The sequence below is a fragment of the Berghia stephanieae genome, chromosome 12, assembly GCF_034508935.2.
Source record: "Berghia stephanieae isolate SIO BIC M18660-M18661 chromosome 12, UCSD_Bste_1.3, whole genome shotgun sequence".
NCBI classification, from domain to species: Eukaryota; Metazoa; Mollusca; class Gastropoda; order Nudibranchia; family Aeolidiidae; genus Berghia; species Berghia stephanieae.
The window spans coordinates 12220859-12285746 of NC_088371.1; the positions used below are offsets into that span (position 1 = coordinate 12220859).

General features: G+C 36.9%; 1 protein-coding gene across 5 annotated transcripts; it reads left to right on the forward strand.

Annotated features, from left to right (window-relative positions):
- Window positions 1–2772: 2772 nt before the first annotated feature.
- LOC144957807 (uncharacterized) lies at window positions 2773–27118 on the forward strand. 5 transcript variants are annotated; one of them, XM_078889247.1, is made up of 8 exons: window positions 2773–3482; window positions 4530–4588; window positions 4806–5022; window positions 8246–8323; window positions 11534–11616; window positions 19219–19550; window positions 22522–23328; window positions 25592–27118. In XM_078889247.1, exons 3-8 carry the CDS (start codon window positions 4949–4951, stop codon window positions 25859–25861), a joined length of 1644 nt encoding a protein of 547 aa, XP_078745373.1. In that variant the 5' UTR covers window positions 2773–3482; window positions 4530–4588; window positions 4806–4948; the 3' UTR covers window positions 25862–27118. The 5 variants fall into 5 exon arrangements, with proteins under 5 accessions (XP_078745373.1, XP_078745372.1, XP_078745371.1 ...); XM_078889246.1 differs by having other exon boundaries at window positions 4530–5022; XM_078889245.1 differs by lacking the exon at window positions 4530–4588.
- The last annotated feature ends 37770 nt before the right edge of the window (window positions 27119–64888 follow it).

Genomic DNA, 64888 nt, shown 5'->3' on the forward strand with positions numbered 1-64888 from the left:
AACTTCATACTATCTATAGGGAAACATCCACTAAACGTGCTCAAAGCGCTTTACAATGGGTCCCTAGCCAACAGCAACACTTAATAGGACGGGACATGACTCCTATTAGGCGATATAACAATATTTCGGACAGAGACAACGCTGTTAACAGCCAGGTATTCATTTTACACCTGCGTACGATGAGAGGTAACCGAGACATACGAGCAAGAATAACTCAAGCCAAACAGGCCTTCATGGACCTGGGAAACATTTTGAAAAACAAACAGATGTCGTTCGGGATTAGATTCCGAGTCTTGAAGTGCTACGTGTGGCCAATCTTGTTATACGGATGCGAAAGCTGGACTACAAATGCAGAAACACAAAAGAACATTGAAGCTTTTGAAATGTGGTGCTTGAGAAGGATGCAGAGAATATCGTATACTGCACACAAAACGAACGAAGAAGTGCTAAAACAAACATACCAACAAAGGAAACTAATGCCCTTAATAGTGGATCGACAACTATCCTTTTTCGGACACATAGTAAGGAAAGATAAGAATGAATACCTGGCAAGTTGTGGAAAAATACCTGGTAAACGCGCCCGGGGGAGACAAAGAAAAACACTCATAGACCAACTGAAGGGCTTCACCAACCTAACAATCCAAGAGCTGTTTGAAAAAGCAAGAGACAGGGAGGAATGGAGAGAGATAATTCATGCAGTATCCGAAGCCTGGACCAGGCATGGAACCTAGAAGAAGAAGAAGTACGATGAGAGAATGTGAGTAAAGAGACTTTTCCAAGGACTCAACTGTGCGCCGAGCGAGGCTCGAACCCAGGACCTCCCGATCCGACAGCGAGTGTCATACCACTAGACCACATAGCCGCAAACAACATTGATCAAACCTAAATTCTTTCTCCCGAGTTACCGTTATTTATGTTCGAAATAGATTAGCTTTCTTGATTTTATTGAATCGAGTCGTTCAAAGATTCTATTCATGCTAATTCTAAGGAGGCGTTTACATTAATGGCGTTTATTATTGCTGAATGCCGGGGGATCGCGTGAACTCATTAAAAAGATATTGGACGGGTGGGGAGGGTTGGAGAAAGGGGGGGGGGGGGTGAAGGAATGAATAGATATTACAAGAAAAGTATTGAAGTTTTTCATTTACAATAAACATAATATACACATTGAAGTAAAGTGGATAAAGAAAGAAGAAGATATGAAAACAACAACAACAACAACAACAAAAACAACAACAATAACATAAGATGAAGCAACTACTTCCCATGTCTTAGTTGAAGTGAGTATGTATTGTTTCTTTAACTTAATATTTGAATAAACCCCCCCCCCCCCCCCCCCCCCCCCAAAAAAAAAAATTAAAAACAAAAGCATATCAAAACAAAGACAATACAAAATAAATACAAACAAACAAACAAACAAAAAAAAAAAATATAAACAAAACCAAATCAAAAACTAAAACAAAACAAACAAAAAATAGAAGAAAGAACAAAACGAAAAAAAAAAAAACATGATTAAAAAGAACAAACAAAACAAAATGACAAGAACCCCCATTTTCTATCATACTGACGTTAATCTCCATTTTAAAAAGAATAGTTGCAACGTGATACCATGTGGCGGGTCAAAATTAGATTTCGGTTGGGAAAAAAAAAATTTAATTTGACGTTTGATCCTCATAAGGACACTTCTTAAATGCTTTCCCCAAGGGCAGAATGCAATGAAGTGAACAATCGAACGGGATTCGAAGGTTTCTTTACCCATGGTAAAAGATCATGTTCTTTTGGCATATTATTATTATTATTATTATTATTATTATTATTATTATTATTATTATTATTATTATTATTATTATTATCATTATTATTATTATTATTATTATTATTATTATTATTATTATTATTATTATTATTATTATTATTATTATTATTATTATTATTATTATTATTATTATATTATTATTATTATTATTATTATTATTATTATATTATTATTATTATTATTATTATTATTATTATTATTATTATTATTATTATTATTATTATTATTATATATTATTATTATTATTATTATTATTATTATTATATTATTATTATTATTATTATTATTATTATTATCATTATTATTATTATTATTATTATTATTATTATTATTATCATTATTATTATCATTATTATTATTATTATTATTATTATTATTATTATTATTATTATTATTATTATTATATCATTATTATTATTATTATTATTATTATTATTATTATTATTATTATTATTATATTATTATTATTATTATTATTATTATCATTATCATTATTATTATTATTATTATCATTATTATTATCATCATCATCATTATCATTATTATTATTATTATTTAGTTTTAGATTTATACCAGCTAAACATTTTCCATTTCCAGAGGTCTGTGGTCAAACTTCAAGAATCTTATATCAGTTAAAACTACAGCGGGCATGCGATACTACCTTTAGGTTGAAGGCGAAAAATGGCATTTCCTCGTTACAGCATACGATAAACGATTCTAAGTCTCACCTATTCAAATGTTAAACAGTCTATAATTTTCAGTAGATCACAGCAATGCTCAGTGCTAAGACAAGGTGTGGTGTCGTGCCTAAAGGTGCCGCGCTCTTTAAAAAAACCCAAACACAACATTTTTGACAATTTGGCCAGGAAACTCGTCCTTTTAATATCGACATATTAAAACGACCCTCGTCTTATCCGCTATTGTCAAACCTGGGACTTCAAATTAATTTTCAAAGACGTCCCAGATTTGAGAGTTTTTGACAAGATGAGCGCCATTTTAATCGATAATTATTTGAAGGGAGACTTTTCTGACCAATATTTTAAAAATGTCTTTCATGATAAGAAATAATTCCGCGTGCGTTATCACTATAGATCTAGTGTCGTATTTCAGCAAAACAATTTCTTAAAATTTTTTTATTTTTTTTTACCTTTTTTGGTCAGGTATTTCAATCCAAATATCCATCGATTTAAATTACTTCAATATGTCAAAACTTCTAAAAATACAACAAAAACACCCCCCAAAAACAATAAACAATACAAAACAAACAAAAAACCAAAACCAAAAAAAAAAAACCAAACAAACAAAAAACAAAAAAACAAAAAAAAAACAAGCAAAAAAGCAAACAAACAAACACAACAAAACAAAAAAACAGGGGCTTCCAAGAAGTATGAGGGTTGAGGCTTTTTGACAAATTAAAGCCATTCTTCTTTTGTGATGTAAAAAAATTTCTGTCGAAATTTGAAAAAAATATGTTTTGTGAGTGTAACGCTGTAGATAATGTAATTTAGGAGCTTATAAATTGTCGCGAACATAAATTGACATTTTGGATCTTGGGACAAGCGATTTTTTGGTTCTGAATTTAATACGGGATTTATTTTTAAAGTTTCATTTTCACGCAACCTCAATTTTAGGGTGCCCGGATACATACAGTATTAAAACACATTTGGTACACAGCAACGACTCTATTTGCTGATACTTTGATTATTTCTTATGTGTTATTTTAGTTCATTGTTTGTGAAAGTTCAATAGTTTATGATGTGAGAGGGAAACACAAAAAGATTCACCTGCACAAAAAGTTAAAAAAAAAAAATCAAACATTAAAAAACAAACACACATGGATTAAATTCAAAATATGTAGGATGAGAGTTGGTTCTATAGCACAAATTAAAGGATTTTTCATATTCTACAACATATCTATTTTTTATGCTTTCAACCCTAATTTGCACAATTCAAGGTTTGTTTTTTTTGGGACTAATTCTTCCTAGATCTATTAGACGTTTTCATTAGAGGAAAAAGCTTTGGAGAAAAATTCCTATATAAAAACAGAACAAAAACTAAAAAACAACAACAACAAAAAACAAACAAACAAACAAAAAACAAAATGAAAATAACAAATAAAAAAAACACAAAAAAAAAAAACAACAACAACAAAACAAACAATTTCATAACTGAACAAAACACCTGTCACAGAACACTTCAGAATTCTTCTTCAGCCAGCGACAACAAGCAATTAGAACGGATAGACTTCACGTGTTGTCGTCACCAGGGCAGACAGTCTTTGCACGTTCAATCGGGCTAAGCTAAACTTGACGACCGAAGAAGGGCTTTCGGGCCCGAAACGTTCTGCATTCATTTTTGTTGAATACTTTTTATAGAACACAGCTTCTGTATTCATTCTAAAGGATAATACATGGCTTTTTGAAGCTCTCGCCTCACTTTCCATTTTAACCAGTAGATCAGACTGCCTTACTCTGGAGAAAAAAACAAACAAACCACGTATTCAAAAACTTGGCCAGAAAACTCGTCCTTCAAATATCAATCGATTTAAACGACCCTTTCAAGGCGAAATTTCTCAAACCTGGGACTTGATGGAAGACATTGTGAGGTCTCAGGTTTGGGAGTCTTTGCCAAGATGAGGGTCATTTATTAATAGATCGGTTGAAATATGAAGGACGAGTTTTCTGGCCAAATGGTTAAATACGAGTTTTTCCAGAGTACGACATTTAACTGGTGGTAACCAGTGCTTGCCTTTCCAAGACCAAGTTCTGTTCTGTGAATATTTCAAACAACATAAACTATTGAAATATTTTTTAATTTATTTACTTAATGTTCCGTGACAATGGGCGCTTGAAACTTGAAAAGGTGTCCATTTGAATTCTTAAAAAAAAGCTATAGCCTATGGTATCTTGTGTTTAAGTTAAATAAGTTATATTCTGAAAACACTTTTAAAAAATTGTTTGGAACTTTTAGCTTTATTTTAAAATTTTAGCATTGCTTCAAGAAGCGGCGAGAGCATATAAATATCAATTTCATACCCCGAACCGATATTTGTTGCATTATAAAATAACTTTATATTTAGTAGCTATCTAGTGCTATTTGGTTACGCGTAAAGTAAAATCTACTTATTCTATCATGTGCTTACGAACTGTGATCGGTAATGGGATATTGAATACAATGCGTCTCATTGCAAGGAAGCGTATTTTAAGGTAATTGTTTTCATAAAATTTATCTTAATATTTAATTAAAACTTATAACATTCAGGCGTAAAATTTAGTCGAGTCACTGATTGGTTAAAGTTACATGCCGCTATGTTTTATCTTCTCTTTTTCTTTGTTAAAAAATATGTTTTGTTTTTATTTTCTTTTTAAATACATTATTGTTATATTTGGTAAAGCAACCTGTCAGAATTTTAGTAGTGTCCAGAAATCTGAGTTAAACCACAGTTGTTCAATTAACTCTCTCCTTACCAGCTATTTTTAGAATTTCTCTCGAAAATTCACACCCACACAGCGCAAAAATAGCCTTTTTTACTCAAACAAAAAAGTACCAAGTGACCTCTACAACACAGTGTTTAGTATTTATAACTGTAATCAAAGCATTTTTTAAAATTTTGTGATGTACAAGAGAAATCAGAATGAGAAAATTGTCGGTTACATCGTAACGAATGTGACGATTTTCCTATGGGTGGTAAGGAGAGGGTTAAGGGAAAAACAAACAAACAAACAAACTGGATTTAAACCGCTGTTGCTTCTCGTGAATTCCAAGTCAAACCCCAGTTGTTTCCTACAAAGCTAGAATTTAACCCCGGCTGCTTCTCATTTTTGACACCTCGTCTCAAATCCGTATTATGTCGGGATGGACCAGATGCTAAAAAAGTCAAATTATAGTTAAATTGGTCAAAAGTATGAAACGTTGGCACAGTAAAATATTATGATATTCCTTCTCCTCTATAAAGCATATAAACTCAACTTAAGCATGATATTTCTGGCTACAAATTCCATTTTCAGCATTATAATCATCCCGACTTAATACCGTTTTGGGAAGAGGGGTCATATTTGTCTGGAGTTTATCCTTAGTTGCTTCTCATGAAACCCAATTATTAGTCCGGTTGATTCTCATGAAACGAGAGTTAAATTCTATCTGCTTTTTATGAAACAAATATTTTAAAATAATACATTAAAAAAATAGAGCATCTATATAGAGCAATATCCACTAAATGTGCTCAAAGGGCTTTACAAGGAGTTTCTAGCCAACAGAAACACCAGACATGACGCCTGTTAGGCGATATTACATTGTTTTGCTCCTACAGAGACAACATTCTTAACTACCAGGTACTCATTTTACATCTGAGTACGATGAGAAAATGTGAGTAAATAACCTTTTCCAAAGGCTCGACTATGCGCGCTCAGAGCGGGACTTGAACCATGGATCTTCCAGTCCGAATGGGAGTCTCATACCGCAAGACCACATAGCCGTATAGACTAGCCGTCAGGTTGTTGTTCTATGAGCGGAACACAGACCTGCCCACCTGAACCTTTTAAAATTAGTAGTTTTAAGAGATAAAAATGGTGGTTGTTATAGTTAACTTTATAGAACAACAATTCGCCTCACACTTCAAAAATCTTTAACTCACTCGATCCGAGAGATTTTTGCTACTTTTCCAAATTGGAAAAAATGTATTAAAAATGATCAGGTACACAGATAAGTTTATTCAACTACCATTAACATGTAAAAACTAAAAACATTTGCTTGGATACTACGCCAATAATTTGTCTCAGAAAAAATGTAATAAATAGGCATGGGATAAATAAAGGAACCCGGGTAAACTATGAATATAGTCGGTGTTAGGGTTGAGTGAGTTAAAATTATGTAGTCTGGAATCAACTTTCATTTTCAATAAGTTTTAATGACTTTGAGATGCCCATAATGTTCTGAAATTGGAGTCAAAATTTCGTAATTCTACGAGTTTTTGGTAGTCGTAGGCAGGCCTGTCTGGATGGAGAAGATGACGTCAATCAACATTTTGATACCACGACTGCATAGTTTGTATAGAGGGAGTATGCGCTTGGCTGAGAAGCTCACAACATTGCCAACCGGAAGTATAACGGACCAACTCACAAAACTATGTGTAACCTTGAACGTTTATAGTCAGGTTAATACAGATTAGTGAGAATTACTCATAAACGCGGATGGCAAAAAAACATACAAACCCAACCCCCCCCCCCCAAAAAAAAAAACAAAACAAACCCAAACAAACAAAAAACAAACAACAACAACAAATACCTGAGTGACGTCAAATTTTTTCTATCTATAGATAGTTGGAAGTTGACGTCACTGAGGTCTTTGTTATTGTTTTTTGTCATCCGCGTTTATGGGTAATTCTCCCTAAGCTGTATTAACCAGACTATAAACGTTCATGGTTACATACATGTTTTTGTGTAGGTCCGTTATACTTCCGGAAGGCAATGTTGTGAGCTTCTTAGCCAAGTACATACTATCTATAGAGTGAGTATGCGCTTGGCTAAGAAGCTCACAACATTGCCAACCGGAAGTATAACGGACCAACTCACAAAACTATGTGTAACCTTGAACTTTATAGATAGTTCGAAGATGACGTCAATCGGGTCTTTGTTATTGTTTTTTGCCATCCGCGTTTATGAGTAATGCTCACTGAAGTGTATTAACCTGGCTATAAACGTTCATGGATACACACAGTTTTGGGTGTTGATCCGTTATACTTCCGGATGGCAATGTTATGAGATTCTTTGCCAAGCGCATACTATCTATAGTCAGGTTAATACAGATTAGTGAGAATTACTCATAAACGCGGATGGCAAAAAAAAAAAGAAACCCAAAAAACAAACAACAACAACAAATACCTGAGTGACGTCAAATTTTTTCTATCTATAGATAGTTGGAAGTTGACGTCACTGAGGTCTTTGTTATTGTTTTTTGTCATCCGCGTTTATGGGTAATTCTCCCTATTAACCAGACTATAAACGTTCATGGTTACATACAGGTTTTTGTGTAGGTCCGTTATACTTCCGGATGGCAATGTTGTGAGCTTCTTAGCCAAGCGCATATTATCTTGAGAGAGAGAGAGAGAGAGAGAGAGAGAGAGAGAGAGAGAGAGAGAGCAGAGCAGAGCACAGAGAGAGAGAGAGAGAGAGAGAGAGAGAGAACAGAGATCATCATCATCATCATCATTATCATCATCATCATCATCTCATCACTCATCATCATCATCATCATCATCATCATCATCATCATCATCATCATCATCATCATCATCATCACATCATCACCATCATCTTCAACATCGTCATAATCATGGCTATCATCATCATCATCATCATATCATCATCATCATCATCATCATCATCATCAACCACAACAACACCAATATCATCATGATTGTTTTTTCAACAGAGTGGTGATTATATTCTCTGTGTTATTGTTGTGTGCCGTTGTGATACTTTTAAGAGATGAACAAGACCTTCTCTCAAGGTAAAGAAGATAATATAGATAGAATGAATTTGACGTTACTTGGGTCTTTGTTATTGCTTTTTGCTATCCATGTTTATGAGTAATTATCACTCAACTGTATTAACCAGACTAAAGAAAGTTAATGGTTACACATAGTTTTGTGCGTTCGTCCGTTTTCCTTCCGGATGGCAATGTTGTGAGTTTCTTAGCCAAGCGCACCCTATCTGAAGATAGATCGAAGTTGACGTCTCTCGGGTCTTTAGTCTTTTTTGCCATCCGCGTTTATGAGTAATTCTCACTAAACTGTATTAACCAGACTATAAACGTTCAAGGTTACACATAGTTTTGTGTGTTGGTTCGTTATATTTCCGGATGGCAATGTTGTGAGATTCTTAGCCAAGCTTTAGATCAGAGACGTACATCACCCAGATTTTTTACATACCACAATATCTATCTAATAAATGTGCTCAAAGCGCTTTGCAATAATGATAACAACAATGAACAAGTAGGATATAGAAAATCGCATGGAGGGCGTCATTATTAATGGGCATGATCTATATTACATTTCCATCTGCTCTCGGTCATTGGTCACATTGCAAAGTGTGCTCAAAATGACCCACATAGTGAGAAGTGTTCACAGTTTGAGAAATATCCAAAGTCACAATTGATCATTTTGCTCAACATGACTCATGGGTATGTTAACAACTTTCATAAACAAAACAGCGTGTTTACATTTATTGAGAAATGTCCAATCGTTGTACAGCAACAAATCATGTGATCGAAGACAAGGTTGGACGAAAACATCAATATAGATAGTTCGAAGATGACGTCACTCATGTCTTTGTTATTGTTTTTGCCATCCGCGTTTATGAGTGCTTCTCACAAAACTGTATTAACCAGACTATAAACCTTCAAGGTAACGCACAGTTTTGTGTATTAGCCAGTTTTACTTCCGGATGGCAATGTTGTGAACTTCTCAGTCAAGTGCATACTATCTATAGATCACTCCCATTAAAAAGTACAGGGGGAAAACCACAGAGATGTTCACTTTTGGAAAAATATGTGACTGCCCCATTGAGTGATGTCAGGGGTCCAAACAAACAATCAAGCAAACAAATATTACTACTACTACTACTACTACTACTACTACTACTACTACTACTACTACTACTACTACTACTTCTACTACTACTACTACTACTACTACTACTACTACTACTACTACTACTACTACTACTACTACTACCACTACTACTACTACTACTACTACTACTACTACTACTACTACTACTACTACTACTACTAATAATAATAATAATAATAACACTGAAAACTTATATAGCGCTATAACTCCGAGACACCATGTGTGTTGTGTTTATTTGTGTGGGTTTGTATGTGTCAGTGCGTGTGAATGTGTGTGTTGCATAAATGGTGCAATAGTCAGTTTAGGAGCTCATGCGATTATTCTTCATATTCTTCATGCCAAAGAAGACATGCCGGCTTGACCCTATCCCCACATGGCTTCTAAAGGATTGTGTAGAAGAGCTGGCGCCGGTGATTCTCGACATTGTTCAATCTAGTTTTCACACCTCGACAGTTCCAGCATGCCTTAAGAAAGCAATTGTGCGTCCTTTGTAGAAAAAGCCTTCATTGGACAAAAATAGTTATAAAAACTTCAGGCCTGTGTCTAATTTAAGTACGTTATCTAAAATAATAGAAAAAATCGTATGCTCTAAATTGAATACCTTTTTAGATGTGAGCAACTTTCGATCAATGGTACAATCTGCTTATCGCAAGGGACACTGCACCGAGTCTGCTCTGATCAAAGTGCACAATGATCTTGTTAATTATGTTGCTGATAAGAAGACGGCAGTGCTCATACTGCTTGATTTAAGTGCCGCATTCGATACCATTGATCGGAAGTTGCTCTTAAACAGACTTCAAACCGATTTTAATATTCAAAATGATGTTTTGGACTGGTTTGAATCTTATCTTTCTGACCGCACAAAGTGTGTTGCCATTGAAGATTCTCTTTCTGATATTAGTGTTCTGCAGTTTGGGGTACCCCAGGGTTCTGTCCTGGGGCCCATATTATACCTTGTATACAACACCCATAAATGCTATAATCTCGGCGTATGAGTTGAATTTTCACTTGTATGCCGACGATACTCAAATTTATTTCCCTGTTACTAACGATACGAGAGTGGACATTGTATCTCGAGTGGAAGCGTGCGTGAAAGACATAAAAGATTGGATGGTTTTAAATAAATTAAAGTTAAATGAGGATAAAACGGAAATAATAAGTTTTTATGGACATAACCGGAAAAGAACAGAAAGAGAATCATTGAGCATTGCTAGTAGTCAAATTAAGATTGTAAATGGTGGAAATGTCAGGAATTTAGGTGTATATTTAGATTCACGATTGTGTATGGACGTTCATGTTATTAAAGTTGCTCAGATTTGTCATCTTCATCTCCATAAAATTTATAGAATTAGACATCTTTTGGATACTGAGACTGTCAAAACATTAATCACATCGTTTGCACTTAACCGAATAGATGACTGTAACGCTCTGTTACAATCGTCACCAAAATATAATGAGACAGCTTCAGAAAGTGGAAAATAGAGCTGCTAGAATGGTGACTGGTTGTGGGGTGAAAGAGCATGTAACGCCGATTTTAATATCTTTGCACTAGCTCCCTGTTAAGAGCCGAATTATGTTCAAAATTCTATGCTATGCTCTTAAATGTTTTAATAAGACAGATCCTGTATAGCTACAAAACATGGGTAATCTCTATGTGCCGGAGAGAGAACTTAGATCCAGTGGTCATGATCTCTTCCAGGTTCCTCGCTGTAGATTGTCTTTTAGTGAGAGATCTTTTAGCCAGTCAGCACCCGTCTTATGGAATCAACTGCCTTCATCCCTCAAAAAGTGTCCGACATTTGAAAACTTTAAAAAGAAACTTAAAACACATCTCTTTAGAAAATCATTTGATGTTTAACATTTCTATTAGGCTTACATGTTATAGATATCCTAAATTTTCATCTTGTAGCACAGTGCGTGGTAATTAAATTACAAATTGATTAATGCTTTTCCAATATGATAGATGTTATGCTTAAATTATCAATTTATTGTTGTGTTTTATTTGCATTGTAAAGCGCCTCTGAGCACATTGTGGATCTAGGCGCTATATAAATTCATTTATTCATTCATTCATGTTATTTTTACAGGCCAAATGTTGAGAGACAATACTCAGATCCGGATTTGAAGACAGTCGGCACCGAAAACATGTATATACCAATGGGGAAACAAGGTACACAGAGAGACCGAGAGAGACCGAGAGAGAGAGAGAGAGAGAGAGAGAGAGAGAGATAGAGAGATAGATAGAGAGAGAGAGAGAGGGGGGAGAGAAAGAGAGAAAAGAGAGTGAGAGAGAGAAGAGAGAGAGAGAGAGTGAGAGAGAGAGAGAGAGAGGGAGAGATAGATAGATAGATAGATAGATAGATAGATAGATAGATAGATAGAGAGAGAGAGAGAGAGAGAGAGAGAGAGAGAGAGAGAGAGAGAGAGTCATTGTACGGATGTCATGTTTTATATACACCCTTTCATACAACATAATATTATAACCCATATTATGCATACATATGCATATCAATTTTAAAATGTTACTCCCAAAGCACCTAAATGGTATGTGCGAGGATTACATAATCCAACTTCAAAGATTTCTTTGAAAGTAAACAAGTAAAATCTTTTGGCAGAAAAGTGGCCGGGGGTAGCGGGGGTGGTAGGGGGGGGGGGGTGTTAATATCCACTCTATGGGTGTAACGTTTCCTGTAATCATGAAAGTGAAAAACCTCCTGTTTGATCATAATATGTAACCCATCACCTTACAACTGTATTATGTCCTGGGAACCTGTTGTCAAGAAAGGATTTCAAACTTAAACTTTTACATAGCGCAATATCCACTAAACGTGCGCAATGTGCTTTACAAGTAAAGGTCCCGAGCCAACGCAATCAAATAACATTTAGGACAAAACATGACGCCTGTTAGGCCGGTAATACAAATTTTATTCCAACAGAGACAACGCTGTTAACGGCAAGGTACTCATTTTTGCACCCGAATACGATGAGAGAATGTGAGTAAAAAGCTTTTTTCCAAGGACTCAACTAAGCGCCACGCAGAGCGAGACTCGAACCCAAGACCTTCCAGTCCGAAGGATAGTGTAATACCAAAAGACAACATAGCCGCAAAAGATTAAATGGGACAGCGTGGTTCAGTGGTATGGTCTGTGCTTCGTACCCGAAAGGTACCGAGTTCGACAACCCGTCGAGCTGTGTGGCATTGAGCAAGTCACCTAACCTTAGCTCACATAGCGGCGCTGCATTGCGGCTGACGCCTGGGCTATTCCAGTCTTCCTTTGGAATAGATCCTAAAGAAAAATTTACCCTTCGGGATGAATAAAGGGAATTTATTATTTATTTATTTTATGACAAGAAATGTGAAATTTTAGTTCTTGTAAGTTTAAGAAATTATATTCACTCCCTTGAATAGAACATAAAAGCTGAACCAAGTCTTATATTGGCTTTTATTTTATGTTCAATAAAGTCAATATTTGGCATCTAAAGCACCTACAGCACCTGGGCATAACATCATTTTTGAGATGATGGGTCCCATAATAAATCAGTCGATTTTTGACCAATCAAAACACGGAATTTGTGACCCACCCTCACACGTGCTCGGACAAACAATGTTGGTTGTTTATAAACATTAACGTGAATGAAATCGACCGCTCTCTGGTCATTGTTATTGTTTTTATATATAGTATGCGCTTGGAGGAGACTAGCAATGGCAAGATCAAAGCTAGAAAAGATGAATAATATCTGGAAAGGGCAGTGCATTCAAACAAAAATCAAAATCCTCAAAAGTGTTGTTTTCCCAACTGCAACATATGGATGCGAAGCATGGACTATCAGCAAAGCAGAGAGCACAAAGATCACAGCTTTTGAAATGGCATGCTACAGAAAAATACTCAGAATATCATGGACTGAAAAACAAACAAAGAAAGAAGTCCTGAGAAGGATCGGAATAAAATTACCAATTCTTCTTCAAACTGTAAAGAAATTGAAACTGAACTATTTTGGCCACACGACTCGCCACGAATCATTAGAAAATCACATTCTGCAGACAAGGGTAGACGGCAAGAGAGGAAGAGGTAGACCAACAAGAAGCTGGGAACAAAATAAAGATAGTATGCAGATGACGTCACTCAGGCCTTTGTTATTGTTTTTGCCATCCGCGTATGTGAGTTGTTCTCACTAAACTGTATTAACCAGATTATAAAAGTTCATGGTTACACAGAGTTTGTGTGTTGGTCCGTTATACTTCCGGATGGCAATGTTGTGAACTCCTTGGCCAAGCGCATTCTATCTATATGTGAATGGCTGGGAATGACAGCAACTCAAGCAAGTAGACTGGCGGAAAACCATAATCTGTTTCGCAAGAAAGTTCGGGAAGCAACGTCCTACGCAGGATCAGCTGACTAGATGATGCGCTTGGCCAAGAAGCTCATAACATTGCCACCCGGAAGTATAACGGACCAACACACAAACTGTGTGTAACAATAACAAAGACACGAGTGACGTCAACTTCGAACTATCCAAAGATAGAATGAAGTTGACGTCACTCCGGCCTTTGTTATTGTTTTTTGCCATCCGCGTTCATGAGTAATTCTCACTGAACTGTATTATCCAGACAATAAAAGTTCATGGTTACACAGAGTTTTGTGTGTTGGTCCTTTATACTTCCGGATGGCAATGTTGTGAACTTCTTAGCCAAGCGCATACTATCTATAGATAGTTCGAAGATGACGTCACTCGGGTCTTTGTTATTGTTTTTTGTCATCCGCGTTTATGAGTAATGCTCACTGAACTGTATTAACCCGACTATAAACGTTCATGGAAACACACAGTTTTGTGTGTTGGTCCGTTATACTTCTGGTTGGCAATGTTGTGAGCTTCATAGCCAAGCGCATACTATCTATACCGCCTAATAACCCGAAACCACAGATCATCCAGTTGAACGGTGTGTTGTGACGATGCTACCGGGCGGGTTCGCGTTGTGCACGAATGCGGACCGGACTTTGCTGATTGGGTCGATCGAAGTAACAAAGTAGTGTGAGAACAATTAGAAGCTGCTGCCTTATGGGTGATTAGTTATCCCACGATTTTCTCGATCAGATTATGAACAATTAAATTTACACAGTAATTTCCTGAGTTAGTTCAATTAATTGATCAAGCCATAAAAGTCGCTTTAAATGGTTTTTTTTTTTTCAAACGCCGATCATTTTAATCGATCGATATTTGAAAGAGGAGTTTGTTATGTGGTCTTGTGGTATGACACTCGCCTTCGGATCGGAAGGTCCTGGGTTCGAGTCCCGCTCTGAAGGGCGCATAGTTGAGTCCTAAGACAAGGCTCTTTATTTCACATTTTCTCACATTACTACTCAGGTGTAAGATGAGCACCTACCTGGCCTTAAACAACGTTGTCTGTAGGAAAATAATGTAGTATCACCTAACAAGCGTCATCTCGTCCGATATGTTTAGTGTTGCTGTTGGCCAGGGACCCATTGTAAAGCGCTTTTGAGTAATTAAAGTGGATATAAATAGTATGCGCTTGGCAAAGAAGCTCATAACATTGCCATCCGGAAGTATAACGGACCAACACCCAAACTGTGTGTATCCATGAACGTTAAAAGTCAGGTTAATACAGTTCAGTAAGCATTATTCATAAACGTGGATGGCAAAAAACAATAACAAAGACCTGAATGACGTCATCTTCGAACTATCTATTGCGCTATATAAAAGCTCAGATTAAACTTAAAGTAAAGATGAAAAGAATAGGTCAAAGAACGTTGTGTTATCTTTGTGAAAGCTCTTCTTGCTACAAAGAACGAATGAAGTCAACGTCACCCAGTTCTGAGTCATAAGTTCTCACTAAAATATAGATAGAACGAAGTTGACTTCACTCAGGCCTTTGTTATTGTTTTTTGCCATCCATGTTTATGATTAATTCTCCCTAAACTGTATTAACCAGACTATAAAAGTTCAAGGTTACACATAGTTGTGTGTTGTCCGTTATATTTCCCGATTGCAATGTTTTGAGTTTCTTAGCCAAGCGCACAGAATCTATAGATAGAATGCGCTTGGCCAAGGAGTTCACAACATTGCCATCCGGAAGTATAACGGACCAACACACAAAACTGTGCGTATCCATGATCGTTTATAGTCAGGTTAATACAGTTCAGTGAGAACTACTCATAAACGCGGATGGCATAAAACAATAACAAAGACCTGAGTCACGTCATTCTTCGAACTATCTTTCTCAAACAGACAATAAACGTTTAAAGTTACACTGGTTTTGTGTGTTATCACGTTTCATCTGGCCGGTAGATGTTGTGAGTATTTTGCTTAAACACATAGCATCAACAAAACCCTGGTGTCACTGCATGCCAGTGACTCCATGATATTTCAATGAGACTCTTCATTTATGACTTTATGTTACATTTCGTTATAATTTTTCTTTCTTTCTTCTTCCCCCCCTTCTTTTTTTTTCCCTTTTTTTCCTGTTCTTGTATTGTGACTTTGTGGTCTTCTGGTATGAGGTACGACACTCGCTTTCGAATCGGAAGGTCCTAGATTCACGCCCCGCGTTGAGCGGCGCAAGGTTGAGTCCTTGGAAAAGGCTCTTTAGTCTTTACTCACATTCTCTTTCCGTACTTAGGTGTAAAATGAGTACCTGGGCGTTAACAGCGTTGTCTCTGTCGGAAAAAAAAGTTGTAATACATCCTAATGATCGTCATGTCTCGTCCTACATATAAAGTTTTGCTTTTAGCTGAGGCGCTTTGAGCACGTTTTGTGGATATTGCGCTATATAAATGCTCTAGTTTTGTTTTTCTTGTCTTATCCTTTTTTTTAAAATTCCCTATTTTCTTATTATGTTTCGTTAAGGTGCCTGTTAGAATATTATACTAGGATTAGTCCCCTGAAAGAGAATTTAACATCACTATTGGATATTTTGTTCAATTTGACACATGGGTATGTTTACAATTTTTATAAACACAGCAGCGTGTTTACATTTCTTGAGAAATATCCAATAGTTGGACAGCAACAAATCGTGTGATTGATGACTTGAATGGACGAAAACATGAATATAGATAGTATGCGCTTGGCTAAGAAGCTCATAACATTGCCATCCGGAAGTATAACGGACCAACACACAAAACTGTGTGTATCCATGAACGTTTATAGATAGAATGCGCTTGGCCAAGGAGTTCACAACATTGCCATCCGGAAGTATAACGGACCAACACACAAACTCTGTGTAACCATGAACTGTTATAGTCTAATTAATACAGTTTAGTGAGAACAACTCACAAACGCGGATGGCAAAAACAATAACAAAGGCCTGAGTGACGTCATCTGCATACTATCTATAGTCGGGTTAAAACAGTTCAGTGAGCATTACTCATAGACGCGGATGGCAAAAAACAATAACAAAGACCTGAGTGACGTCATCTTCGAACTATCTATAGATCGCTCCCATTAAACTAACGGGTGCCCTGATAGCTCAGATGGATGAGCACTCGCTTCACACCCAAAGGGACCAAGATCGATCCCGGGTGCAGCCGAGATATTTTTTTCCGACACACCACCCCCCCACCACCCATAAATAAATGGATAGCTGTGTCTGTTAGATCTAACGGAAAGGTCTTTACGATCTAAGGGTAGCAAGCAATTGCTATTGTCCGTTTCACGCTTTAGAAACCGGGATAAACTCCGGCTCCATGGGCCTATTGCCTTTGAAGGACTTCTTTACTTTAGTTAAAGTAACGGGTAGCAACAAATTAGAACAACTTTTCACCTTTTAGACACGACACTAGTTTTTGTCAACTGAGCTTGAGCTTTTATGTAGATAGTATGCGCTTGTCCAATGAGTTCACAACATTGCCATCCGGAAGTATAACGGACCAACACACAAACTCTGTGTAACCATGAACTTTTATAGTCTGGTTAAAACAGTTTAGTGAGAACAACTGCAAACGCGGATGGCAAAAACAATAACAAAGGCCTGAGTGACGTCATCTTCGAACTATCGAGAGGGCAATATCCACTTAATGTGCTCAACGCGCTTCACAAAGGGTCACTGACCAACAGCAACATGCAACATGTTAGGCGATATTACAATTCTACAACGCTGTTAACGACAGGTACTCATTTTACACCTGAGAACAGTAAGAAAATGTGAGTAAAGAACCTTTTCCAAGGACTCAATTATGGGCAAGAGGGTTTCGAACCCTGGACTTTCCGATCCGAAAGCGAGCGTCATACCACAAGAGACATACCGTGATATGATAATGTTATGTTAAAACGATACTGAATAATATAAATGAAACACACAACAAACGATATTCAATCAGACTGTTCACTCTTGGTTGATTGCATGCCGCATGCATGGATTCGTCACTCTCAGTTTATAGATAGTATGCGCTTGGCTAAGAAGCTCACAACATTGCCACCCGGAAGTATAACGGACAACAGACAAAACGATGTGTAACCGTTTATAGATAGTATGCAGATGACGTCACTCAGGCCTTTGTTATTGTTTTTGCCATTCGCGTTTGTGAGTTGTTCTCACTAAACTGTATTAACCAGACTATAGAAGTTCATGGTTACACAGAGTTTGTGTGTTGGTCCGTTATACTTCCGGATGGCAATGTTGTGAACTCCTTGGCCAAGCGCATCCTATCTATAGATAGTATGCAGATGACGTCAATCAGGCCTTTGTTATTGTTTTTGCCATCCGCGTGTGTGAGTTGTTCTCACTAAACTGTATTAACCAGACTATAAAAGTTCATGGTTACACAGAGTTTGTGTGTTGGTCCGTTATACTTCCGGATGGCAATGTTGTGAACTCCTTGGCCAAGCGCATTCTATCTATAGTCTAGTTAATTCAGTTTAGTGAGTATTACTCATAAATGCGGATGGCAAAAAACAATAACAAAGACCCGAGTAACGTCATCTTCAATCTATAGATAATTCGAAGATGACGTCACTCACGTCTTTGTTATTGTTTTTTTTTTGCCATCCGTGTTTATGAGTAATGCTCACTGAACTGTATTAACCAGACTATGAACGTTCATGGATACACACAGTATTGTGTGTTGGTCCGTTATACTTCCGGATGGCAATGGTATGAGCTTCTTAGCCAAGCGCATACTATCTATACGCAGGCTAAGGGACGAAACTGGTACAATCTATTGCTTTTTCAACTCCTGTATTTTGTGACATGTCATGGAATAAATTATTATTGCGCCGTCAACGACTGACTGAAAAGAAGCATTGCAATTGTATTCCCTATGGTAATGTCAACAAGGATATTTTGTCTTCGATGATTAAAATATTTGTATTCTCTATCGCAAAGTCAACAAGGATTTTTGTCTTCGGTGATTACAATCTTAGGTACAGAAAGTGCGGCTGTGCGGCTATGTGGTCTAATGGTATGACACTCGCTTTCGGGTTCGAGCCTCGCTCGGCGCATAGTTGAGTCCTTGGAGAAAGCTCTTTACTCATATTCTCTCACCGTATTCAGGCGTAAAATGAGTACCCGGTTGTTAATAGCGTTGTCTCAGTCCGAAAAAAAATTATAATATCGCCCAACAGGCGTCATGTTCCGTCCTAAATGTTAAATGTTTCTTTTGACCAGGGACACCTTGTAAAGCGCCTTGAGAACGTTAAGTGGATATTGCTCTATATAAAAGCACACGTTTATATATATATATATATATATATATATATATATATATATATATATATATATTACTTTCAATATAGTTGTCATTCATTATATAATTCCCAGATACCACAACAAAAAGAGTACGGAAAGTCCAGCAGCTATCAACGTCATCCTATTTAAAGGCTTCACAACGACTCAGGACGTCTACCAGTACCAGCAACCCAGGGAGAGAGAGATTTATAATCTATGTGTGTGACAACACAACGTATTGCTATGGGCTTGGAGATAGGCAAAGAGCTGTCGCGTCCCTCTATGTTATGGCTCTCGTAACCAATCGGACTTTCGGCATCATGTGGACACAGCCGTGCCCGTTGACTAAATTCCTGCAGCCAAACGAGGTGAACTGGGACATCCCGGCTTGGAAACTACAAGGGAAGACTAGCATAGAAGTAGAGGTAAGTTTTCTTTATTTTTTAAAATTATTTTTTTAAGCTAGGAAAAAAGGGGGAGGGAATGTAGCCTTTAAAAGGAATGAAATTGACGTCACTTTGCTATTGTTTTTAGACAGCTACTTTGGTGATTAGTTCTCACAGAATATATAAATCTGACTATAAACGTTATACATAGTTTTGTGTGTTGGTATGTTATATCCGACTGACGGTTTTAACACCAACATGATGGTAAAGGGTGAGATTATAGTTTTTGTCACTTTAGTTACACAAAACCTGAACATCTATATAGGGCAATATTCACTAAACGTGCTCAAATCGCGTTATAAGGGGTCCTCAGCCAACAGCAAAGCTTAACATGTAGGATGACACACGACGCCTGCCTGTTAGCGATAATAGTCCTAAATGTCTTCTTCTTCTTCTTCTTCTTCTTCTTCTTCTTCTTCTTCTTCTTCTTCTTCTTCTTCTTCTTCTTCTTCTTCTTCTTCTTCTTGTGGAAACCTCCAATATTGTCGAGGATCACTCCACACTTTGTAGGGTTTTACATTGTAAACTTGTTAAAACTCTGCACATAATACTAATAAAAAGTACATAGATTATTTTTTTTTTTTAAATCGCGATGTGAACTCTTGCAACCGCGTGAGGCATGTTGGCAACCGTTTTCAGCCACTTCATCTGGGAGGCTATTCTATACTCGCGAGAAAAACACCGTTCACGACCAGGTCCAAATTTTACACCGGAGTACGTTGAGAAAATGTGAGTAAGGAGCCTTTCTCAACGCGAGTGTCATACATTGCCTTACCGGAGTTCCTCCTCATAGAGGTTGGTTGCCATGGTCTTCCACAATAGGGTTCAACGGTCGTAACGTCACTTCCCTCGTAATGACTCATAGTAACTTAGTAACTGGTTCTAAACTATCGGAACAATGGCGGACGACCTTATGAAATACACTTCTCCGACGAATAATGAAAGTGTATCAAGAAGAGAAAAACATTATAAATCTGATCATGTTTTGACTTTTATACATTCTGATAACATGACATGTGAAAAAGTTCTAGCCAGCATGAAGAGTAAAAAGTACCGATTTTCTTTGTTTAGAAACCAAGCTGCTCGTTGCTGGGTGGACGTGACATCAGACTATTGAATCCTATTCTGTGTCTCGCGCCATCTTCATCATGCTCCCTGTCATTTCATTCATATTTCCCAACCAGCTTTTTCGTTGTCTCCCTCTCCCATCCCCCCCCCCCCAATCCACCCCCATTAATCTTTCCTTCAAGTATTGGCTTCTAGAGACTGCTGTAGCGTCGTATATTGCCACAGTACGCCAACAATCTGTGCTTTACAGTCACCAGGATAACTTTCTTTCTTATATTTAGTCCATCCAATACCATCTGATATGTGACCCTTCGTCTCAAAACGGTATTAAGTCGGGAAGATTAAGATGCTGAAAATGGAATCTGTAGCCAGAATTATCATGCTTAAGTTGAGTTTATTTGCTTTATAGAGGAGTTGGAATATCATATTTTACTGTGCTAAATACCAACGTTTCATATTTTTGACCAGTTTAGCTATTATTTGACTTTTTAGCATCTGATCCATCCCGACTTAATACCGTTTTGAGACGAGGGGTCTCTTTCCATCTCATTCCACAAGACCGCATATTCGCCCAAAACATAATCACACTACTCAGATGTAACCTATTGCCTAAAAACGGTATTAAGTAGGGTGTACCAGGTGTCGGAAAATTAATTAATTTTTTTAAAAGGATGATCATAAATATGTCGAAATATTACTAGAAACTTCTAAAAATTAATCATAAATTATGACTTTCTAATTTTTCCCCGTTAAAAGAAAAACTATATCAATTCTCTATAATAGGTTATGAAAACTCGACCCAAGTCAAATATTTCTTGGCTAAAATTTTAATTTTCAGCATCTTGTTTATCCCGACAAAACGTCAGATTTGGACGATGGGTCACAAATGACGCGCAGCATTTTGCAGGTCTGATATGCGGCTATGTGGTCTTGTGGTATGACACTTCGGATCGGAAGGTCCTTGGTTCGAGCCTCGCTCAGCTCATAGTTCAGTCCTTGGAAAAGCCCCTTTACTCACATTCTCCACCGTACTCAGGTGTAAAATGAATACATGGCCGTTAACGCAGTGTTGTTTCTGTCGAACAAAATTGTAATGTCGCCTAACAGGCGTCATGTCTCGTCCTTCATGTTAAATGTTGCTGTTGGCTAGGTACCCTTTGTAAGCGCTTTGAGCACGTTCAGTGGATATTTAAAAAAAAAGTAATCCTTCAGAGCCATAGACCTATGGAGCCGGAATTTATCCCGGTTTCTATAGCGTCAAATGGACTTTCTTGCTACCCTTGCATAGGACGCTAGTCGATCGCAAATTACTTTCCACCAGATCTATCAGACCCAGTTACCCAATCACTGCTGAGTGGACAGGGGGTCAGAAAAAATCTCGACTGCACCCGGGATTGATCTCGGTCCCTTTGCTTGGGAAGCGAGTGCTCTACCAACTGAGCTATCGGGACCCCCTTAGTGGATATTGCTCTCCGTTAAAATGATCTATTTGTTTTAGATCTATTTGCTATTTGCGTGGCTCAGCGGTACGGCGCTGGTGGCCTTGAGCAAGTCACCTTGCCATAGCTCAATTTGCGGCGCTTCACTGCGGCTGACGCCTGGGTTATTCCAGTCTTCCCTTGGAATAATAATAATAATAATAATAATAATAATAATAATAATAATAATAATAATAATAATAATAATAATAATAATAATGTATTTTATTCATTTAAAAGGAAAATTTTGTATAGAAAATAGACCCTAGAATAGACCTCTTGAATAGACCCGAGAGACAAATTACCCCTATGGGATGATGAATAAAGGGAATATTATTTTATTTTATTTATTTATTATTTCCTTATACGTTTTATCAACAATCCATTCAATTCTCTTTCCACAGTTTCTCAATCCCAAAAAGAGATTTAATTTCGAAATTCATTTCAATCAACAATACCCGCAAGACGTCGTCTACTTCAGAACAAACCACAACTTTATATATGGGCTGAAAACAAGTCGCTTCTACAGAAAACGCCTCCCAGACTGGGCTTATAATAAAAGGCCAACTTCAGCGACTGGGCATGCACTAAGGATGCTGATGAAACCAACCGATTTAATTCGTAAATCTCTTAACGAAATGCTCGTCAATATTTTTCAAGATCAGCAACTTGACAACAATATCATGAACAGTCTAAAAACCTCCAAAATATGTCGCGATGCATGTGGATTTATAAGAAAATACGGCAATAATAGGGAACGCTTTCTCAAAGAAGCGCAGCACAATGACACCGACATTAATAAATCTAATAATAAGGATGTAATAAATGGAGAGGAAAGTATACTAAATTGTGTGTCAGAAATTAATAAGAATCAGTCAGACATGTTTCCTGGTTATTACTACAACACGAGTCGAATGAATCGTCCATTAGTCTCGTCTAAAGATCTGGGCATGTTTTGTAAAAGTAAAAAAATCAAGGACAAAGTGATCGGTAATAAAAAACTGACAGTTCAGAGTATTCGGAAAGCGAAAGGATATGACGTAGTGGATCTAAACCTTGTCTGTATGCACGTCAGAATGGGAAGAAATCCGACTATGCCTTTTGAAAGGAGTGTAAGAAACTTGATGAACAGCACAGGTGCATTGTGGGAGTTTGCACGACCTTATGTTGAAAGAGGACAGCATCTCTACATAGCAACTGATAGTGATCAGGTTTGTTGCATTAGTACATCATTCTATTCTTTACAAAAAGTAGGGTTGGGGTCAAAATTATTATGACCAGCCCGTGTTAATTGCTTGCTAACGAGCACAGAATTACTGGCAAATCTAAAGATAATATATTTTATTTTTACAGATATATGTTACAGTGGATGACATAATCAATCGGATGGTGATAAAGTTTGAACTGAGATATTGCCAAGTTTTGTTAGAAGGTTAATTTTTAAAAATAAAAAATGAGTTCTTGTCATAAATGAGTTAATCAACACTTTTTGTACATCTTCGGGAAATATCAAAGATTAATTTCACTTCTAGTCAAGGTGAAAAAGTATGAAATTTGAGAAAAGTTGCTGGATACCTTTCCCATACATCTGACCATAACTTCATGAAAAATCACTCCATAAAGATTAAAATGCTCTGGGGAGTGTATTCTTTCAGAAAATGCAAATCCAAAATTTTCACCTTCCGACTGATTATGTCATGCAATACCAATAGTCTTCTTAAATAAATGGTAATTCTATCACCCAATGACTCAAATTCAAATGATTACTGATAAAATCTGCTTGGGTATAATGGGCAGGCGTTTGGTGTTGGTAATCGATATCTGGCAGGCCTTTGCATTTATAGATAGTATGCACTTGGCTAAGAAGCTCACAACATTGCCATACGGAAGTATAACGGACCAACACACAAACCTTTGTGTAACCTTGAACGTTTATAGTCTGGTTAATACAGTTTTGTGAGAATTACTTATAAACGCGGATGGCAAAAAGCAATAAAAAAGACCCGAATGACGTCAACTTCATACTATCTATATATTGTAATATCTACTAAACGTGCTCAAAGTCAACAGCAACACGTAAAATGTAGGACGAGAAATGACGACAATATGTAACCCCTCGTCTCAAAACGGTATTAAGTCGGGATGATTAAGATGCTGAAAATGGAATTTGTAGCCAGAAACATCATGCTTACGTTGAGTTTATATGCTTTATAGAGGAGAAGGAATATCATATTTTACTGTGCTAAATACGTTTCATATTTTTGCCCAGTTTAAACAATAATTTGACTTTTTAGCATCCGGTCCATCCCGACATAATACCGTTTTGAGACCAGGGGTCACATATTACACATTTTTTTTCCGATGTGATGTCAAAATACTGGTTCCAATTTCGTTGGAAGTGTAAAACCAGTCCTCCAGAGGACTGGCTACACATATTGTACAACTTATCTTCTGGTTTCAGAGTGATGGCTTTTTATTTTCTAGTCTAAAAAAAAGCCGATTGTCAAGAAAGATCATCCATCCTCACTCTTTGTTGTCCCACCGGGCAGCGTGGCTCAGCGGTATGGTATTTGCTTCGTACCCAAAGTGTAACGAGTTCGATCACCCGCCGCAGCGCTTTGTGGCCTCGAGCAAGTCACCTCGCCCTAGCTTCACTGCGGCTGACGCCTGGGTTATTCTAGTCTTCCCTTGAGATAGACCCTAGAGACAAGTTTCCCCTTTAGGATGAATAAAGGGAATTTTTTAACTTCTTAAAAATTTATTAATAATAAGAATCTGCCTATCCAACCTGCTGATAAAATAGTTATGTCACCTCATGATTCAGTATGTAACCTATTCATTCTTTATACATTGTTCGGAAGACTGGTTACACCACACACTTCCAATGAGTTTTGAACCGGATGAGAGGAAGGTGTGACGTCACTGCTTCTCATTCATATCAGACGCTTGCGTTCAATCTGCAACCCACCGTTTCGAGGTTGGTTCTTGATGTCGAAGTAATCTGACTGCTGACAACTGAAAATTGATTCTACAATAATAATAATAATAATAATAAATAATAATAATAATAATAATAATAATAATAATAATAATAATAATAATAATAATAATAATAATAATAATAATAATAATAATATATAATAATAATAATATCAATAATAATAATAATAATAATAATAATAATAATAATAATAATAATAATAATAATAATAATAATAATAATAATAAATAATAATAATAATAATAATAATAATAATAATAATAATAATAATAATAATAATAATAATAATAATAATAATAACAAAAACCCGATTCTGGTCAAATTAAAAAAAAATGCTGTTTTTTAAAAATTAGCGACAGAAGAGATAATCAATCAAACGCACACTATCTATCTAGACTATAGTCTAAAACCGATAACATGGGTTGAATGTCGTCAGCTTCATTCACGCTATCAATTTTGTCTTTCAATTTCAGGTTCGACGAGAGAGCGAGGCTCAGTTCGGGTTACGGGCTCATAGCAGCAATAAACAAATCGTTCACATAGCATCCGTCCAAGACCATCAGAACGAGACCGAGGGCATGGCCCTTGCCATCTGGGAGCAGGCCCTGATGATGACGTCATGCCAGACTCTGGTTCAGAGCCACAGTGGATTCAGCATAAATGCTGGCTCTGTTAGAGAAGAACTCATAGGCAATACGGAAAGATTTAAGTTTGAGAACGGTAAAGTTATACGCATACGGTGACTTTTTCTTCTTCTCATGTAGCAAGAAGAACCATCGTTCCCTCATCGCCTGACCGTGGCCTTGGTTAACTCATAACCTGACACGGAGAATTGTATTTTGAAGTCATTTTTTAAGGTCATTGCATCGCTTTTTTGATAGAACGAAGTTGACGTCACTCAGGTATTTATTATTGGGTTTTTTTTTTTGCCATCCATGTTTATGAGTAATTCACACTTACTAAACTTTAATTACCAGACTGTAGATAGTTCGAAGTTGACGTCACTCAGGTCTTTGTTGTTGTTTTTTGCCATCCGCGTATATGAGTAATTCTATCTAAACTGAATTAACCTGACTATAAACGATCATGGTTACACGCAGTTTCGTGTGTTGGTCCGTTGTACTTCCGGATGGCAATGTTGTGAGCTTCTTAGCCGAGCGCATACCATCTATAAACGTTCAAGGTTACACATAGGTTTGTGTGTTGGTCCGTTATACTTTCGGATGGAAATGGTGTAAGCTTCTTAGCCAAGTGCATACTATCTATTGAGTTGTAGTTACCAGTGCTCAAGGAGATGATTGTTGAACTATTGAATAAAACTCAAGATTTGCTTTGTTTTTGGTGTTCTGGCCTTCTCTTTTGACGTAATGTTTTTTTTGGTCAGTGTCAGGCAAGGAGTTTACAAAGGCTCCGACCTGACACTTCCATGAACATTTCGTCACAATAGATGCCGTGCACTTGGCTAAGAAACTCAAAAACATTGTCATCCGGAAATATAATGGACCAACACACAAAACTATGTGTAACCTCGAACGTTTATAGTCTGGTTATTACATTTAGTATGAACTACATCATAAAGATATATGGAGAAAAAAACACTAACAAAGAGCTGAATGACGGAAATTCGTTCTATCTTGTACAAGACGATGTCAACATAGCAATAAGATGAAATGATCCCAAGAAGAGAAAAGCTCAAAGGAATACCTTTGTCAAGATTTTTCTCTCGACTCCAGATTCCACCACTTTCTGAAATAAATAACAATGTCAAATGGAAAGCAAGCTTCAATTTGAAAAACGAAAACAGACAAAATGGACGTTTCGAGTTTCCTCATTATCAACAAAACATGATGAATGAAACACTACAGACGAATGAGATAATGTGGTAGTGGCGTTGTTTATTTATTTCTTCGAACTTCGAGCAGCAACATTTACGTCACCAATTTCTGAAAGAGATTAAAAAAAAAACAAAACAAAAAAAAATAAAAAAAACAAAACAAAAACAGACTTGAGCTTTTATATAGCGCAATATCCACTAAACGTGCTCAAAGCGCTTTACAAGGGGTCCCTGGCCAACAGCAACACATAACATGTAGGACAAGACATGACGCCTGTCAGGCGATATTACAAATTTTTGGGACAGAGACAACGCTGTTAACGGCCATGTTAACTCATTTTACACCTGAGTACGGTGAGAGAATGTGAGTAAAGAGCCTTCTCCAAGGACTCAACTATGCGCCGAGCGAGGCTCGAACCCAGGACCTTCCGATCCGAAAGCGTGTGTTATACCACTAGACCACATAGCCGCACTATGCCGCATAGATAAGACATTACTGCAATACAACTCGGCTCGAGTTGTAGTTAATAACATCTTGAAGAAAGCAGTGGAAGCGACAATCATATGCTGAACAAAATTCTTCCCTTATTTGCGCCTGTGAAGTTACAGGGGGCAGCGTGGCTCAGCGGGACGGTCTTTGCTTCGTACCCAAAAGGTACCGAGTTCGACTACCCGCCTCGTTGTGTGGCCTTGAGCAAGTCACCTCGTCCTAGCTCACTTTGCGGCGCTGCACTGCGGCTAACGTCTGGGTTATTCCAGTCTTCCCTTGGAATAGACCCTAAAGACAAATTTCCCCTTGGGGATGAATAAAGGGAATTTTATTTATTCTTTATTTTATTTTATTTACAAGGTTATCATTTAATGTCAAATAGATTTATTTCTGAAAAAATATATTATAATTAGATATATATTCCTCTTACAAAACATCACAGTGAAAATAATATGACCCAAATAATATGGGCTGAGAAAATCAATTCGATGCTTTGTAGAGGGAATGTCTTTTCAAAGTCGCACCTTTATGATTTTGTGACACATATTTCAAAACGGTATCATGTCGGGATAAACTGTAGCCATCGTTAATTTTTTCCCTGACCGTAGTCATCGTTAACTTTTAGCCTCACACTGACCAAAAAAACAAAACGCCAAAAGACAGGTCAAAAGCCGCTAAATAAAACAAATCGTGGGTTGCATTCAACAGTTCCACCAATGGAATCGCTTGTTTCCTAGAGCTCTACTTACGACAACTCACTAGACGCTAAACAAACCTAAAAAATGATGTCAAACTATAAGTTTTAGAAGTTCTATTGTCAGGCTTTATGTTAACGATGGCTACGGCCTGACACTAAAATCGTAGCCATCGTTAAGTTATAGTCTGACACTGAAAGCCAAACGTCGTCATTATTTATGAGTTTTTGCACCGCCTAGTGAGTTGTCGTTAGTAGAGCTCATGGAAACAAGTGGTCCCATTGGTTGAACTATTGAACACAACTCACGATTTGTTTTCTTTTGCGGCCAAATTCTGGCTTTTTGACGTCATTTTTTGGTCAGTGTCAGGATATAAATACTCTTCAACAGTCGTAACGCCATTTCCTTCCTAATGACGCATGGTAACTTAGTAACACTAGCTCTAAACCATCGGAACAATGGCGGACGTCCGTATGAAATATTTCTCCGGCGAGCATAAAGGGTATCCAGAGGGAAAAAAAAACACATACATTTGATCATGTTTTGACTTTTACACATTCTGATCACAAGACATATGAAAAGTTCTAGCCAGCATGAAAAATAAAAAGTAATGATTTTCTTTGTTTAGAACCAAGATGGCCGCCGTTGCCGTGCGGCGTGACATCAGACTATTGAATCCAATTAACGATGGCTACGCTAAAACCCACTAAAATCCATATTTTGACGTCATTTTTAGGTTTTCTGGACTGCCCAGTGGGTTGTCTTTAGTTGTGATCAAGGAAACACTAAACTGTGTGATCCCATTGGTTGAACTGTTGAATACAGCTCACGATTTGTTTTCTTTTGTGGCCAAATACTTGTCTTTTGACGTCATTAGTTGGTCAGTGTCAGGCCATAAGTTTACGAAGGCCACGGATGAACTTGGTGATGGAAATTGGTTTTTAAGCGACAGATATGAAAAAAAAGTAGTCCTATAGATAGAATGCGCTTGGCCAAGGAGTTCACAACATTGCCATCCGGAAGTATAACGGACCAACACACAAACTCTGTGTAACCATGAACTTTTATAGTCTGGTTAATACAGTTTAGTGAGAACAACTCACAAACGCGGATGGCAAAAACAATAACAAAGGCCTGAGTGACGTCATCTTCGAACTATCTATAGAGGCAATAGGCCCATGGAGCCAGATTTTATCCCGGTTTCTATAGCGTGAAACGGATAATAGCAATCTGCTTCTTACCCTTGGGATAGGACGCTAGTCTACTGTAAAGTACTTTTCGCTAGATCTTACAGGCCCAGCTCCCCAATCACTGCTGGGTGGACAGGGGCGTTAGTTAAAAATATCGACTACATCCCGGGATTGATCTCGGTCCCTTTGTGTGAGTAGCGAGTGCTCTACCGACTGAGCTATCGGGGCCCCCGCCCAGATATGAAACGTGGGGGTTCATTTCTTTTCTTCGCGGTAAAAAAAAAATTAATACAAATTGTTACATAGCAAAATATTCCAAGTTTTTATTTCAAACATTTGAAATAACACACTCGCATTTCATACTCTGATCAACCCCGACGTAATACCCGCTTTGAGGCAATTTGTTGTTAGTTATCAGGGTTGACCAGTTAATTGCCCTACTTTGGAAAACCGTGTATTTTAAGATTTGGCCAGAAAAATCGTCCTCAAATATCGATCGATTTAAATGAATCCCATTTGGGACGAGTTTACTGGGTATTTAAATACGAGTGGATAGGACGCTAGTCTATCTCAAAGTACTTTCCGCCAGATCTAACATCCACAGCTACCCAATCACTGCGAGGTGGGCAGGGAGGTCAGAAAAAAAATGGGCTGCACCCTGGATCGATTTCCGTGCTCTACCAACTGAACTATCGGGACCCCAAGTTTTTAACGTGCGGCTATGTGGTCTTGTGATGACACTCGCTTTCGGATCGGAAGGTCCTGAGTTCGAGCCTCGCTCAGCGCATAGTTGAGTCCTTGGAAAAAGGCTCTTTATTCACATTCTCTCACCGTACTCATGTGTAAAATGAGTACCTGGCCGTCAACAGCGTTGTCTGTCCGAAAAAAGTATAATAACGCCTTACAGGCGTCATGTCTTGTCCTAAATGTTAAATGTTGCTGTTGGCCAGAGACCCCTTGTAAAGCGCTGTGAGCACGTTTAGTGGATATTGCGCTATATAAAAGCTCAAATTTTTTTTTTTTTTTTTTTAATACGATATTCCTCCAGTGAACGGTGGTTAATTGGTTAAATATTGAAGGAATTTATGTATATCCTGTCATTGTTATTGTTGGGCGTGGTGTGGTGTCGAGATTTCTTGGTAAACACTGCTTGTGTCGGATGACGTGGTAAAAAGGGGAATGAAGACATGGAAAGAGAGAGATTGAGAGATTGAGAGAGAGAGAGAGAGAGAGAGAGAGAGAGAGAGAGAGAGAGAGAGAGAGAGAGAGAGAGAGAGAGAGTAGAATAGTGTGTTTGTGTTTGTAAGAGAGTGTGTGAATGTGTTGTGTGGAAGGCAAGGAGATGGAAAGAGAGAGAGAGAGAGAGAGAGAGAGAGATTGAGAGAGAGAGAGAGAGAGAGAGAGAGAGAGAGAGAGAGTAGAATAGTGTGTTTGTGTTTGTAAGAGAGTGTGTGAATGTGTTGTGTGGATGGCAAGGAGACGGGAGAGAAATAGAGAGAGAGAGAGAGAGAGAGAGAGAGAGAGAGGGAGAGAGAGAGAGAGAGAGAGGGAGAGAGAGAGAGAGAGAGAGAGAGAGAGAGAGAGAGAGAGAGAGGGGGGGGGGGGTAAAACAATACTAATGATTATATTAATAATTCATCAACCATCCTTTGGTATGTCAACAGCAATTTGGAGTTATAGTCCGTTCCAAGTGCCATGATCATGGAATATCGCAAATTCCTCCAGAGTCACGAAATGACGTGATGTGATTTTTTGCATACGGGCTTATATTTTAATTGACATTATCTACGAATTTTGAATACCGTTAGCGATAGACCAAAGAGTTTTCTCACAATACTCTTCAACAGTCGTAACGTCACTTCCTTCCAAATGACGCATGGTAACTTAGTAACACTGGCTCTAAACTATCAGAACAATGGCGGACACCCCTATGAAATATTTCTCCGGCGAGCATAAAAGCGTTTCCAGAGGAAAAACACCCCATAAATTTGATCATGTTTTGACTTTTACACATTCTGATCACAAGGCACATGAAAAGGGAATGAAAAGTTCTAACCAGCATGAAGAATAAAAAGCAATGATTTTCTTTGTTTAGAACCAATATGGCCGCTGTTGCTGGGCGACGTGACATCAGACTGTTGAATCGAATTCCGAATTTCTTTGATCTTTTCATTGTTTGCAATAAATTATGACTCAAACTTTAAAATGTTTACAATAGTGGTGTGTTGATTCTCTTTCTCGTGGGGGAAAAATATTCACAACAAAGTTGCATTCAGTGGCAAAGCTGAGCAAATAATTTTGGATTGTTTCAAATAGTGTAACAAGAGATATCACTTAAATAGTACTTAACAGTGTTGAAATTAAAAAAAAAAACAAAAACAAACTCACAGCGTTTATAATTTAAAATTAATTTATCTCCTCCCTGGTAGACAACGGACATGTAATGTAGATAGTATGAAGTTGACGTTACTCTGGTCTTTGTTATTGCTTTTTGCCATCCGCGTTTATGAGTAATTCTCACAAAACTTTATTAACAAGACTATAAACGTTCAAGGGTACACATTATAGTATTATGTGTTGGTCCGTTTTACTTCCTGATGGCAATTTTGTGAGCTTCTTCGCCAAGCGCATACTATCTATATTGGACGACACAAGCAGCCAGTGAGGTGCTTTTACGTTTTTTTTAAAACAAAGACATTGGTGTAAAAAAAAAAAACAGGTGGGCGGGGGGGGGGGGGGGGGGGGGGTGGTCTTCCGAATTCAAACGCCCGTCTATGAGAGGGCGAGGAGAAATGCCTTTCACAAAGACATAGGGTCCGACCAACCGTTGAGCAAGACAACTGATAAAGGTCGTACAAGACATGTCACGAAAACCCACTGGTCACCCATCGAGCACGGTGCATGTTTGCCATTCTCGAATTATGTTCATTGGGGAGGGGGGGGGGGGAGGGTCCTTTGAAAGTAATAATGTGAAAAATCACTGGAAAAAAAATTATTTTATACCAGATTCCATGTAAGTTTTGTATGCTATATCCTTTTAAAGAAATCGGTTTTCAAATACAAGCGGTGCATAATGGGAGCGATCCTTATTTACCATTCCAGGTGATCGAGGTCATTGGTCACATTGGAATATGTTCCCAAAATGATTCACATAGTGAAAAGTGTTCACAGTTTGAGAAATATCCAACGTAAAAATTGGTCATTTTGCTCAGCATAACGTATGGGTATGTTTACAACTTTCATAAACACAGCAGCGTGTTTACATTTATTGAGAACTCTCCAATCGTTGTACAGCAATAAATCACGTGATCGATAAATAGGTTGGACGAAAACATGAATATAGATAGTATGCGCTTGGCGAAGAAGCTCATAACATTGCCATCCGGAAGTATAACGGACCAACACACAAACCTGTGTGTATCCATGAACGTTTATAGTCAGGTTAATATAGTTCAGTGAGCATTACTCATAAACGCGGATGTCAAAAAACAATAACAAAGACCTGAATGACGTCATCTTCGAACTATCTATAGATCGCTACCATTAAAATGACATAATTGTTCATTTGACCTCTCCACTCTGATTTCCTGGCTGTGGGCAATCTATTAACAGTCTTGCTATTCGTCGCATTCCATGAAAAAGAAATCTGCGTTTCGCTTCTCTGGAGAAATATCTATAAGTTTTCCTCATTGTGACAAATTTGCATGTTTAATCCATATTGTTATCAGTTATTAATGAATTTAGAAATCACAATAACAGGAAGATACACTCTGGCTTTCAACTATTAAGATGTAACAATTGTTTATGTGTGTACAAAGTGTACAATTTGCCGTGTTAATTTGAATTCAGGGTGGCAATGCTAGTGAGTAATGCACATGAATCTTGTGAAAAGTAAACCCCTAGTCAAGCCTGTGGGGAGTTCAGTGATCAAATCACAAGAGAATTCACTGCGTATAGATAGTATGCGTTTGGCTCAGAAGCTCACAACATTGCCATCCGGAAGTATAACGGACCAACATACAAAACTATGTGTAACATGGACTGTTATAGTCTGGTTAATCCAGTTAGTTAGAATTACTCATAAACGCGGATGGCAAAAAGCAATAACAAAGACATGAGTGACGTCATCTTCATTCTCTCTATAATATTGTTAACGTAAGCCCTCCAAAAGTTCACTCATCCCAGACCCTTCGTTTTTGTTGGGGTTTTTTTTACCGTAAAGAAGAAAAATTCCAAAGTATGGTATTGTAACCAATGAAAAAAAAAATTGGCTTAATGTCACTAGCTAACAATTCTAATGTTCGAGCCAATTATAATTAAAATCCATCGGAAGATTGTGAAGATATCCACGTCAACGCGTACGCACGGATTGTGAAACGGACTATGGTTATTGTTTTCTTTGTTAATGTCAAAACTGACATAGTCTACACTCACAAAACACTTATTTTTTTATTTTGGTTATAAACGTGTTACTTCAAATGACAATTAGTTAGGATGACTCTTAATCTATCCGAAAAGAGAAATAAAAAGATACAAAAGAAGCCTTTTAAGAAGAGGATAGTATTGAGCTCTTCGACGTCTCAGGTTTTATGATTTTGACAACTTGACCGTCAGTTTGGATTAGGTCATATATATATATATATATATATATATATATATATATATATATGAAGAGAGAGAGAGAGAGAGGAGAGAGAGAGAGAGAGAGAGAGAGGAAATGAAAGTGGAAAAGAAGAGGAACGACGACCAGAACCGCACTGCCTTTCTCTGTAGAAAACACCCCCCCCCCAAAAAACAAAAAAAAAAAAAAACTAAAAAAACATCAACATAATATATTTTTAGTTTATTGTTTTCCCGTTACTAAGCATTAACCAATCAGAATATTTCCTGCCATTTATCCCGTTCGTCTCCTTGACTATTTTATTTCCTGCACGAAAAGACCTGAGATCCCCTTCGTGCATGTCAAACACACAATTAGGTCAGGCCCAGATTTGAGTATTTCTCACAATATTTTGACACACTGAAAAAGGTTTTGCATCGCAAAACATGACGACACGATGATTTTTTTCAATCATCTGTGTTAAAATTGGATACAATAGTCTGATGTCACTTCGCCCAGCAACGGCGGCCATCGTGGTTCTAAACAATGAAAATCTATACTTTTTATTCTTCATGCTGGCTAGAACTTTTCATATGTCTTGTGATCAGAATGTGTAAAAGTCAAAACATGATCAGATTTATAATGTTTTTTTTTTCTCCTCTGGATACGCTTTTATGGTCGTCGGAGAAATATTTCATAAGGGCGCCCGCCATTGTTCCGATAGTTTAGAGCCAGTTACTAAGTTGCCATGCGTCACTACGAGGGAAGTGACGTTACGACTGTTGAAGCGTATTGTGAGCGATGGTCAGCATCTGTGGGCTGTTTACTCCGAGTGCGTGAAAGACAAGCACTTAAGGTGGCTGTGGATCTTCGGTTCACGAAAACCGGTTGATTTCAGGGTCATAATAGAATTTTATTTTAAATTTTCGAGTCAAAAACAAAACCCAACTTAAATGTTTATTCGACTAGTTTTAATAAAATATACGATAACTGACGTGATTTTCAAAAGTGTATATATAGTATGCAGATGACGTCACTCAGGTCTTTGTTATTGTTTTTTTTTTTTTTGCCATCCGCGTTTATCAGTAATGCTCACTGAACTGTATTAACCCGACTATAAACGTTCATGGATACACACCGTTAGTGTGTTGGTCCGTTATACTTCCGGATGGCAATGTTATGAGCTTCTTAGCCAAGCGCATACTATCTATACATTGTAAGTTGATTGAAGAACTGAAGGCTCGTACTTTTACTATAAGATAATAGTTTAAAAAGGCATCGATGACAATAGTTTGACAGGCTTAACAAGAAAAGGTCACATTTTAACCATCAAATCTGGCCAGAAAACTCGTTCTTCAAATTTAATATCGATCGATTCAAATGAACATCAGCTTGTCAGAACCACTTGATTAAACCTGGAATTTTAATGGGGACATTTTAATGGATCCATGATTGAAGAATGGGAGTTCTAGCCAAAATTTAGAATGTAGGGTTTTTCTTCTTCTCCAGAGTACGACAGCGTTGCCAAAGACAGGACGAAATAATTAAAAAAAAAAAAAAAACAAACAAAAAAAAAAAAAAAACACCCCAAAAAAAAACAAACAAAGAAACAAAACAAAACAACAACAAAAACAAAAATTAAAAAAAAACGAACAAAAAAAAAAACAACAAAAAAAAACAACAAAACAAACAAAAACAAAAAAAACAAATAAACAAAAAGCGAAAAATAAAAACAGAAAAAATGTCCAGGGGAAGAAAAATATGTCCGCAACTGCTGTGTCAAATATTTCTTTAAGTTAAAGATCTGAACAAGTGTGTATGAAAGGTGCCAAAGCAAGAAAGAAAAATACAAGAAATAAATCATCTCAAAAAATCAGTCAACCTGGACTGGGGATCGAATCTCAGACCTTCTGATTACCTGTCAGACGTGCTACCATTACACATAATATTACATTACGAATATTTCTTTGCCGTCTGTCTCGATTTTAAGAGATGTATTCGTGTTTTTATTGTTTTTGTCATTGGCTGAAGAAGAGCTTTGAGCCGAAAACATTCCATGTTTGGTATTTTGTTCTTTTTTTTCGAAGCTGTTATATTCATTTTTTGTTCTATGGTTTTTAAGGTTAAAGTAAAGTTACTTTTACGAAAGTAGAAGTAAATTTTTTTTCTGGATAAAATGAAATAACATCGTTTTGTCAGTGTAAAGATAGAATCGTTCTTTTTAAATATTTGGATGAACTGTCCTTAGTTAAATAATGAATAATAAAAAAAAAAAACAACAAAAAAAAAAAAACAAACAAAAAAACAAGAAACAAAAACAAAACAAATAAAATAACACACAGGCTTCAGAACTTTGAGTCTTTGGAGCCCGAGTGTTTTACCGCCTGTGACTGTTTTGTGTTCTGGCGATACGAGTGACGTGCATATAGATAGAATGGAGATGAGGTCACTCAAGCCTTTATTATTGTTTTTTGCCATCCGCGTTTATGAGTAATGCTCACTGACCTATAGATAGTATGCAGATGACGTCACTCAGGCCTTTGTTATTGTTTTTGCCATCCGCGTTTGTGAGTTGTTCTCACTAAACTGTATTAACCAGACTATAAAAGTTCATGGTTACACAGAGTTTGTGTGTTGGTCCTTTATACTTCCGGATGGCAATGTTGTGAACTCCTTGGCCAAGTGCATTCTATCTATATTAACCTGACTATAGACGTTCATGGATACACGCAGTTTTGTGTGTTGGTCCGTTATACTTCCGGATGGCAATGTTATGATCTTCTTAGCCAAGCGCATACTATCTATAGATAGAACGAAGCTGACGTCTTTCCGGGTCTTTCTTCTTGTTTTTCTTTTTTTGCCATCCAAGTTTATGAGAACTTCTCACTAAACTGTATTAACCAGCCTATAAAAGTTCATGGTTACACCGCCTAGTGAGTTGTCGTTAGTAGAGCTCATGGAAACAAGTTATTTCAATGGTTGAACTATTGAATACAACTCACGATTTGTTTTCTTTTGTGGCAAAAGACTGGCATTTTGAAGTCATTTTTTTTGGTCAGTATTAGGCCATAACTTTACGAAGGCCACGGTCAGGCACGATGGCTCCGGTTAGAGCGTAGATACTGAATAACCACTTCGTATTATTTTAGACTGACACTAGAACCCTCGAGCACTTGTCGTTTGACGTAACTTTTAGGTTTGTGAAGCGTCTAGTGAGTTATTGTTATTAGTGCTCAAGGAAACACAGGCTCCCATGAGTTGAACAATTGAATACAACTCACGATTTGTTTTCTTTTGCGCAAAGACTTGTCTTTTTACGTCATTTTTTTTTTGGGTCAGTGTCAGGCTATTGATAGTGTGCGCTTGGCTAAGAAGCTCACAACATTGCCACCCGGAAGTATAACAGACCAACACACAAAACTATGTGTAACCTTAAACGTTTGAAGCCTGGTTAATACAGTTTAGAAAGAATTACTTATAAACGTGGATGGCAAAAAAAAAAAAAAAAAAAAAAAAAAAAAAAAAAAAAAAACAATAACAAAGACCTGAGTGACGTCAACTTCGTTCTATCTATAAGATAACGATGGCTACGATTGGAGTCAAATTGACTCCCGCTTGTTAAACGTTAAGGGTTAATAAATAAATATTGAAGAAAAATGTGGGTTAAAGTATTATTTTTAAAAAAAAGTGTATTGCACTAAAGTTTGAGTTGGCCGGAGTGTTGTAAAAACAGGCTTGAAAACCCGAAAGATCAGGTAAATTTGTTTGAACTAGAAGTGGATCGAGGAAGTATAGTCACAGTTTTAGCTCTGAAGGCGAGTGGAACATCCAGTTGTGAATGTATTTTAGTTTGTGTTATATTAATACTATTACTATGGCGTCTATTACAATATATTACTCATATATATTTATACAACAATGAAGTAAACAACCAGTGCCTTTTTATTTTTGCGTGCAATACTGAAGATCATAAATTCCTCTTTAATTTAACATGTTAAAAGACATACTTACTATGGCAAGACGCGTATTTAAAATTTAGCCAGAAAACTCTCCTTTCAAATATCGATTGATTTAAATGACCATCATCATGGCAAAAAAACAAAACAAAAAAAAAACAAAAAAAACTCTCAAAACCTGTGTCTATTAGCGTAGAAATGGTGATTAATATTCGATTTTAAACTTGCCGTAATTTATCTATAAGATTTGAGTTGAAATGATTGTACGCCTTCATTGAGAAGATTCAGTTTTGTTTCCTTATTTTGAAATAGCTTAAATTTACAATGTGTGATGATTATTTAGATACTTTAAACTCTATTTTTATCCCCAACTTTATTCCGACATAATAAATTATCAGAAAGTGCAGTAGATTCGACGTGTACATATTATATGCAGGTCTGATGTCCGAACGCATTTATGGGCCTAGTTTAACATTGAAATTGTTGTAATGGACAATATTTTGCGTCATTTTTGAGCTTTTCATTTCAACAATTAACCCATGATAAATTGGGTTATCAGACCTGCAAACAAGGGCACGTCGAGTAGAGCCAAAAAAAAAAAAAAAACAAAAAAAACGGCGAGATTTACTTTCACATTTTAGCGGCATCGTTTGGCAGGTTGTCGACAAAACACCCAACAAATACTTCAATGCCATAATTATGTTTTTTACATAATATGTATAAAACAAAATTATGGCATTGAAGTATGTGTTGAGTGTTTTATCGACAACTTGCTAAACGATGCCGCTAACATGTGAAAGTAAATCCCGTAGTATTATAGTAGCAGTGTCTTTTACTCGTTAAATTTTTTTTATTCATTTACGGTGTTTTAACGTGGGACTTTAGAAATAATTGATGGAATGAGCGACAAACGCGTTCGCAGCCCTTTTATTAATGGTAAGCAGTTGGATTGGACTGGAACCCTCAGGGCAGAAGATCAAGGGGATGGCCACGTGGAACACGGAGACGAATTAAAGAAGCTGATATACAGAGAAGTGATAAGACATGGAATGAGATTTTTTTAAAAAGGTAGCTCAGGATAGAGAAGGATGGAAACTGTTTGTCTGTGGCCTATACCCTGACCCAGGGTGAAAAAGGCATTGATGATGATGATGATGATGATGATGATGATGATGATGAAGCAGTCAACTAAAGAACAAATCACCCCCATGGCGGTATGAATACAATAAAAAAGAATTGAATGACGCTAACTGCATTCATTTTAAAAACATTAGAGTGGGGATAAAAATATCATACATATTGTAAATCAAGTCAAATCAAGAAGACGGAGATGGATTGGCCATGTTTGTCGAATGAAGAGGGGAGCAAAAAAAAAAAATAAAAAAAAAAAATACAGCGCTCAGATGGATCCCGCAGGGTAATCGCAATAAGGGAAGACCACTGGGAACTTGAAGAAGATCGATGGATAGAGAGATGACTGACATCCTTTGGTTGGACCTGGGGTGAGGTACGGAAGCTGGCAGAAGACAGAAGTCACTGGCGCTCCTTACTGTCGACTGTATAGATAGTTCGAAGATGACGTCACACAGGCCTTTGTTATTGTTTTTTGCCATCCGCGTTTATGAATAATGCTCACTGAACTGTATTAACCTGACTATAAACGTTCATGCTTACACACAGTTTTGTGTGTTGGTCCGTTATACTTCCGGATGGCAATGTTATGAGCTTCTTAGCCAAGCGCATACTATCTATTTAATGAAACACTAAAGAGGAGTTAGTTAGTGAATGAATATTGTACTAAGGCAAGGGAAACAACAATGAAAATTGACTACGTTTATATTTCCTATAATTGGACAATGTGGATTAATTTTTTCATTCATTTATTATTATATTTATTTACTTTTAACATAATTTCAACAGTTGTTTTGTTTTAACAAATTAAAAAAAAGCATTTGACACTTTAAATAAACCACCTGGTTAATCAAAGAAATAATGTTTGGAACGAATCAAACAAGGGATTTTATTACAAGGCCATCAGCTTGGTTATTTGCTGTATTCGTCTTTATCACAACTTCGCATTGCTGCTGTGTTGTGCTTAACTATAACAATTTAAGCAATGCCAACGTACCATTTCTACCCGAAAATTTTGATAGAACTTCATACAACACTCACTGCACTGCTGGTGAAGTTTCAAATGATTTGTTGAATTTCATCATGAAAGAAATGCGTGTCTGTAAGGTGCAAAAAATCATGGTTGCTTCTGAAGGAGATACTTATAAAAAATTTCTGTTAGATTTTATGAGAAGTCTGAGCATTTCTATCACTCATGGAGATTTAAACGTCATTGACCTTCTTAAGAAACAGATTCGGGAAATTTACACAGTGCGTGACATTGAATATTTTGTCGTGGCATCTCTGGAACCAGAAAAGATTCTGAATGCTGTGGAGTCCATATTTCATGATAATTCTCGTGGAGAGTTGGCGCTTTTACCGCATCGCACCAAATGGCTGGTGATTGTACGAACGTCGCAACAGTGGGAAAACGTCATTCGTCAACAGCAGCATTCAGTGCTGGACAATGTCGCCATGATAAAGGTCTGTAGTATTGATATGAAAGACATTTCATAAAGAACATAACATAAGAGTGATTAAACATGCAGAGTTATAAACATAATATGCAAGTATCTTCGTACTTTTGTGGTTATGCTTTTAAAGGTTATTTTTAATATAAATAATAATGATCTAAACGATGATAATAATAATGAGTATGGTGGAGATGATGATGCGGATGATGATATTGATGATGATGATGATGATGAGGAGGATGAGGATGATGATAATGGAGGATGGGGATGATGGTGTAAGATGGAGATGGGGATGATGGTGGTGATAATGATTATGATGATGGTGATCATGATGATGATGATGATGTAGGATAAGGATAATGATGATGGTAATGGAGGATGATGATGATGTTGGTGATGATATTGATGATGATGATGATGATTTGTATGATTTTATTTTGATGAAGTCTCTCGTTTAAGATTCATTTCATTATTTATCGACCTACCTACCTATCGATTTACCTATCTATCTATCTATCTATCTATCTATCTATCTATCTATCTATCTATCTATCTATCTATCTATCTATCTATCTATCTATCTATCTATCTATCTATCTATCTATCTATCTATCTGTCTATTTATTTATCTATTTATCGATTCATTTATCAATTTAACTTTTTAGTTACCTTGGTATTTAATTATCAAAAACATTTATTAAGTTTTGGTTTGCTTTAACAGGTAACACCCATTTGCTCAGGGGAGAGATTTGCCATACACAAAATTGTGACATTTATGTGGCGACAGCACAGAAGGAGAGAAGGCTGTGATGTGATTGTATCGAATGATCACAGCGATAATTATAATATCTGTCAACTGTTCCCGAACAGATTGCATGGACTTAACGGCCGACAACTGCAATTAGTAACAAAAGCTTATCTGAAAGACTATTTCACATACAAAACTCTACGACATAAAACGCGAAGTGTTGACGCACAAAACAGTACCAGATCATTAGTCACCACGACAAGGGAGTACTCTGGAACGCTGTACAAGCTCATAGATAACATTGCTGAAACAGCAAATTTCACCTACGAGATACACCCAGAAGCAGATTTCGTTTCGAATCATCTTACATGGAAAGGGTACATTGAACTCATTGTAAATAGATCCTATGATATTGGTCTATTACCCTACTCAATGCTTTTTGCCTTGCAATACAACGTAAGCATGAGTTATCCGATTATATTCGATGACATCGTTGGTATTTATAGACGTCCGGCAACCGATATTGTCAACGAATCTTTGATCTTCATATGCCCATTCCCTTCAATAGTGTACGCTTACCTCGGAGCTTGCTTGGTCTATATCTCGATTTTATACATTCTGACTTGCAACAGTAACCCCCAAAATCATATGGAAAATTCTAAAACAAGCTTGAAAAAAGGTCGTGATAAAAATCGGAGTCGGGCAAACAATTTGCTGAATATTACACAGTGTAGAAATTCTAACAAAAGGAAAAGTAACGATAATATTTTGTATAAACAAGTTTTGAAGCATACTAAAACGTTCCTTGACTTTTCTGGTTCGGTAGTAAACCAATACTATTTACCAAGACCTACGGAAATGTCAGCTAGATTTATAGTTGGATTCTGGGCTTTAGGAATGGTGTTCTTCTATGCTATGTTTTGTTCCTACATTACAGCTGAAATGGTACAACGTACAGAGAACATTCCCATCTCATCATTTGAAGAACTCGGATCACGTGATGATTTCAAATGTTCGACAATAAAAAATTTCATCGTTGATCTAGTCTTTAACAAAACTGAATCCGGTCTCCTTCTTAAACTTAAGAATAAAACAACGCTTATCGAGATTTCCGATGTTGGCGTCATTGATGAACCTCTCAAGCGTTATCTGACTACATTACAATATAACACAGTATTTTTATTTTTCCGATCGACCCTTCGGGGAATTATGAAGACTGTTCCCAACCCTTCTAACTACATGTATTTGGAAAAAATACCCTTGTTCAATTCCGACTTGTCTGTGATGTTTCCTTACAAGTCCGAGTTACATTTTCCAATATCAAAGGAAATTATTCGAATGTATGAATCTGGTAGGCACTCACGAATATTCAAGATAGATACAAGACAAAACAGTCGAAACAATAAAATTCAGCAAAGTGGTGATGGGAATGGTAGTGACCGTAGAGGTGGTATTGTTGGTGACAGGGAAATCCAAAGAACGAGTAAGGATCCAATAAGAGTTCATCATTTGTTTGCCCTCCTCACCTTGTGCTTGGTGGGTTTATTTCTGTCTGCGTTAGTTTTGGTCCTAGAAAAAGTGATCCACTATTGTCGAACAAAACAAGAAAGAATGGATCTGGTTGCTGATAAATGATTAGACTGTCTTCCAGGTGGGGGGGGGGGGGGGGGGGGGGGGGGGAGCTCCGACAAGTTTTGTTAAGTCCTGTTCTATTTCGCAGTAATCTGATCGCATAAGATCATAATAGAAAGGATGCAGCACACCTGAAAATATCTCACTAGCGTGATTTTAGTTTTAGTTTTTAAGAGCTTGATACGCCATTATGCCATTATATCAGTTTATACATTGAAGGGCAGAAGACAGAAAACCTGTCCATTTCGTCATTGCATGGGCTTGAAATGGCATGTGATTTTGAACGTGCAAGATTTTAAAAAGTTCTCAATTGATCTGGTGATAATCAACAAAACCGAATCTTGTCCTCGTCTATAAATAACGAACAAAACATCGTTCATAGAAATATCCGATTTTGACTTGATATAAATACATAATAAATAAAATTCCCTTTATTAATCCCATAGAGGAAATTTTTCTCTAGGGTCTATTCCAAGGGAAGACTGGAATAACCCAGGCGTCAGCCGCAGTGCAGCGCCGCAAATTGAACTAGGGTGAGGTGACTTGCTCATTGCCACACAGCGCAGCGGCGTGTGATCGAACTCGGTACCTTTCGGTTATAGAGAGAGAGAGAGAGAGAGAGAGAGAGAGAGAGAGAGAGAGAGAGAGAGAGGGAGAGAGAGATAATAAGTAGGAGTGAAATATCTGTTCAATGTTATAGTTTTCATATAACGTTATGTTAAATGTAACTATTTGACAACTTGCCATATTTATGGACCATAAAGATCTATTATTATTATTTATTTATTATTATTATTATTATTATTATTATTATTATTATTATTATTATTATTATTATTATAATATATTATTATTATTATTATTATTATTATTATTATTATTATTATTATTATTATTATTATTATTATTATTATTATCATTATTATTATTATTATTATCATTATTATTATTATTATTAACAACGAGTCCATTACTGGGACCAAACTTTAATTTTTTCTTCAAACTATTTTTGAAATTTTTTTCCCCCGGCAACATGGAATATGTGAATGTTATATTTATTGAGAATTTTAAAAAATACTTTTTTTGAGTGAGTATTTCTTTCAAAAATAGATATATGCCTAACATCTATTTTTGTTAATCACGATTATGAATAAAGTTATATACCTTTGGATCTTTTCCTATCTAATATATATAAATATTTACCAAATAAATCGAATTAAACCGAGGTAAACCATCTATAAAATGCGAATTACTAGATTAGACTTTCAGAACTATTCTTATAATTACCAGATTTGAAATAAAAATAAAAATCTAACAACCGAATAAAAATAAATTAAAAAAGACACCCCCCCCCCCTTTCTATCGAAATAAGAAAACAACAGGAAAAATTTTTAATAATGATAATAATGATGATGATGATGATAATAATAATAATAATAATAATAATAATAATAATAATATAATAATAATAATAAAATAATAATAATAATAATAAAACAACAACAACAACAACAATAATAATTAATAATAATAAAAATAATAATAATAATACTAAAAATAATAATAATAATAATAATAATAATAATAATAATAATAATATGTTTTCCCTTTAAAAAAAACGTCCAATAAGTGATTTAAAACAACTTTTCATTGCGCATTTTCCATAATAAATTATGCCTCGTTTTTTATTTCTGGTGCGACGTCCGCGCTCCATATCAAACCCCAAAATTTGTGCGTTGAGCTCCGTCCACCTTCACTGGGCTTTCTTCGAAAATGGATAAAACTAACATTGCCGATGCGATCATTGCGCTATCCGATCCTGGTGGATCTACATTGGAAGACATTCAAAGCTACTTAATTTCCAAAGGGCGCATTCAGGAAGACACCGATCTTAGACCATTAATCAAAAAAGCAATCAATAGAGATATGATTGTTCCATCTAGTGATAATAGCAATAGGTTTAAGATCAATTCTAATTCCTCTGAGTTGGCAGAAACTGGCAGCAAAAACATGCGCTGCCCTTGTAAGCCTAAGCGAAGAAAATGCCGTAAGAAGCGCCGTAGGCGTCGCAGGCGCTGCCCCGGTAAGCCGAGAAAAAGAAGGGCAAAGCGATGCAAAAGGAGGAAGAAGAGAAGGCGCTGTTGCCCAAAGATTAGACTTCCTAGATGTTGCCCCGGCAAAGAAATGGTCGTTTTCTGCGCTCGTAAGAGAAAGAGACGACGAAGCAAGAAATGTTAAAGCCAAGCCCGTGAAGGTGTAGAATGTTGTAGCGTCTCGTTAGATGTTAAGCGTTCGTTCGTAATACTGTCACTGTTTTCGTCGTCTGGTCCTTTTAAGGACCGCCAAATAATCCCGATCTTTTGTAGATTTCTCAATGAAATGATATCATTACTAAATCATCCATTTTTCATTTTAATTTTTTTTTTAAAGATTCAGGTGTATGTTCAAATCCCGCTAATATGCTTATTACTCTTAACCTAAATGCCTGCTCTAATGCTAGTTCCCGACAGCCTATTAGAGTGTCTGATCCTAAAAGACGGGAAGATTTACTATGCTTTAAAAAAAGCTAGCTAGTATTTTTCTTTAAGTTACTTTAAGTCACATATAACTAGCGTATATATATATAGATTTTTTTTAATGAGCAAATCTCACCCTCTGACTCAAAGCAGCAGCAAGACGTCGGGGTGATCTAGGCAGTAAAAATTGAATGTCTAGCTTTACATATGAAACTTATGAGTAATTTCTATTCGTTATGGTGGAAAATAAAGATAACCCCATTCCGACATAAAACCGTTTTGAGACGGTGGGTCACAAAAAAAACCCATTGAGTAAAGTGCCAAATTAGGGAGCAGGCACTGGGGTAAGATAAAAAATCTGAAAAGGTGTGTATTAAACAGTGCCAGAAAAATCAGAAAGAAAAAAAAATCATCCCTCCAAAATATCAGCCTGTTTCGACAAGGGATCGAACTTCAGATCGCCTGGTTACCAGTCAGAAGAGCCACAGAGGGAAATCGATGGTCGAGATGAGCTTATACTTATACCTCTAATCATTATGGAGGTTGGGAACACTCGCGTGTGAAGAATATATCTTTTAAAAAAATAAAAATTGAGCTTTTATATAGCGCAATATCCACTAAATGTGCTCAAAGCGCTTAACAAAGGGTCCCTGACCAACAGCAACACGTAACACGTAGAACGAGACATGACGCTGTTAGGCGTTATGACAATTTTTTTTCCGACAGACACAACTCTGTTAACGGTCATGTACTCATTTTACACCTAAGTACGGTGGGAGAATGTGAATAAAAAGCCTTTTCCAAGGACTCAACTATGCGTCGAGCAAGGCTCGAACCCAGGACATTCCAATCTGATCCGAAAGCGAGTGTCATACCACAAGAACACATAGCGGCACGACGCATATAGATACATGATACATGTTAGGCCGTCCAAACTATCAGGTAACTCCTGCGGCGTAATGATATCACGTCCGTCTTGTAATAGGAGGTCTGGGGTTCAAACCCCAGTCGAGGCGGCTAATTTATTTCTTGCTAGTATCTTTGTCTGGTACTGTTTCATACGCACCTATTCAGGTTTTTATTGAGTATAGTGTAATGTCAAAATTTGGTAGGTTGATTGATCGACACTTTGTGTAGCTTTGTGCGGATAGTGGTATGTCATTGACACTCGCTTTCGGATCGGAAGGTCCTGGGTTCGAGCCTCGCACGGCGCATAGTTGAGTCCTTGAAGAAGGCTCTTTACTCACATTCTCTCACCGTACTCAGGTGTAAAATGAATACCTGGTCGTTGTCAACGTTGTCTGTCGGAAAAAAATGTAATATCACCTAACAGGCGTCATGTCTCGTTCTACATGTTACGTGTTGCTGTTGGTCAGGGAACCTTTGTAAAGCGCTTTGAGCACGTTTAGTGGATATCGCTCTATATAAATGCTCAAGCTCAAGTTTTTTGTCTGCCACTGTTTCATACGCACTTTTTCAGATTTGTATTGAGTAAAGTCGAATGTCAACATTTGGTAAGTTGATTGATCGACATTTTGTGTAGCTTTGTGGTTGTGTGGTTTGACAATACTCGACTTCGGATTGGTAGTTCCATGGATCGAACATGGTGCGAGTTCCTCGTTCAAGTTCAACTTCTTTATCTGCAAAATGCGGATTGCCCATCACTGCATATTTTATACAATTATGTGGTGACTTTCTAGATTATTGTGATATTGAGTTGAATGATAAATGTTTAATAGTTGACCAAATTTGTGACCCCTCGTCTCAAAACGATATTATGTCGGGATGGACCAGATACTAAAAAGTCAAATTATAGTTAAACCGGTAGTGACGTATGGTCTTCACACCTCCAAGTGTGACTCATTCAGCCATTTAGTCGTCATCAGCTTTGTGGATAGCAGCCCTCTATGGATGTTGATGGACAGTGAAGTACCACATGGTCGATGTCCTGATTTGGAGCGTTACAGGCTTGGCATGTTGGTGTTGTTATAAAGCCCCATTTGTGGAGATTAGATGCTGTTCTACCTTGTTTAGATCGTAGTCTGTTACAGGAGGACCACTGTTTTCTGTTTAGTGTGTAGAAACCTGGGAGTGGTGTTGCTGTAGGGTCTTCGATTAGATCACTGTTTTTTGGTTTGTTTTTCTCCCATTCAGTTTTCCAGCTATCAGAGAGGTCGAAATGTTCTTTTTTGGATTTGTAGAACGGTTTGCGAGATTTTAGGCGTGATGTTGTGGGGGCTGATTGGGTGATTATTCTGAGTGGAGTATTTGATGTTGTTTTCTCCAGTCGGTGATATTGTTTTTGTGTCGCCTTTTCTCTTCGGAGATGGGGAGGGGCAATTGCGCTCATTATTGGTAACCACGAGGTGGGAGTTGATTTCAATGTGCCAGAAATTGTTCTCATGGTGTTATTTAGAGCGGAGTCTACTATTTTGGTGTGAGTGGACCTTGCCCAGACAGGGGCACAGAGTTAAACCGGTCAAAAATATGAAACGTTGGTATTTAGCACAGTAAAATATGATATTTCTTCTCCTCTATAAAGCTTATAAACACAACTTAAGCATGATATTTCTGGACACAAATTCCATTTTCAGCATCTTAATCATCCCAACTTAATACCGTTTTGAGACGTAGGGTCACATTTGTTGTTGTTGGTAATATCTAGGATTTCTGGTGGGAGAGTGTTACATTCCTTGATGGTTCTTGGGAAGAATCTCTTTTTGTATTTATTGGTTCTGTGTGTTGGAGGCTAAAAGTTAAGTATTTGAAAAGGCTATTTACCAGCATTCTTTCGCCGGTCTCTGGTCTAAAATGAGTAACTGGCCGGCAGTAGCGTTGTCTATGTAGTAAATAATTGTAATAGTACCGTAAAGGCGTCATTTCCAGTGTTACACATCAAGTCTTGCTGTTGATTTTGAGACCTCTTGTAGAGCAAATTGCACTTTATAAAGGCTCGCATTTTATTTTAGCAAGCTTGCTTTAGTTTCATGACCATAGATTGTAATAATCTCCAATAACTGAAATATCGAGGTAACCAAAGCCAACTCATAGCGTAGACCATGACTTGTTTCAATCCGCAGTTCAGAAACGTGTTTTAATACATGGACCGTTAAAATCAGTCGCTTAACATGGCGATAAAAAAGTGAGAACGTATATACTGTTAATAGACATATAGTATAGGCACTACTAAAATGATCAAGCTGGATAAAGCGATGAATTTCAAAGAGTAAGCTTATTAGATTCGATCGTCAAGCCCAGATAAAAGAAAGCTCAGATACTCCCAAGAAAAAAATATATATAAAAAAACCCCAACAAACAAACAAAAACTTAAAAGCAGATTTAATCCTTCGTCATAAAATCGTTCTAAAAGATACTGAACTCTCGGCTTTAAGCCTATCATCATTGGTCAAAAATAGCAGTAACCAAATAGAAAGAATGAAAAACATTATACCTAAATTTTAATAGTTACTCCAAATCTATTGAAAATTTATCGACAGCGGTAAAAATTACCCAACTTCAACTCAAGTTGTTCAAAAAGGAACTCACGACACATTTTAATAAAATTTATTTCAATCCAAATATCGTTTTTTAGTCTTTATCTTAAATGTGATTTCATGTTTGTGGTTGTTGTTGATGCTGTCTGATGAGACGCTGGGTGAAGAAGGGGGTAGGAAGTGAAAATATGTGGACTTCCGACGGTCGACTGTACTCATTTACTGCCCATTATGCCTGCTGGCTTGTAGGACAGCAAAGAAAGACCTCCATCTTTTTCAGTCTGTGGACATAATTTTCAGGGATCTCCATGACTCTCCCCCCCCACCCCCCCCCCCCCCCGCCCTCCCCCCCCACACACACAATCTCATCTCTTACTCACTGTTCTCCTCCATGTTGCCCTGGGCCTTCACTTCTTCTCTTTCTTTCGGATATTCAGTGTAGGGCGGGTTTTTCTGTTTCTTTCCTACTATCTCATAACATGTCCTATCCGTCTCCACCTTCTCCTCATGATGATGTCGTTTTTATTGACCTCCATTCCACATTGATCTATCAGTCTTTACTTTAATAAAATAAATAAAAATATCATTCCTTTTACTCATCCCATAGAAGAATTTTGTCTCTAGGGTCTATTCCAAGGGAAGACTGGAATAACCCAGGTGTCAGCCGCAATGCAGCGCCGCAAATTGAGCTAGGGCGACGTGGCTTGCTCAAGGTCACACAGCGCACCGGCTCATGGTGATCGAACTCGGCACCTTTCGGGTACGGAGCAAAGACCGTATCGCTGAGCCATGCTATTCGGCCAGTAAATGTTTACGATCCTCTTGAGACACTTTATATGAAATACAGACAGCTTGTAGCTATAAATTAATAGTCTTATCTTAAAATGCGTAAACACGATATTAACCGCTTGAACATACAACTAAACTGAAAACACATTTTTAAAAAACTATCTAATTAATTATTTTTTCCCTCGAAGTAATGGCTGAAATAGGATAAGAATAAAAACCCGAACCATTTAAAAACCGACCATTTTCCCTTTATGAAACGACAAAACGGCCCATTTTTCAAAAAAATCAAATCAAATCTGAGGAATAATAATATCTCTTGTTATTTATGACGGATATTGCTAATATTGGTATCTACCATTTAAAATTTAAATCAGAACACAAAAAATGTATGCAGGGGATTTAATTGCTTGAAGGTTGCTGTTTATTATTTGATAGGACACTAGTACTTTAACACTAGTACTTTAACACAGATTTAACAGCCCCAATTACCCAATTACTGCTGGGTGGGCAGGGGGTGGGAGAGGCAACAGTCGGGATTGATATCCGTCCCTTTGTACAATATGGTCAAATTGATTTTTAAGAATTAAATAAAATATTAATTAGTGTGACCATTTCGAGGGGCAGTTTGGCTCAGATGTACTCTCTTTGCTTCGTACCCGAAAGGTACCAAGTTCGATCATCCGCCACTGCGCTGTGTGGCCTTGAGCAAGTGACCTTGCCCTAGCTCAATTTGCGGCGCTGCACAGCGGCGGCTGACGCCTGGGTTATTCCAGTCTTCCCTTGGAATAGACCCTAGAGAAAAATTTTCCCCTATGGGATGAATAAAGGGAATTTTATTTTATTTATATTTAATCCAGACCTGCAACACCAAAGACCCATTCACGGTTATTTTTAAAAACACAGTATGTGTAATGTTAACCAAATAGCACATACTGTGTTCTTTAATAAAATGGCAGCATACGTGTTTATTCGAGAACAGTAATGAAAACGCCCTTTGCATCAAAATCTTGAGTGAAGTCTCCTTATATCGTTTACAGAGAACCCTGGTAGTGGTAGAAAAATCTCTCTTGTCTAATATAGTGTGTCTTTTACTTGGACTCGACGTTCATACTTTGCCTGGCTTTGTGGCAATGTGATACTAATGTGCGACTATGCGGTCTAATGATATGGCACTTATATTCCGATCGGAAGGTCCAGGGTTTGAGTCCTTCTGCAAGCGGCGTATAGTTGAGACAACTCACATTTTTTCACAGTATTAAGGTGTGAAATGAGTACCAGCGTTGTCTCAGTCCGAACAATTGTAATTTCGCCCCACAGGCTTCATGTCTCGTCCCACATGTTAAGTGATGCTTTTGGCTTAGGATCCCCTCGCAGAACACTTGGAGCACTTTTGGTTGATATTGTTCTATATAAATGCCAATTCTTTTTTTTTTTACTTTACTTTCTGCTTTTGACCTGCATGCCCATTCTCTTCCCCACCCTCAAACTTGTAAAAACGCCTTACAGGCGTCATGTCTCGTCCTATTAATGTTCAGTGTCAATTTTATCGTGTGACCAACCCCTTGTAAAGCACATTTCTGACATATTATGTCAATGTGATAATTGTGTCGGAACTTGCCCGATAAAGAATGTTGTGCAGAAGACGGAATTGATCCGAATTAGAGAGTTACGTTATTTAAAGTTTAAGTAAAACAAAAACAAACACACCTCCAACAAGACTCCCTCTCCACACTAAAGATATTGAAAAATGAGAATTTAGGGCAATATCCCCTTTAAAAAAGCTCAAAGCCCTTCATAATGGATCCCCATCCAATAACAAAAAGATTGAGCTTTTATATAGTGCAATATCCACTAAACGTGCTCAAAGCGCTTTACAAGGGGCCCCTGGCCAACAGCAACATTTAACATGAAAGACGGGACATGACGCCTGTTAGGCGATAATACAATTTTTTCGGACAGAGACAACGCTGTTAACGGTGAGGTACTCTTTTTACACCTGAGTACGGTGAGAGAATATGAGTAAAGAGCCTTCTCCAAGGATTCAACTATGCGCCGAGCGAGGCTCGAACCCAGGACTTTCCGATCCGAAATATAAAAAAAACCCAACAAATTAATCCCCCCACAAAAAAATAAAAAAATTAAAAAACAAAAACAAACACCCCCCCCCAAAAAAAACACCAAAAACCCACCAATTAAAAAAAAAAAATACAAAAACAAAAACAAAACAACGAAAGAACAACCCCCCCCCCCAAAAAAAAAGAACAAACAAAAAATAAATAAAACAAAAACGATGAGACTCAATAGACCATAGTTTGCTGTTGAACTGCTCTACGGAACTGAGATCTCCAGGAATGAATGGCTCAGACTGAACAGAGCACGTGCAAAAATTGGGAGAACAACTGGAAGTATGAAAAAATGGAGTCTGGCTGAGACTAGCTGGTGTACATGTGGTTGCCCAGAGCAGACGATGAAGCACCACCTTGAAGACTGCCTGGAAGGGCCCAGCTGCACTTATCATGACCTAAGAGTCTGCTATCCAGATGCTGTGGAGTGGGTTCGGTGTTGGGCGACAAGCTTTGATGATTTGCTGTTATTGCAACATCCTCTTTGGTCGCGGATGAAAGTGAAGAAAAGATAGCTAGAACTGATGGAAGTTAAAATCTGAAGTCAACAGGACAAAGGCTATGTGGTCTAGTGGTATGACACTCGCTTTCGGATCGGAAGGTCCTGGATTCGAGCCTCGCGCTCGGCAAATAGTTGGGTCCTTGGAAAAGGCTCTTTACTCACATTCTATCACCGTACTCATGTGTAAAATGAGTACCTGACCGTTAATAGCGTTGTCTTTGTCCGAAAAATTGTAATATCGCCTAACAAGCGTCATGTCCCGTCCTACACGTTAAATGTTGCTGTTGATCAGGGACACCTTGTAAAGCGCTTTGAGCACGTTTAGTGGAGATTGCGCTATATAAATGCTCAATTTAGTGAAAATTAAATTCATGAAAACGCCCTCTCCCCCTCTCCTACCTCCCACCCAAAATAAAAAAGAACCCCAATAAACTTCCCTCTCCCGAGAATCAAACCCCAGACCTTTTGATTACCGGGTCAGACGTGATACGATTACAAAGGAGAGATTATCCTATAGTCAAAAACAGTAAAAACAGTTTGATTTGAAGTCTATCTCTGATACTGAATAAATATGAAAGGAAGTTGAGGACATGGCGTTAAGTCGACGTAAAAATATTTGCAGGTCTGATAACCGGATGCAATTATGGGCTCGTTTTAACATTTTTGTAATGGATAATAGTTTGCGATTGTTTGGGAGTTATGCGAGTATAAACAATGAGACCATAACACTTTGGGTTATCGGACCTGTAAATAAGTACATATCGGTTAAGCTCTTTAAAAAATTAAATATGAGAGAAGAGACGTTGGGAGCAAATTTAAAAGTAAACTAAACCTAGCAAATGGCATAGTTCCAGGGTTAAAAAGAACGAAAAACAAAATTTCCATTTGGTTTAAATCAACATTTATTTCAGGGTATTTGCAAATGCATTATAAAAATCAAATCATATTTGCAATTAACAAAACAACATTCATCATACTATAAGAGGACAAAATAGAATCTCAGTAATAAATAATGAATCACTGGATGTGATGAACAATAAAAACACATTGATGATAACAATGGCTATGTTCAGAATAGTAAATAATAGTAAAAAATGAATTTATATAACGCCTGAACTTCCACGTTAATCGTGCTCTGCGGCGTTTTACATAATAAAAATGTTAAAAAAACCCACCAAAATTAGAAATCACGACACTACATAATAAGCATGAATACAAAAACAAAATCTAAGCAACACCTATTTCATAAAAAAATAAGTCTCACGGAACAACTCAGTCTTCAGACATTTCCTGAAAGATGATAAATTTTCACAGGACTTTGTCCAGGACTGAGTGCGTTCCATAGGCGTGGAGCTATGGATGAAAAGGCTTTTTTAAAAACCGAAAATGGACTTTGACGTGGTAACCTTTAGAAGTTGGGACTGAGATGATCTTAAATTTCGAGTGGGTTCATATTTTTAAATCAGTTCCTGCAAATATCCAGGTGCCAATTGTAACATGTATTAAAATATATTGGAATTGTTCGGCTGTGTTTAATTATGTTAGGGTTCTTTCTAGCGGTACGGATCTTGTGTTGTGCATGTTTTGCATGTGAGTGTGAATGTTGACTGCGTGAACGTATTAGCACTTTTGTTACTTAGAATCATCGTCAGACGTTGTTTTTGTATTAAGTTAGTTACTGAAATAACTCCGTCCTGGATGGTCGTACTATGTATTTGTTTTAAATTTTCCATATGATTGATAATAATTAAATTGAATAAACGTAGCCTAACCCGGAGTCGTTACATTAGGGGGCTCGTCCGGGATTGTAGAACTAAAATATTCGTAACCATTAAAGAGGTGAGTTGTATTTATTAAAGTTGTGATTTGTATTGTGATTAAAATTTGAGATCGGGATGTCGGAGTCGTTGGCGAGATATGGTTGGGAGTCGGAAATGATGGATTTGTCGGCGGAGGAGAGGAAAGCATACATAAGAGAAAGGTTAACCAAAGAAGAAGGGCACATACTTTAGCCGTTTTGACTTAAGTAAAAGTTTCTGGCAAATTCGTGTACGTGATTGTGACGTGCACAAGACAGCGTTCGTGTCCATGGGTCAGTATTACGAATTCCTGCGTACGCCATTTGGAATGATGAATTCTGGTGCCACTTTCAATCGTGCTGTAAAGAAGCTGATTGACGGAATGAAAAACGTGACGGCCTACATTGGCGACAATATCGTGCACACTGAAACCTTCTATGACCACGTGAAGACTATTGACGAGCTATTAAACGGTATGGAGAAAGCGAATCTGACTGCACGACCATCAAATTGTTTGATGGGAACAACCGAGTTAGACTTCATAGGTCATAGTTTAATCAAAGGTACAATAGGTTTGCGTGAAGACAATATCGATAAAATATAAAATGCTCCTAGACCAACAACAAAAAAGGAAGTTAAATCTTTCTTGGACTCGTTGGTTATTACCACGAGTTCGTACCCAATTTTGCAGCGGTATCTGCACCTTTAACAAACCTCTTACGGAGAAGACATTCGACTAAGGTGGAATGGGGAGAGGTTCATGAAAGAGCCTATACTTGCCTTAAGTAGCATTTGGTCTCTAGGCCGATTTTACATTTACCGAATTTTAATAACGAATTTGTATTGAGCACCGACGCCTCAGATAGGGCTCTGGGAAGCGTGTTAGGCCAGCTGGTAAATGAAAAAGTACACTCCATAGCATTTGCCAGCAGAAAACTTTTGCCCCGTGAACAGAAGTATTCTGTCACAAAGAAAGAGTGTCTTGCCATCGTTTGGGCAATTACGAAATTTTCCATGTATTTGTATGGGAAAGAATTTACATTGAGGACAGCGCTAACATATATTATGAACGGGGCAAAGTTTGAAAATGTCAGAGTAATGAGATGGTGCCTATCTTTACAACAGAACAAATTCATAATCGATTATGTAAAAGGCCAGGACAATGTTGGCGCTGACTTTTTAAGTCGTGTATTTGGGAATTAATTTTATTGTTACAATTGTTAATAATATTCTATACACTTTTTAAGATAATGTTAATTTTTGAAAGAACTGATTTGATTATAGTTGTAATTAATATATTATCGATACATAATTATTATTACATTTCAATACATGTTTAGTTTATGGCATTGATTAACCAATCCCTTAGTTGGGGAGTAATGTAACGTGTATTGAAATATATTGGAATTGTTTGGCTGTGTTTAATTATGTTAGGGTTCTTTCTAGCGGTACGCATCTTGTGTTGTGCATATTTTGCATGTGAGTGTGAATGTTGACTGCGAAACGTATTAGCACTTTTTGTTACTTAGAAACATCGTAAGACGTTGTTTGTGTATTAAGTTAGTTCCGGAAATAACTCCATCCTGGATGGTCGTACTATGTATTTGTTTTAAATTTTCCATATGATTAATAATAATTAAATTGAATTAACGTAGTCTAACCCGGAGTCGTTACACAAATCCATCCAGACATCTAAAACATAGCACAATATCTTAAATTCTATCCTAAACTTCACAGGAAGCCAGTGCAATTCCCGGAGAGCTGATGTTATATGATCTCTTTTTTTTCGTTAATTTTATGTCTAGCCGCTTTATTTTTATTTTTTTTGTAGTTGATGAATTAATCTGCTTTGACAGCCAATGAGAAGGGCATTACAATAATCTAATCTTATAGTAATAAAAGAATTAACAAGAATCTTTGTAATATCCTCATCAATATAATGTCTGATTCTTCCAATGTTTCTCATGTGATAGTTACAACATTGACATTTTTAAAAAACATGGTCTTCCATGGATAACCCTTGATCTAAATACACCCCAAGATTTCTCACACAAGAACTAGGTTTAATGGTATTTTCACCCACTAGTATCTCATTTGTTGATATTTTTGAGATTGATATCTATTTCCAAAAATTATCATTTCTGTCTTGTCATCATTAAATTTAAGTTTGTTTTGTTTCATCCAATCCTTTATGTTAGCAATGCAATTTTCCATAACAGACACTGATGACAGCTCTGAATCATTATTGAGTTTTGTATACAGCTGAGTGTCACCAGCATAAAAATGAAAATCAATGGGAAAGGTGGGTAACATATTAGAATGGGCAAGGGGAGCAGTATACATTGTAAAAAGAATGAGGATGATGATGATGATGACGACGATAATGATGATGATGATGATGATGATGATGATGATGATGATGATGATGATGATAATAATAATAATGATAATAATAATAATAATATAATAATAATAATAATAATAATAATAATAATAATAATAATAATAATAATAATAATAATAATAATAATAATAATAATTATGGCATTTATATAGCGTTTTACCCCGTTGTCACATGTTCTAAGCGCTTTACATTGATATAAAACAAAAAATATTACGGTAAGACAAGTGTTGATGGAAAAATGATACGAAATCAATTTAACAACAACAAAATATGATAATAGTATTGCAATTTATGACGTAAAAGATTAAGCGAGACTTGAAAGTTGCCAACGAATCCGAGCATCTCACGTGTGACGGGAGAGAGTTAGGTTTGGCCAGGATTGGTTGGTCAATGCTTGACCTAAGTTTCTATTGGGGACAGATGTTTAGATGGTCTTTAATATAGGAGGAGCTGTTAGTGCTCAAGGATTTGTCGAAATCAGTACAAATCTTATAGGCAACTCTTTTCTCCACAGGAAGCCAATGTAACTCATGGAGAAGGAGAGTTGTTGATGGGTATTTTTGGTTATTGCGTACAATGCGTGAAGTTTACACATTTTGTCTTAAGGTAAATTCGCACAGAGGTAGTTACAATAGTCTAATTTGGATAAAACAAGGGAAATAAAAGTTCTGCTATATGTTTCGGTATTAAATGACGAACTTTTTTCATTTCTATGTACATAGATTGTATGGTGTGATTCACGGGCTTGTCATGGAAAGATCTTTATCAATGATGACGCCAAGGTTGGGTTTTTTTTTTTTATGCTTTATTTGAAAATTCTATTGTACTATTTTTGAGAGTGATAGGTGATATATTTGCCTGTTTAAGGATACTCGGCCTTCCACACATTAAGATCTCAGTTTTACTATCATTTAATTTTAACTTGTTTTGGTACATCCAAGAGTTAATCTCATTAAAACAGCTCAAAATTCGTTGTATTAAGAATTGTAAATTACAAAGGGGTACTGAATTATAAATCGGCGTTACAGACCAAGTCATTTAAAATTTAAAGAAGCGCCGTTTCAGTACTGTGTTGCTGTTTGTAGGCTGACTGGAAGGGTTGTTCCAAACTGTTGTTCTTAAGATGAAATGATAATTGTGTCAGTACTACTTTCTCCAAAAGTTTTGATAAAAGGGTAAATTTAAAGCAGGACGATAATTGTTTAATACATTGTGGTCCAGTGATGGTTTCTTCAGAAGTGGTTTGACGAGGGCACTTTTAAAGCACGATAGAACTTCGCCAGTCAGTATGGATGTATTTATGGTTGATGTAATGGATGGTAATGATGTATTGATGGAGCTAGCCAAAAGCTGTGCTGGTAAGGGATCAAGGTCGCGGGATTTAATGGGGGCTTTTGTTATCATGATGATGATGATGATGATGATGATGATGATGATGATGATGATGATGATGATGATGATGGTGATGATGATGTTTATGAATACTGTTCGTTTCAACAATGTTACATCAAGCCAATATTTGTGACCTACTAATAAGTGCGCATAGAAAAATACATATCATCACTAACTCTGGCAACGAGCCACAATAAAAATAAAAATATATTCAAAACATGCTTACACAGACGGTTACAAAATACTTCTATTATATTCTTTGCCAACTTGACGACAAGATTGTATACACGAATTTCGACAACTTTATTCAAGTGATTATTTTAATCAGCATTCGTATCTCTGCTTCTATATTTAATTTTGATCAGCACCAAAGTGTACAGCTACTTAATACTTCAATTATATTCTTATATTATATATCTTGAAGACAAGATTATTTACACGAATTTCAACAGTGATTCGATGAGGAATTTCAAGCTAAGCCTTCTTTCTTTCTTTATTTTAGAATAATATAGTTTGTTTTGTGTTTTTTAATTATTATAATATATTATATATATATATATATATATATATATATATATATATATATATGTGTGTGTGTGTGTGTGTGTGTGTGGGTGTGTGTCCTTTCTTTAACAAATATAGCCTTGTGGAGAACATTGTGCTTATTTGAATCAATAAAAAAAATGATACGGCGCACAACTCTACTGAAAGATTTGAAAAATAGAAATGTATTTTTTACAGATAGATAAACAGATAACTTGATTTCCTTTTATAATTTAAAGTCAGTTTGAAAGTTCGTTAAGTCAACAGATATCATAAAAAATTTACCGAAGACACTAACACTCTCATGGCCACACCCTCAACTCTATCTGTCCAGTTGAGTCCTTACTTCCGTTGTGTTGATTTAGCGGTGATCAGTGTTGTTATGCAGTAGTGTGTTCTCATTGCGTGTATGTTTATGTGTGTGCGTGTGGGTGTATGTCTGTGTGGTGTATACATGTGTGTGTGTGTTTTAGAATGTGGTTGCGTGGAAGAAAAAAAAAGGAGGGGGGGGGGGGGGTCCATCAAGTAGAGAAATTCCTGAGAAAGGGGGGGGGGGGGAGGGGGTGTTTTTGCTAGGAACTGTCAGATTGGCATTTTTCAGCAAATCGTGGCATTCATAGTGTGTTCCACTACGATTGTGGAAGCAATTTCGACACAGGCCTCTATAATCATTTGTCAATGGGGTCTGTGGTGAAATATTCAGGGGTCTGATTCATGGGCCGGGACTTCGACGTGCATGATGCCCGAGTGCTCAGGCTGTCACCACTGATCGGGTCATTTAGGAAATCAGAATCCTCTTCAAGGGGTCATAATTGGGGACAGTGGGTATATGATCTGTCCATGGCTGATGAAGCCTTTCAGAAATCCTCGTTCTTGCAGAGAAAGGCAGTACAATCATCACACAGCGCAACTGCTTGTGAGCTGGTCTACGACTCAAACCAAAGAGAGCTTGCAAGGTCATTGTTGTCTGCTGCACAACAGAGTCAGGAGTTCTCGTCTCCCACTACCACCTCCAGCTTTTTATGAGTCTGAATCAAGTTCGAGCAACTCATGAAAACAACCCCGATCAAAACAAACAAGAAGCGGAAATAGATATGATTTCTTGTTTCAAAGGTTCGCAGTGGAAAGCGGAGTGAAATAATTGACCCCGTCATGATAGTGCTTAGGCCACTGGGACCCCCCCTCCCCCCCTTTGGGAGTTTATGCCACTATGTTTTTCAAATAATAGAAATTATTGGCCATACAAATTCCACTGTTACCGTAAAAATAAGTGTCATTTAAGAGAGTTATGGCCCTTTGAAAAAAAGTGAGTTGTGTCCCCTTGCAAAAAAAAAGACAACATTTCTTTCAAAGGCTCTGGAGACTACAATATTAATTCAAATATGTGCAAATTGGGTATCAAACTGAAGGAAATTGAATATACTATCAAACTATGTGCACAAGCTTTCAATTTGTAAATATTATATAGATTCACAGAAAGTTGAAACAATTTGTCAGTAATCTCATGAAGTGTCATATCTAAACTTACGGGCTATTTCAGTGTTTTACACAAAAATTATTTTAAATATGGCCAAAAACAGCATGTTCATTAAAAATGTAGCACTGAAGAAAGCTATGGCCCAAGCCTCAACAACAACCTTCATATTTCTACGTCACAGGAAAAACTAAAAGTGTACGCAACCCTTAAATTTTTCTCCACTTTGTGGGATGCCAAATTCATCATAATTTTCATTCTTTTTAAACATGGTATTGATGTCCAGTTGTCACATTTAAAAGTAAGTTGAAGGTGTGGTAAAAACAATAGATATATCATGAAAAAAGACTAATTTGTTCACAACCCAAGTGAAGCATCATTACCGAAGACTTTTGAACGAAATCGCATTGTTATATTATGAAGAATAATTGATACTCAAAAGGGATTCTTGATTCAAGATGCAGTAAGTACATAAAAACAATATCCTTATGTGTTTTGCAAACATGCTTTACTCCTTAACAGTTTGCACTGCTCACCAATTTATTACATATCCTCATCATCAGTAGCAAAATCCTCTTCGTCCTCTGAAGTGTCGTCAAGGAAATCACTGTCAAAGCTATCACTACCATCCTCGGCATATGTATCTTCGTCAGTACTGGTGCAGCTTTCTTCATACACAATTTCCTGCAACTCATCTGGAATGAAAGCATCTTTGAACCACTGTACTTCCAATTCATTTGCAGAATTTCTCTGCCAACCGTTATCCTCTGGTTTTGGAATGCTAGGATTCTGGCACACTGCATTCCTCCAAATGAGAGTTTGAAAGTTGGCTCTTGATATGTGCAGTGACAATAATTGACTACAAGGAGGCATCTGACACAGATCAATTCCACCACTGCATGAGATGGTACCTTTCTTTCCTTTGAAACGCTGGCGAACTATGTCATACCTCACTTTGTTGACACTTGTGCATGAGGTTTTGCCATACAGCTTGCACACAAATGACTCTAACATGAGACAGTCATTACTCGAAACAGCTGCTGATGTTCCAATCTGGAGAACAGAATTCTAAGATCTTCCTCCTTTTGAAGAAATTTTAGAGCTTTCAGCTTTCCTTGCCCAGCAAAGCAACTTGTTGTGTCACAGCCTGTGAATGCATGGACACCAAGTAATGCATCACACATCTGTTTAGACAAAGTCTTTGCTATCTGAGAGACATTGATTTGTCGCCTGTTGTTGCCACAGCCAGTATCAAAAATCAGGGTCTTTCCAATTGTCTCTGAGAATGAAAGAAGTAAGAAGACATCCGTGTCTGGTGATCTGACAACAATTGTTTCACAGTTTGGTTGGCGGGAAGCATATTGACAGTGCAGTATAATTCGTGTGTCTGCCTCTTCCTGTGATGAGTGGAGATCTAGACAAGGTACAGCTGTGGTAAATTCATCCGTGTCACTGTAAAGTAAGGTGCATCTCTCTTCAAAGACAAAGAAGATTTCCCTGTTTCTTAGTTTCTGTGCATATTCGTTACTTTCCCATTCCTTGAGGAGAAACCTGATAAGGGATCTTTTGTTATCAACGCAGCTGAGAAATGATTTCCAACGTCTGGGCACTGTTGTTGCAGATCCTCTTAACAAGTATGCATTATCTTCAGAAGATCCTCTCCTCAATCTCTCACAACCTTTGATTGAATCTTCTATGTAAGTATCAGTACAAAGTGTACACAAGCTGCTTGTGGTAAAGAGGAAAATGTAAGTTTGGCTACTTCACCAAATGTATTTGGGATTGCTGACAGACTTTGTAACAGTGCATTGCCATCAACAATGTAAACGGTGTTTGTTTTTTTTTTTTGCATAATCCTCGAACATTAATGAATTGTCAGGCGTGAGCTTGTGCAACAGAGTTGCTTTGTTGGTCTTCAGAGGTAAACCATCTGATGAAGCCAGCGACCATGGATAGGTGTTAGAGGATATTGAAGAACTTTTTGAAGATCAACACTGTGCTCTTGGGACAAAACAAGAAGCTGGCCAAATAAATTTCTTTGTGCCTTGATTTTGACCACGTTCATGTCTTTTTTCACTGTTACCACTTTCCTCAATGATGCAAATGTCTTGGTCTTGTTCCTTTCTAATGGCTTGTGAAATTCTACAGTCTTTTCCTTCAGTCTGTTTTCAACAAAACTTTCAAACAATCTTTTTCCTGTTTTTTCCACGGCTAACAGGTCATCAGCAACATCCTCTTGCACTTTCATTCCTGAAGCTAGACTGACCAGACCATCTTCAACTTCAAAGGGATTGATAAATGCTGAAAATGCCTGGAGGATCTTTTGCACTCGCTTTTCACTTTGTCTTTTTTCTGCAAGGCTCAATTCTTTGTGGGTGTCTATATCTATACAGTTGTTGTTGCTGATCATTCTTTGGGTTGCTGATACATATTCTGCTCGATTGTGTCTTGTTACACTCCAACGGTAATAGCTTGGAAGACTCTTGCTGAACCAACAATACCTCCTTTTGTCTTTGCATGTTTGTTTATTGTTTGTCCAATGGTCATATCAACTGCTATTCTTCCAGCAGGCGTCCTTGATCTAGAGACACTAAATCCATTATCTTGTAACATTTCTTCTGCCCCTGGGTGGGAATGAATCAGGTTGGCTAGTGACACAAAATATACACTGAGATACTTGGCATAATTGTGGTGATTCATGGTAAAAAGCAGTGGGCACAGTTCTTTTAAACAAGATATATGAAGAAGAAAGTTGTTTGTCTTTATAGCTCGCAGAAACTGGAGGAGAAGCCAAACTCTGTCCATGTATTGGATCCAGTATTGTGCAGTTTTTCCGTACTTTCCTGAGCGGACACTCTCTTTGAAGGCTTCATACTGGGAAAATAACTCAGCATACACAGTTGACTGGAGAATTTTATTAGCTGTATGGCTTGAAATTCCTTCGGTGAATTCCTTTATGTAAGACATGAGGTCTTTACTGAGTTTTGAATCCGTGTCCTGCTCAAATTTTGCAAGCAGAAGCCTCTCTAGAGCCTCCAAAACAGACACATGCACTCGTATAGCCCTGTTGTAGTTCTTTCCACTCATAACCTATCCATAGAACCATGTGCACATAGCCCTGCTTCAGTCACAATTTCTTCAAAACCAGATCCACTTTGGAGCTTTCCCAGGGCACCAAGATATGAAATTATGGTGTGAAAGACACCCAGGTGAATAATAACTGTTTTGTAAAGCTGTGGGTTTTGCCAGACAATATCGTAAGCTTTCTTTGCTACAGCAAGGTCAAATGTTACAAATTTATATGTGTTATATGCCCATTAATCATGCCTGAATTGTGCTAGTACAAAATTCCTCTTGTTTATTTATCACTGAAAGGAAGCAAATAAACTGTAACATATTATTTTTTTCATATTATAGAGAAAATGGCTATCAAAGATTTAAAAACCCTATATAGCTTTGTAAAATATTTTATGATATGAGGCAAAAAATGAGAAATGACAATAAAATTCCACTATTTATTGCATTTGAAGCAATTTTAGGGTGATAAACAATCATTTTATTCACAAAAATGAGTTCACAAAAAATTGCACCCGATGACCTTTCAAGGGCCATAACTCCTGTAAATGATACTTGAAAAAACTGTAACACCCGGATTAATTTGTGTTATATGTCCCTGAAGCATGCCTGAATTGTGCTAGTGCAAAATCCCTCTTGTTTATTCATCCTGAAGGGAAACAAGTACACTGTAATAGATTTTTTTTTCAAATTATAGAGAAAATGGCTATCAAAGATTTTAAAACGCTATATGGCTTTGTAAAATATTTTATGATATGAGGCAAAAAATGAGAAATGACAATAAAATTCCACTATTTATTGCATTTGAAGCAATTTTAGGGTGATAAACAATCATTTTATTCACAAAAATGAGTTCACAAAAAATTGCACCCGATGACCTTTCAAGGGCCATAACTCCTGTAAATGATACTTGAAAAAACTGTAACACCCGGATTAATTTGTGTTATATGTCCCTGAAGCATGCCTGAATTGTGCTAGTGCAAAATCCCTCTTGTTTATTCATCCTGAAGGGAAACAAGTACACTGTAATAGATTTTTTTTTTCAAATTATAGAGAAAATGGCTATCAAAGATTTTAAAACGCTATATGGCTTTGTAAAATATTTTATGATATGAGGCAAAAAATGAGAAATTACAATAAATTCCATTATTGATTGTATGTGAAACAATTTTAAGGTGATAAACAACCATTTTATGCACAAAAACGATTTCACAAAAAATTGCACCTAATGACCTTTCAGGGGCCGTAACTCTCGTAAATGACACTTGAAAAAACGGTAACACCCGGATGAATACTCAAGATATATTGCTGTTTCAGAAAAACCATGTGGCGAAAACTCCCCCAGGGGGGGGGGGAGGGTTTCGCCCACTGGCCCATGCACTATGAGCCCTCCTCCCTCTACGCAAAAATTTGGAGAATTTAATAAAGCATCATCTACAAACAGCACCTAATGTCAATAGCAATACAATAAGCAACATGATGGATAGGGATGAGAAAAATAGGATATGAAGAATAGGAGGTAATTGAGCTTGAAATCATAACTTGAAGAGAGAAATACAGAACAGAGAAAACAATTCCTGTATAAAGTTGCAACATGGTTGAATTATGTTGCAATGAACAATTTTATTTATGTTAATATGGTAGGAATCAACTTATGTGTGAATCAAAGGCTACATTATTGGCCCAATTAGCGTAAGATAGATAGTTTATTTATTTATTTTAAATTGATTAATTTAAAAAATATCTAATGGATTATAATGTATCTATTTATTTGTCTTTTTATTTTATATTCAGTATATTCAAACCAAGAAATAAATAATACTTTTCACTTTCACTAATTACTTTTGGTTCCTCTTTTTTTTTTGATCTGGAAGTATCAAAATGTTATTGTTTTTTTTTACCTGACGATGATGGCATATCTTGTCAACA

What these genes read in the sequence shown, in the direction of transcription:
- LOC144957807 (XM_078889246.1), top strand. Translation starts at nt 4,949, where the DNA reads ATGTGCTTACGAACTGTGATCGGTAATGGGATATTGAATACAATGCGT. An exon ending in TATACCAATGGGGAAACAAG is followed by an intron (nt 11,617 to 19,218) that starts GTACACAGAGAG and finishes TATAATTCCCAG; the next exon opens with ATACCACAACAAAAAGAGTA. An exon ending in AGACTAGCATAGAAGTAGAG is followed by an intron (nt 19,551 to 22,521) that starts GTAAGTTTTCTT and finishes CTCTTTCCACAG; the next exon opens with TTTCTCAATCCCAAAAAGAG.